Raw genomic sequence first — 72,089 nt, 5'->3', positions numbered from 1 at the left:
TTTTTTTATTTATTTTCTTTTCATAAATAGAGCTTTTTGCTACGAAAATACTCGATACCTAATTATAATGCATTTTGCATTATGGTCTACTTTACATCATTTTTAGTTAAATGACCTCTTTTATTAATGAAATTTTGTTATTACCCTTTTTGTCCTTAGAATAATATAATATTAAATTAAAACAAAAAAGCCCTAAAACTATCTTCTTCTTCCTCACTCATCTCACCCACCCACCCTCCCCCATCCCCCCGCCGCCACCACCACCACCTGGGATAGTCGCCGGGGACCACTACCCTTCACAGCTGCCACTACGCCTCTCCACAAATTTGACCAACAAGGTTAGTTTATATGAGTTTTTATTAAAAATAAGATTTGATGTTGTTTTTGTAGATTAAAAGTGTAAAAGGATTTTTTTTAGTAGATTGAAAGTGTTAGTAAGGAATTGGGTTTATTTCTGGAGTTTTATGGAGCTTAAAGCTTGAAAATCTGAAAATTTTAATAGTGGTTTCAACCTTTTTCGGGGATAGAGAAACTCAGAATTGTTCAACAACCTGTCTAATTTTTCGACAGGTTGTTTGATATTTCAGACTAGCTGTCTAAATTTCAGACTAGTTGTAGTATATTTTCGACTACCAGTCTAAATTTTAGACCACATGTCGAATTTTTAGACAACATATCATTTATTTCGACCACTTATCGAATTTTTAGACAGACTGTCGAATTTTCAGACAGGGTGTCGAATTTTTCAGATTTTAATTTTCTTATATAATTTTTTAATTTAGGTAATACCAATAATTTATATTTGTTTGTTTGTCGTATTTTTTATTCAGATGTCATCCAAAAATATTGTAATAAAATGTGATGGATTATGGAAAAAGAATGAAGAATCATGGAAATGGATTTCAAATGGCTCACGATCATGATCAAGTTTGGTATAAACTAACCTCACTTTTGAGGAATTAGTTGAACATAATTATGAAGTTACAGAAATCGATCATAACCTCTTCGATATAGAATTAACTTACAAGGTAACGATGATAGTGGAAATTGAACTGATTGCAATAAAGAATAGTAGAGACGTCGTTAGTTTCTTTACATGGCAAGAGCGTGTTCTGATTCCATTATGTGTGAGTTTGATAAAGAAGATGGAAAATGTACTCACTAAGGATAAACTTGTTACTAATATTGATTCTACTACAAAGGTTGATTCTATTGCAGACCTTTCTAGTGATGATGATTTTGATGATGCTGGTTTAAACGATGATAATGATGTTGGTTTAGATGATGATGATGATTGTTGGTTTTTATAGATCAAATGAGAGTTTATACGTAGCGGAACAACAATCAAAATTGTTAATTTAACCCCACAAGATTTCTAGATTTACTTCTTCACATACATATATATATTGAATCAAATAGATGAATTGAAAAATTACCTAAAATCCTTCCTTGCTGCTATCTTTTTGTACGGCAAAATCCTTGAGATATCACACCAAGATCTTCCAAAAATGTTCTCAACACACAAAGAACGAGTGTGGGCTCGTTATACAAAACAATAGGCAAGATCTATTTATCAAATATTCTCAACACATGAGATCTGATAAAGTTTGGACCTAAATTTGTGAAGAACAGTGATTTATGCTTGTAGCACTGTTCTATTTCTCTCAGGGAGATTTCACGATATATTTTCTATCTCTGAAAAGTATCGCTCTGGAAAAACTGGTGTCCTATATTTAATATATCCAATATATTAAAAATAAATAATATTAGTTATTTTAAACAATTTAAAAATAACTAATCAGTTATCAGATTTTTTGTTTAAATAATAATATTTTAATCATATTAAAATATCTCATTATTTATTTAATATTTAAATAACTAAAATTGTTGAATCAAGATTCTTCTAGAATATTCTTGTGCGTGTAGCACAGTGTCTGTGCATTGTGCTACACGCCCAACCCATGCCAGGGAGAGCATGTGATTTTCCTAATTTTCATTAGTTAAATACCAAAAATCCAAAACAAAATTAATTCAAAATTAATTATATTTTTGTTAAATCAAATAATTAATTAATTACACATAATTATGTTTGGTGCATAGAAAAATATTTACTTATCAAATAAGTCATTTTGCTCATTTTTGTATTTATCTTTGTCAGTGTTTGTTTGAGCCATTTCGGGGACTATGGACCTATAACATTAAGCTCCAATAAATTAAAACTAAATAATTAAACTCTTTAATCATAATAGTTAATTTATTAATTATGATATTTCTCTACTATAAATTCAGAATTGAACTCTTTATGTTATAGATATACTTTTACAGAAATCTTATATTAATTTGTCCATTGATATAACCATCTTACAATAGTTCAACCCTCTAATTAATTAGTTCATAAATTAGAATGGAAGAATTACCATTTTCCCTTTCTAATTTACTTCTTATTCCTTAAGTACCATTAATTCACTAGTGAATAATTAATCTATAATCTAATTATAGATTTGAGCTCAAAGTCATTCAGTTCCAGAATTAACCCTTAAGGGAACCAATATATGATCCGTTAGGAAAGATTAAATTTCGTATTGTTGTTACATGTTTCCCAGCCATCCATGATATTAAATCTTCAAAACAAAAGTCATTAGCCTCAATCTATGAAGAAACCTTAACGAATGAATCAACAGATTCAATAAACATAAACAGGAGATCATGAACACTCAGGATTTAGGTTGATCTATAAATAATCATTAGTTATGATATGAATTACTAATCTTTATTATTATATGGTTTTTGGATAAAGACTTTTATTCATATTGGTCCTTGTCATATATAATCATATTATATAAAGCATCTTTACCGAGATATCTTACCACATCAATAATCTGAATCTAGATCATTTGTATCAACATGATACTCAGTAAACCGTACTTACAACCCTAATTAAAGAATTCCATAACTTTAATTTTTTGTTGACTATTTTTATTCATTCATGTGATCTCAATTCTCTCGTACTAATACAAGATCACATTCTCAATAATGAATATGAATTTATTTTTTTTATTTACAAAGAAATTATTCAAACAATAATTTAAATAATCTAAATATAACAATAATAGACCATTGTATTTATTTATTCATTGAAATAATAAATGTCTTTTACATGCTTTTAGGACATACTCCTAGCAATCTCCCACTTGTACTTAAAAGCAAGTAAGGCATTTATCTCAATCCCATTGTTGACGCAGTTTTTCGCCAACAGATAATTATACGAATAAATAGGATGGATTAGTGCTGATTGATAAATCGTAATATGAAAATGATGGTAATCTACGATGTGGAAATTAATCGCAAAGAAAAGATGGTCACTCATTTTTTAGGTGGTTCGGAGGTTAAAATCCCCCTAGTTCACCAGTCGATATTATTGATATCTCCTCACTATTGCTATTGCTTACAAAGTATTTGCTTTACAAGAAAAAGCCAACCCCTTGCACTATCCAGGGTTTTAGTATTTATAGGAGACTGATCTCTGAGTAGGTATTGGGGTCATCCCGTGACCTCTTCATCCATCATGTCATTTATGTGACACCGATGATTAATTCCTAAACCTTACAGTGAAGTGTGGTATAATCAATAGGTAAAGATGGGAAATGGGCCGCATGGCCCAAATCAGGCGTGGGATGTCTGAACACGCACGTTTATATTGCGTATCCGAGAATTCAGGAATAGAACAGACACGTGATGTTTGGTATATGCACGTTTATATTGCGTGGTTGACTTTATAAGGATTTGGGGGTGTCAGACCTCTGATGCACCACGAGCTTAATGTGGCGCTAGCTCGTGACTTCTATTATGTCGACACAATGGCTCCAAGGAGCAACTAAATGATCCACTAGCTCGGGCTGGTTATTTAGGGGACTGTAACAAATAGCTCCGGATGGACGGTTGACACGTGGCAGATCGAGTTAGGCCCTTTTCTAGCTCGCCAAAGTGTGTGCGGATATTCAGGGCGTACATTTGCCCCCCAAGCCCCTGCTCGTGACCTACGACGTCACCTTCGACCTTCACAGCGGGGGCTTTTAAACTTCCCTCTTGACTCTTCATGTCCTGCCCACTATATGGGTACCGGACACGTGGAACGCCATGGTTGGCGACTGTTCGGATTCTGAGAATTGCATTAAATTGCCTAGCCACCTTTCTGTCGTCGTTTCGTCTCTTGAGTTATGACCCTCGTATCCGCATTAATTTGATCGGACGGTCCTCGTTACCTCATGCTTCTTACGTATATATAAGGTTGGCAGTCTTCAGTACTAGTCACCCTTCATTTGAATTTTTTTTCCTTATTCTCTTTCTTTTGAGTTTCAGAAGCTATTCTTCTTCTTCTTCTTCTGTTCATAATCCTAGAAATCCCTACATTCTCGCCACAAGAGCCTTTCAGAAGTTCAGCTTTAAGGATTCCACCAGGACTCCTACTCCCACGCTGCCTGTAACTTTCACTCAGAAAATACACTGTAAGTTCCCTGTCCATTTGTATGTTTTGATTTTCCCATTTCTTTGTTAGGCAAATCTATTTCTCAGTCGTAAACAATAGGTTGTTTTTTACTGGTTTTTGGCGCATAGGTTTCGATTCTAGGCATATTGATTATATTTAAAAACATGTCTAGGAATGTGGTGTTCATAACTAGGTAACTTCTGGGTAACTTTCTGGGTAATTTTCTAGGTAAATTTAGGAAATGCCTATTCGAAATATGGAAGGTGAGAGGTTTTTAGGGTGCAAAACTGGGTAGCTTAGGGGTCACGCTTCCTAGGTGGTTTTAGTCTCAAAACTTCCCCTCCAAGGCAAGCAATAATCTGCCCATCCTGATACAAAGATCCCTGGAGATCAGGGATCCATTGGAAACGTGGGTGCGTGACTATGGCAACGCATGGCTTCACACACCGCGGGCTGAGATTACCTTAGCCCGTGTATGAAAATCACTTCTTCTCGCGCTATTTTTCTTTCTTACTTTTTAGGTCGCCTATTAAGTTTTTCCTCGTTCTTGTTCGCTAGGCGACCAGATGGGACCCAGAAAGAACGTGTCCAAGAAAAGAACGACCAACCCATCGTCCCAGCAGTCCAACAAAGGGAAAAAGATCGAGGTGGAGTCTCCCATCCCCCAGTTTGGTCCCACGGTGGAGAAGGAGGTCGAGGTGGGACCTGATACTTTCTTTGAGGCGGAGAGGATAGCCTCGAAGATCACGACCCAAGGGAGGGTCAATAAGATTATGTTGTCCCATAACATCGAGATTGGGACTGGCGCTCTTATTGCCCGACCCCCCTTTGAGGGGGAGAGGAGCTGTGCACCACTTGAGGAGGAATTTGCGGCCTGGAGCGACGAGTACCTGAGGGTCGGGGCCTTCCTCCCCCTCGACCAGCACTTTGCCGACTTCCTCAACTATGTGAAGCTGGCGCCATTTTAACTCCCCCCGAACTCGTACCGTCTGCTGGCCGGGCTTAGGTATATTTTCCTGCAACAGATGTGGGAGGTCCCCACCCCTGCGGATATGCTCTATTTCTTCTGCCTCAAGGCCAGCCTGGATCAACGGGGACGAGGCGACGGGTTCTACTACCTGACCCGCTTCCCAAATTCTCCTCCAGTCATCGAACTGCCCAGCCATCCCAATGACTTCAAAGACAAGTTCTTTATGTCGAACGAGTTTCGCAACTGCGAACACCATTACTTCAACCGTCCTCGTAAGTTCTCTCTATTTTCAGCTCGTGAAATCATCATGTTATTTTATTCCTTCTTTTCGCGTGTACTAACTTTAGCATCATCGTGCAGCCATTTTTGCGAGGACGACCAAATAAGTGACCCTTGGGGGTCAATACGATACTTTGGTGGGGCTTCCGTCTAGTGAGAAAGACTACCGCCAGCTCGTGTCTGATGAGACGATGCTGGCGTGTAAGTTAATTTCTCCAGGCCAGACTCTGGCCTTGAGGAGGACGCGGGCTAACTACCCAGTAGCTCGCGACCTGGTGCCTATCCCCGAGGGGGATGTCGCAGACGGCGACGGCAACAAGCAGGACGAAGAAGATGAGGTGCCGCTCATGCGATGAAGGCGAGCTCCTAAGGCTGCTCGGGGCCCCGATGTGGATCGGGCTCAGTTGGGGGCAGCAGCCGACCCCTCCGGCCTAGGTAACCCATACCCATTTAGGGATCTAGACAGGGTTGCCGCAGACCTTAGGCTTGTTAAGTTTAACCCAAACCAGCTCGTACACCGTCATCAAGATGACCCAGACCGTAACATAACCCTACTCCAGTGTGTAGAACAACTAGTGTTATGCCATGATATGGGTCGTCCTAGGGGCACCGTAGTAGTAGACAACACCTTGTCCTTTAGGTCGGCCTTCTTTGAGGAGTACGAGACCAACCTTAGGTCGTGGCCCTCCCTTCTGAAGGGTGTAGTCGCTCCAGGACTTAGACAATACGTAGAGGAGTTCAGTCCTGAGGTAGATCCGGACCCAGAACCCCCTCTGATTCGTGAAGTAATAAGCTTAGACTCCCCTATAGAAGTTCTGAGGCCGGAGGTCGTGGCAATAGATTCCTCCTCTAGCTCGGAGGGTAGGACTTTTTTCAATACACCCTTAGATTTCTCTTGTACTAAAACAACCTTACATGTATACTAACGTTCCTTTCTTTTTTGTTTAAGGCAAGGAGATGGCACAACCCAGAGATAGTGCCCTGCGATCCATCTTCTAGGGGGGGAACCCTTCCTCCGAACCATCCGAGCCATTAGTCAAGAGAACCCGGCTGACCAAGAAGACCCCTGCCTCCGGGACAACCTCCAAGTCCCCCGCCAAGGGGAGAAGTCAGACCCCCGCAGGCACAGAGAATATGCCTCCACCTCCCTCGCGACCTCCAGCCCCTACTCGGGAACAGGAGGCACCAGCTGGAACTCCGTCAGTCCCCGCTCCCATCGTGCGCATCCCGGTTAATGCTCAAGACCTGGAGAAAATCCCAGACACCTTCCAAGGGACGGTCTATGAGACCGCGAGCTATATGGTGGAGCATTATTATAAAGCCAACCCGAGGGACTTGAGGGAGATCGAGGCGAGGAGCCCCGAGAATGTCATAGAGTCCGCGCTGGGGATGAATCTCACGGTAAGTTTACTTAGTTAAATTTCTTTGCTTTCTTCCCAGCACGTGTCTTACTCTCTGTCTTTGCAGGCAGCTTTGGCTCTACACCGCAGCATAGCTCGGACCAGGGTCAAGACTGACGAGCTCAGGGGCGAGCTCCAGATTGCCCAGGCCGCTCTCGCATCTTCTCAACAACAAGAGCAAAGTGCCAAGGTTGCCTTGACGACTGCCAAAGAAGGCGAGAAGGCTGCGTATGCCGCCTTGGCCACTGCGAAGGCCGAGCTCGAGGAGGCCAAGGCTAAGCAGCTAGAGGCCGAGGCCGCCACCGTGGCAGAGAGAGCGTCCTCCAGCTCCTCCATGGAGGCCATGCTCTACCATTGCTGGGCCTTCAACCAGGACGGCGACTTCTCTTTTCTGGCCCCCGAGGTGTGGGAGCCATTCCTCGAGAAGTTCAAGGCCCGTCTTCAACGAGAGCCGCCTTCTGAGACTAGGGAGACTTCCGCTACCGGCGAGCAAGAAACCGAGGGGGTGACCTCTTTGGAGCGACCTGGGGGGGCTTAGAATTTTTGTATTTTCATTTTTATTTACCTCTGTAACTATCCACCACGAGGTTTTTTCTCCTCGAGACAATTTATGTCAGTTACCCTGAGTTTTATTTCAATCTATTTTATTTTTTATGATGTGTTTAGTAAAAACTTAGTTCGTGTTAGTTTATTGACCATTTTTCTTTGAGATTGCAAAGTACTGCTAGTCAATTTTAACCAACTTCTAAGTTTTAGAACCTGGTTGTGTCCAGGATATTTAATTTTAAAAACTTAGTTCGCATTAGTTTTATCGACACCTCGTGCTTTTTTTTAAAAAAAATACTGGTTAATCAATTTTAACTAACTTCTAAGTTGTAGGACATGGTTGTGTCCAGGATATTAATTTTAAAAGCTTAGTCCGCGTTAGTTTTATCGATACCTTGTGCTTTTCAGAAAAACACTGGTTAATCAATTTTAACTAACTTCTAAGTTTTAGGACCTGGTTGTGTCCAGGATATTAATTTTAAAAACTTAGTTCGCATTAGTTTTATCGATACCTCGTGCTTTTTTTTTTTTTGAAAAACACTGGTTAATCAATTTTAACTAACTTCTAAGTTTTAGGACCTGGTTGTGTCCAGGATATTAATTTTAAAAACTTAGTCCGCGTTAGTTTTATTGATACCTCGTGCTTTTTAGAAACACACTGGTTAATCAATTTTAACTAACTTCTAAGTTTTAGGACCTAGTTGTGTCCAGGATATTAATTTTAAAAACTTAGTTCGCGTTAGTTTTATCGATACCTCGTGCTTTTTTTTTTTTGTTGAAAAACACTGGTTAATCAATTTTAACTAACTTCTAAGTTTTAGGACATGGTTGTGTCCATGATATTAATTTTAAAAACTTAGTTTGCGTTAGTTTTATCGATTCCTCGTGCTTTTTAGAAAAACACTGGTTAATCAATTTTAACTAACTTCTAAGTTTTAGGACCTGGTTCTCGGGGTATATGCCCCCCAAGTAAGCAGAAAGAGATCTTTCTCGGTTACTTTGAACATGCTCTTTTAAGCCTATATGCACACGGAAACATACAACAATACAAGAAATACACTTCTCATTTTTTAATAAAACCAGGTGGCTTTTATAATTAAGCCTTACAAAAGTATGACTATTGATAATACTTCTTTAGGTGTACAACATTCCATGTCCGTGGGACTGTTTCTCCGTTAAGCCAAGCTAACTTAAAGGTCCCGTCCTTCACAACCTCTATTATTTGATAGGGTCCTTCCCAGTTTGGTCCCAAAACTCTGTCTTTGGGATCCTTACCGGCTAAAAAGAGCCTTCGGAGCACCAGGTCACCCAAGTTAAAGATGCGTCTCTTGACCCTTGAGTTGAAATAACGAGTGATTTTTTGTTGATAATGCGCGAGCTGCACCTGTGAAGCTTCTCGTTTTTCGTCAATTAGGTCGAGGGACGCATTAAGCAATTTATCGTTCTGTTCTTGGCTGAATGCCCGGACTCTGTGCGAGGCTATCTTTGTTTCGACAGGAAGGACGACTCAACTTCCAAAAGTTAGGGAGAAAGGAGTATGCCCTGTCGAAGTTTGGTGTGAGGTACGATATGCCCATAACACCTGAGGGAGCTGTTCAGGCCAAACTCCCTTAGCTTCGTCCAGCCTCTTCTTAAGGCTCGCCTTGAGCGTTTTGTTCACAATCTCGACCTGACCATTAGCCTGGGGGTAGGCCACGGAGGAAAAACTTTTAATTATGTCGTGCCTTTCACAGAATTCAGTGAAGAGGTCGCTATCGAACTGGGTTCCATTATCCGACACGATCTTCTTCGGCAGCCCGAACTGACAGACAATATTCTTAACCTCAAAATCGAGGACTCTCTTTGATGTTATTTTTGCCAGGGGATCCGCTTCTGCCCATTTCGTGAAGTAGTCAATAGCTACTACCACATAGCGAACTCCTCCTTTTCCTGTGGGTAGGGCACCGACTAAGTCAATCCCCCAGACCACAAACAGCCACGGGGACGAGATCATCTTCAGCTCGACTGGTGGAGCTCGGGCGTTCGTGGCGAACCGCTGGCACTTGTCACACTTTTGGATGTAAGAAATCGAGTCCTTTGATAGAGTGGGATAATAATATCCCTGCCTCAATATCTTCAAGGCCAGGCTTCGCCCCCCCAGCGTGATCCCCACAAAAGCCTTCATGCACCTCCTGCAGAATAGTCTTGGCCTCATCTGGCAGAACACATCGCAAAAAAGGCAAAGAAAGACCACGTCAGTACAACGTCCCGTCTACGATTGTATACCTCAAAGCTTGGTAAAGTATCCTCCTCGTGTCGCTTTGCTCTTCAGGTAACTTTCCTATTGTAAGGTATTCGACTATGGGAGTCATCTAGGTTGGCCTGGCGTCGATCATCTCGACCTCTCTCGTAGTCTCCTCTACGCTTGGCCTTTCCAAGAATTCCACCGGTATCAAGCCCAAGGTTTTGGCCTCCTTGGAGGTGGCGAGCTTTGCTAAGGCATCAACATTGGCGTTCTGCTCCCGAGGGATCTGTTCAACTAGGCTGTACTCAAATGCGGGCAACTCCTTCTTTACCCTGGCCAGGTAGGCCACCATCTTGGTTCCCCACGTCTGGTATTCTCCTGATACCTGGTTAACCACGAGCTGGGAATCGCTATAGCACTAGATGGCCCTGGCCTTCAACTCTCGGGCCACCCTTAGCCTAGCCAACAAAGCTTCATATTTGGCCTCGTTGTTGGATGCTTCAAATCTGAACCGTAACGCAAAATGGAAACGATGTCCCTCTGGGGATATCAAAATGATTCCAGCTCCGGACCCGTTCTCATTAGACGAATCGTCCACAAAGAATTTCCACAAGGCCTGCACCGATTCTTCCATCGGTTCCTCTTGGAATCCAGTGCACTCTGCCTCGAAATCAGCCAGAGCTTGGCTTTTGATCGTAGTTCGCGGTACGTATAGTATCTCGAATTGGCTGAGCTCGATGGCCCACTTCAAAAGACGTCCCGATGCCTCAGGTTTCTGCAATACCTGCCTTAAAGGTTGATCGGTTATGACGTGGATTGAATGGGACTGGAAATACGGCCTGAGCTTTTTGGAGGCCGTGATTAGGCAGAACGCCATTTTTTCCATCAACGGATATCGAGATTCAGCTCCGAGGAGCCTTTTACTAATGTAATAGACCAGCTTCTGAGACCGGTCCTCTTCCCGAACCAACACGGCGCTAGCCGCATCTTTCGTGACAGCTAGGTAAAGAAAAAGAGGCTCTCCTACTGTTGGTTTAGATAACACGAGCGACTTAGCTAAATGTGCTTTTAGGTCGAGGAAGGCACGCTTGAACTCATCGGTCCACTCGAACTTTTTATTTCCCGGAGCAGGTTATAGAATGGCAAACACTTGTTGGTTGATTTGGAAATGAACCGATTAAGGGCTGCCACCCTTCCTGTCAGACTTTGGATGTCTTTTCACGACCGGGGTGATGACATTTCGAGTAGCGATCTGATTTTATCGGGGTTCGCCTCTATTCCTCTGGTGTTGACTATGAAACCCAGAAATTTTCCTGACGCAACCCCGAAGGTACATTTTTGGGGATTCAGCCTCATACCATATTTCCTTAAGATCTCAAAACATTCCTTCAGGTCGGGAACATGGTTATCAGTTATTTTTTACTTGACCAACATGTCGTCAACATACACTTCCATGTTTTTCCCGATCTGATTAGCAAACATTCTGTTGACCAATCTCTGATATGTAGCTCCCGCATTCTTCAGCCTGAAGGGCATGACCTTGTAACAATAAACGTTGGTTGGGGTCATGAAGCTAGTATGTTCCTGGTCCGTAGGATTCATAGCGATCATGTTATACCCCGAGTATGCATCCATGAAGGACATGAGCTTGTGCCTCGCAGTGGCATCCACCAATTGGTCAATTCTCGGCAAGGGGAAGCAATCTTTGGGGCATGCTTTATTCATATTAGAAAAGTCGATGCAGGTCCGCCACTTGCCATTGGGATTCAGGACCAAAACAGGACTGGCGACCCAGATCGGGTATTTTTCCTCACGAATAAAGTTGCATTTTAAAAGTCGAGCCACTTCCTCTTCTAGGGCCTCAGCTCGGGTCGTGCCCAGGCGCCTCTGTTTCTGGGACTTCTCAGGCATGTTTTTGTCCAAGTTAAGGGAATGCATGATGACAGTTGGGCTGATTCCTATCATGTCTTCATGAGACCAGGCGAACATGTCTAGATTTTCTTGTAGAAATTTCAGTAGCTCCGCCTTTCTCTCATTACCACCCTCGAAGGGTCTCTAGGATCGATGTTCGCCTATTCTTGGGTCGATATCATCACTCAAGGTGGTACCTATGCCATCGGCTTTCTGATGTTTTTCTATCCCAGGATCAGATCTTACTTCTCGAGATTCCTTGCTTTCGCCCTGAATGGTCATCATCTACTGCCCGGGTTGTGATTTTCCCTTCATGGAAATACTATAGCATTCCCTGGCAACGAGCTGATCACCTCGGACCATACATACCCCTGTAGAGGAGGGGAATTTGACTGCGAGGTGGCAGATAGAAGTTATGGCTTCAAATGCCATCACGTAGGTCGGCCCAGAATTGTGTTGTACGCGGTGGGACAGTTGATAACCACAAACTCGAGGAGTTTGGAGACAGTTCGGGGTCCCTCTCCCAAGGTTATTACTAACTTGATCGTTCCTATCGCTGCCGATCCTTCTCCGGAAAACCCATACAACATCATGGAGGTGGCCTTCAGCTCGGCTACAGACAACCCCATTTTTTCTAGCGTGGATCGGAACAGCAGGTTCACCGAACTCCCATTATCAACTATCATCCTCCTAACTCTCCGATGGGCGAGCTGGGTAGTTATGACTAGAGGATCGTTATGTGGAAATTGGACATGACTAGTGTCCTCTTCGGTAAAACTGATTGGCTGCCTCTCCAATCGCTGATGTTTGGGTAGATGCTGCTCCGAGATAAACTCAACTCCGTTATGAGACCTCAGCTCATTGACGTACCTCTTCTGGGCACCTCTGCTCGTGCCTGCTAGATGAGGGCCTTCGGATATGGTGGTTATCTCTCCTCCTATTATGGGAGGAGGGGTATCCTGATTCACTCGGGCCCCAGGCTGGTTTATGGGAGCCTCCGGAGCTTGTTGACTGGTAGGGACTCGATTCCGCGCATACTGAGCCAAAGGTTCGGCTCTGATGAGCATCTCGATCTCGTCCTTCAAATCCCTACAATCATCTATGTTGTGGCCGATGTCGTTGTGGAATCGACAGAACTTGGAAGGGTCTCTTTTAGCCTTCTGATTCTTCAAGGGCTCTGGCTTTTTCCAGGGAAGGCGGGCATAATTTGCTAGGAAAATGTGCTCCCTAGTGTTTGTGAGCTCGGTATAAACCGCGTAGACTGGCTTGAACTTTTCCACAGGTTTGTTCTTCTTTGGACCGTGCTGGCCGCCCTCGCCGTTCCCCTTTCTCTTGCCCCCACCCCCTTGGTTATTCTGGGCAACGGTTTGAGTCGTTTTCCCGACGTCCGTTTTCGCTCCAACGAGCTGGTCAAGGGTCTGGCTGGTTCCCGCGACTGATGCTCGTGCTTCTTCCAATTTTATCCATTCCTGGGCCTTGTTCAAGAATTCATCCACAGTGCTGACACCTCTCCTCTAGATTTCTTTCCACAGCCCGCCCCCAACAAGGATTCCAGTCCTCATAGCCATGAGCTTGGAACTATCGTCCACGTCCCTAGCTTGGGCTGCAACGTTTGCAAACCTGCTCAGATAAGCTTGGGTTCCCCGGGCTGTTGCTTCATGTTTGCCAGGGTGTCCGCTTTGACCCGAGCCGCTTGAGAGGCTTGGAATGCCCTCTTGAAATCGGCAGAGAAATTCTTCCACGAGTTGATCGACTGTTTCTTACACTGCTTGAACCACTGCCTAGTTGGCCCGATCAAAGTCGAAGGGAATATCAAGCATCTTAGCTCGAGGCCGATATTATGGGCCATCATCAGGGTATTGAACATCCCCAAGTGATCTGACGAGTCCCCATCCCCATCGAATTTGGATAGATGGGGCATCTGGAAACCAGGCGGGTATGCCATGGCTGCTATGTTGGGGGCAAAAAGCTCGAGCTCGTCTCCCGAGTCATATTTGTCTTTGCCTTTTTCTGATAAGAGTTTCTTCATTAGCTCCTCCATCTTAGCTAATCTTTCAAGGGTCTGATCCTTGATCCCCTAGTTGTTCGGGGGCTGTTCAACAACTCTCGTTCCATTGTACGCGTTAGGCAGGTTATTATCCCTCCAAGCTTGAGCTTGGTTTGGTGGGATATTCCCATTGTCACGTATTTCGGAAGGACCATCCTCTCGATGAGTATGACTTTCATTTCTGGTCGTATCCCCCCTCTGCGAGTTGAGGCGATCTCGAAGGTCGGTTCTTGAGGCGTTCCGAGGGCTTTGCGTCGAACTTAGATGATTGCGTAGGTCTCCACCGGATATTCCACTTCGGTGGCTCTCAGTCCAATAGCTCCCATTGGAAAAGCTTAGAGCCTACTGCCGGGGGTGAGGATCCGGGACATTTCCGCGTGCTCGCGGGCAATGGGTAGGAACAGCGGGATGAGGATTCCTTCTGCTGCTCCTGTGAGCAGGAATATCTCAAGCAGGACGAGGAGAAGATGGGTATCTTATCGGCGAAGGGGGATGCCTAACTGGTGAAGCGATCCTAGTCCCGTCTGGCCGGATCAAACTAGCTCGCAGTCGTTCTACTCTACCGCCTCCAGCTTCCTGTGCCCGGCGGTCTGACCGCGGCACAGGAGGGCTGGCCGGAGCAGGTTGTCTGCGCGAGCTTTCCCCGGACCTCCTCCGCGAGCTACCACAAGCCCTTCTGAGTGCGTTCGATGGTGGAGCCGAACTTGGAGGTGAAGTTCTGACTGATCGGCTGACTTGCTGATTGGCTCTGGGAAACTCCTCAAACATAGTTTCCCGGTTATGGTGAGACACGGGCGCAGAACTCGGGGTTGAGGTTCTAACCGACTGACTGGGTCTGGGCCGACTATCCCTGTGGAACTTGTGAGTCCTGCTTTTCCTCTTCCGACGTTAACGTCGGTTGTAAGAGGGGGTAGTCGGGCCAAGACCTCCTTGATTTGCTTATTTGCTTTGGATAAATGACTCCTTAACTGCATGTTCTCCATTTCTATCACCGTCAGGTAACCCGGGTATGGTTTGACGGTAGGGGCGCCGAAATTTTGGTGTCTCCATGGCCCATTGGCTGCTTTCCCGATTGCAGCTGGACCTCTGGGTTTGGTTCGTTGGATATGGCGGCATGGTGGGCCTCCTGCCCACTATGTTGATCTGCCTCGTTACCATGCCTCGAACGAGTAACCACCATGATCAAGTTTTCGCAATAGCACTAATCTAAATTCCTCTCAATGAAAGCACCAAACTGTTGACGCGGTTTTTCGCCAACAGATAATTATACAAATAAATAGGATGGATTAGTATTGATTGATAAACTGTAATATGAAAATGATAGTAATCGCACGGAAATTAATCGCAAGGAAAAGATGGTCACTCCTTTTTTAGGTGGTTCAGAGGTTAAAATCCCCCTAGTCCACCAGTCGATATTATTGATATCTCCTCACTATTGCTATTGCTTACAAAGTATTTGCTTTACAAGAAAATCAAACCCCTTACACTATCCAGGGTTTTAGTATTTATAGGAGACTGATCTCTGAGTAGGTATTGGGGGTATATCCCGTGACCTCTTCATCAATCGTGTCATTTATGTGACACCGATGATTAATTCCTAAACCTTACAGTGAAGTGTGGTCTAATCAATAGGTAAAGATGGGAAATGGGCCGCATGGCCCAAATTAGGCTTGGGATGTCTGAACACACACGTTTATACTGCGTATCCGAGAATTCAGGAATCGAACAGACACGTGATGTCTGGTATATGCACGTTTATATTGCGTGGTTGACTTTATAAGGATTCGGGGGTGTCAGACCTCTGATGCACTACGAACTTAATGTGGCGCTAGCTCGTGGCTTTTATTATGTCAACACAATGGATCCAAGGAGCAGCTAAATGATCCACTAGCTCGGGCTGGTTATTTAGGGGACTGTAACAAATAGCTCCGGATGGACGGTTGACACGTGGCAGATCGAGTTAGGCCCTTTTCTAGCTTGCCAAAGTGTGTGTGGATATTCAGGGCGTACACCCATATTACGTACATGACCCTCGAATTGCTTTGCAGGAAGCATCTTTGTAAACGGGTCTGTCAGGTTGTGTTCTGATGCGATTTTCAGAACGAACACATCTCCTCTGTGTAAGATTTTCTGACTAAGTGGTATTTGCGCTCTATATGCTTTCCCCTCTTGTGGCTTCTTGGTTCTTTAGAATTAGCCACTGCTCCACTGTTGTCATAGTAAAGAACAAGTGGTTTCTCCACTTCTGGAACTACTTCCAGATTCGTGTAGAACTTTTTCAGCCAAACTGCTTCTTTAGTTGCTTCACAAGCTGCTATGTATTCATCTTCCATGGTTGAATCAGCTATACTGGATTGCTTAATGCTTCTCCAGACAACTGCTCCACCACCAAGAGTGAATACTGACCCAGAAGTAGATTTTCTTCTATCTTTGTCTGATTGAAAATCTGAGTCAGTGTATCCAGTGGGTTCAAGGTCACTACCAAAATATACTAGCATATAGTTTCTTGTTCTCCTGAGATACTTGAGAATATGTTTCAACACAATCCAGTGTTCCAAACCTGGATTTGACTGATAACGACTGACAATTCCTACTGCATAACATATGTCAGGTCTAGTACATAACATTGCATACATTAGGCTCCCTACATCTAATGCATATGGATACTTTTTCATGTCCTCTTGCTTTTGTGGTGTCTTTGGACACTGATCTTTGCAAAGAGTAATTCCATGCCTGGTCGGCAATTGACCCTTTTTGGAATTTTCCATAGAGAATCTTTCAAGCACTTTATTAATATAATTTGCTTGTGAAAGTGCCAAGAGCTTGTTCTTTCTCTCTCTTAGAATTTTAATGCCTAGAACATAGCTCCCTTCTCCCAAATCTTTTATTTGGAATTTTTCAGCCAACCATTTCTTTACATTTGATAATGTCTCTACATCATTCCCAATGAGTAGGATATCATCAGCGTAAAGAACTAAGAAAACCACAACTTTCCCTTTGATGTATTCATAAACACATGCTTCATCAATATTTTGTTCGAAGCCATATGTTTTTATAGTTTCATCAAAAGTTAAGTTCCAAGATCTTGATGCTTGTTTCAATCCATATATGGATTTCAACAACTTTCATACCTTTTGATCTTGATCCTTCTTAATAAACCCTTCTGGTTGTTCTATATATATGGGTTCATCAAGTTGGCCATTTAGAAAGGTTTTCTTGACGTCCATTTGCCAGATCTCGTAATCATAGATGGTAGCTATGGATAAAAGTATGCGAATGGACTTAAGCATGGCTACAGGAGAAAATGTTTCTTCATAATCTACACCCTGTCTCTGTGTGTAGCCTTTGGCCACAATCCTTGCTTTATAAGTCTCTACCTTTCCATCTGCACCCATTTTCTTCTTGTAGATCCATTTACATCCAATGGCTTTAACATTGTCAGGCAGATCTACAAGTTCCCAGACAGAATTGGAATACATTGATTCCATTTCTTGATTCATGGCAGCTTGCCACTTATCAACATCAGGGTCTTCCATTGCTTCTTTAAAATTCAATGGATCGTCCTTTTCAGTATCTGACACAAGAACGTGTGACTCATGTTCGTAGTGAATAAGTTATCTCACAATCCTCCCACTACGACGTTGCACTGGTTTTTTCTCTTCAGGAATTGTGGTTTCTTTGGTTGTTTTATCATTAACTGATAAAGAAGATGGAGATGAAATTTTATCTGTCATTAGTTCCTGTAAAACTACTTTGCTCCGAGGTTTAAAATCATTCATGTAGTCGTGTTCTAAAAAGGTTGCATTCATCGAAACAAATACCTTTTGATCACTTGGACTATAGAAATATCCGCCTCTTGTTTCTGGAGCATACCCCACAAATATACACACTTCAGACCTTGAATCCAGTTTTCCAAATTTAGGTCTTAGCACATGAGCAGGACAACCCCAAATACGGAAATGTCATAAACTAGGTTTATTTCCATTCCATAATTCTAGTGGTGTCTTTGTCACAGCTTTGGACGGAACTACATTCAAAATGTAATTAGCTGTTTGAAGTGCATATCCCCAAAACGATAAGGGAAGTGAAGAGTAGCTTAACATAGACCTGACCATGTCCAACAAGGTCTAGTTTCTTCTCTCTAAAAATCCATTTTGTTGTGGTGTTCCAAGTGCTGTGAGTTGGGATAGAATACCATGCTCCAGCAAGAAATCTTTGAATTCAGAATCCAAATATTCACTACCACGGTTAGATCGGAGTGTCTTTAAAGATTTACCTAATTTCTTCTCAGCTAAGGCTTTGAAGTCTTTAAACCTATCAAAAGTTTTTGACTTCTTAAGCATTAGGTAGACATGACCATATCTAGAATAGTCGTCAGGAAATGTGACAAAATATTCATAACCACATCGAGTTTGAATGTTAATTGGACCACATACATCACTATGTATAAGCTCTAGTGGTTCTTTGGCTCTATTTCCCTTTGAAGTGAAAGGTCATTTTGTCAATTTTCCTTCTAAACAGGATTCACAAACCGGTAGGGTTCCAACTGTTAGTTCCCTCAAAGGTCCATCTTTAGTTAACTGGTTTATCCTATCTAGACTAATGTGACCTAATCTTAAGTGCCAAAGATACTGTCATTTTCTTTATAAACCTTTTTTCTTTTGTTACTTTGTGGATTAACTACTTTGAATAATTCATAATTATTGAGCGATTTTTCAATTGGATTAAGCATGTATAGTCTGTCTTTTTGTTTTGCATGACAAATATTGTTCCCATTCTTTGAAATAAAAATCACATTATTATAAAAAGAAATGCCAAAATTTTGTTCATGTAACAAAGATAAAGAAATAATGTTTCTAGTAATTTCAGGAATAAAGAGAACATTATTCAAAACTAGAAAATTATTCTTAAAATTTAAACGGGCTGTTCCACATGCTTTAGCTGAAACAAGTGCTCCACTTCCCACTCTCATAGTCATCTCTCCTTGCTCCAATTGCTTTGCGGACTCAAGCATCTGCAAACAGGAACAAACATGGTTAGTGGAACTAGAATCAACTATCCATGATGATTTATCATGTTCCACCATATAAGCTTCAAGTACAAGCAAATCTAATTTACCTTTCTTTTTCTCTTTTAGCTTGGTGAGATACTTTGGACAATTTCTCTTCCAATGACCGTCGACATTACAATGGAAACACTTTCCTTTGGGTGCCTTTTGTTTGGGGTCATTATTCTTTTTGTTCTCGGGTGCCTTGGATGAGTTCTTTGTCTTTTTCGGATTGTCCTTTTTAGGTTTGTAGTCATTGTTATTGCTTTTCCTTTTCTTCTTAGAATAAGATGGTTTGGCTTCAACAACATTTGCTTCAGCATGACTTAAGATTGTCTTGTTCAAAGAATCAAAAGTTTGCAATTCATTCAACAATTGTGTCATGTTAAATTCTAATTTGTTCATGACATAATTTGTTGTGAATGTAGAAAAAGCAGGAGTTAAAGACTCAAGTATAATGCTTACTTGTGTCTTTTCATCCATGACTGCTCTGTGCGTCTCAGCTTCATGGAGTACACTGATCATGTTCAAGACATGCTCACGCACAGATTGACCTTTCTTCATCTTAGCATTCATGTAGGTTCTAGTAGCCTCATGACGACTTTGATCATACAGGCGCCCAAACATTTCCTTAAGAGATTCTAGTATCTCAAAAGAAGTTTCCATGGATTCATACTTTGTTCATAAGACATCACTCATGCTTACAAGCATATAGCACTTAGCTTTATTATTGGATTGAATCCATGCATCATATTTGTCCCGAATATGTTTCGGGGCAGTGGCGCCAGGTTCTTCAAGACATTCCTCATTTAGGACAAACTTGTGGTTTTCGCTAACCAACAACAAATTCATATTTGATTTCCATTTTGTGAAGTTATCACCAGTTAATTTTTCTTGTGCAATTAAAGCAGTAATTGGATTACCAGAGATATCATTTTCTGAATAAAATAAAAAATACAAATATTATTATATTTAGAAAAATAAATATCAAAGTAACGAAAATTAAACGTGATGCATAAGCACAATTAAAACACATAAAAAAAAGTTTAATTTCCACGATAAAACTTTCTAACAATTAAAGTGCCGCCCTAGGGTCGGTCAAATTAATCTTAGAGAATTTATAAGACATTCTTATCTTCATTGTTTAAAACTTAAAATAACTCATTATTTTCTCTTTTAAACATTAAAGTACTGCTTAGTTTGGTCAAGTTATGATTATTCACTGCAAAAGCTTAATCATAACTTTGTGAGTGTAACCCATTATTTCAGAGTTCATGACTTAACTTGGGACATGCCGCCTTAGGGTTAGTCAAACCTAAAATACATCATTAGTTCTTATCTGTGTAAGAAATATAAAATTCCTATTGACATGTCTAAACACCTTCCTTAAGGGGACGGAAACAAAGCCGTCGCGAGGCATGTAACGCCCTGGATAGCCAAGACCGTTACACTGTGTGTTTATAAAGTGCCAGACTTGCTATTCAAGTCATTTAATTAAAATCGTGTTGCAGGAGCTACAGAGGAACTAGGGTTAAAAGCGTTTTGGTCTCAAAAGCCACACTTTTCATTAAGAAACATTATCTGGTTACACGGGATCCCAAAAATACAAGTTTAAAGATCGTATACAAAAGTTGTAAGACTTAGATACATTAACCAACCATACTAAGGCAAAACAAGCAGTTAGGTAATCCCTGTCCTGGTCCACTCCTCGATCGTGGTGATCGAGCAGCTGGCTATGTACATTTCACCTCGTAGCTCTCCACCTCAGACTTGGTCCAGCTTGCCCTTGCCTTTACCTGCACCACGTAGCACCCGTGAGCCAAGGCCCAGCAAGAAAACACAACAACAACAGAGCATAAGCATTAAGCAGTCAAGTCAATATCTCACATTGCATCACATAGCCTCAGTCAAATATCCATTCAATATAGTCAAGTATTCCACATACTAGGCATATCAATTCATAACATACACAGTTTATAACGATAACCAGGGCTAGCGCTCACAGGCTGCTCCCTCTGTTATCCCAGTGTTCACGGCTCCCAGTGGCCAAATCGCGCTTTATGCGCTAATAGTATGTACGACACTCTTAGGCCGCTTTTACATGTCCCATGGCGTGATACCAACATTGACACGATACAACTCACTGGAGCACTTAGTCCCATCACAATCATATAACCGGGTGCAGTTTTCTTACCTTTCAATTCACAAGCTTTAACCCTTTGACTCCTTGAGCACGATCCCCCTCGAGCCCTAGCTCTCACCTAAAAAAAATCATGGCCAAAGTCATCACCAACCCTCAAGTTCAAAACCTAGCCCCGGGGCCAATCCCGAGCCCCCGGGAAGTCCTAGTTCCACCAAACAAGGTGGTGGAACCAAACCCCAAACCTTAGGTCAAAAACCCTTGCAAATAACCCTAAAATCCCCTTCAGAAGGCAGGGTAGCGCTACAGCGCTCTTGGGAGGGCACTATAGCGCTACAGACAGAAGCCAAAAATCCTTCAGCGACGGGCGCTGTAGCGCTAGTCACAGACAGCCCAACACCAAAATTTCTCTTCTGCGATTTTCTCGAACCAACCTCAACCAAACCTCTTCCAACTCTTACCCAAACTTAAAAACAACCTCATGAACACACTCCACTCATCCCAAGCACCCCAAACACCTAAAACCCAAGCACATGCATCCATAAACTCAGATTTCACCATAGCCACTCCTAAGCTCTAAAACCCAACAGAAACCAGCTGAACATCAGAGTTAGAGCTTAGAATTCATACCTTTGATAGGATTTTACCCACAAGCTATCCCTAGGCTTCCTTGGCTTGCCACTCCTCAGCCTTAAGCCTGAATTCCCCAAAGTTCCATTCAATTCAACTTAAATACCACAACTCAAAAACCAGAAACAGAAATGGATGAACTGTAGAATCTTACCTCAAGTGTTAATGAAACCCTGCTAAACCTCTGCCAATTCCTTAGTCTTAGGTTAGGTTCCTTGATGTTTAGTTACCCCAGCTCTCCTCTTAGCTTTACTCCAAAAAGTCCTCAAGAAACAGATGAAGAAAGCCTGAACCGACTCAGAGAAACTCTCTCTGTCTTTCCCTCTTTCTTTTCCCTTCCTTTTCCTTCTCTTTCAGACTTCTTTGATATTCTATAAATTCCACTAACATAAAGCCTTAGTATAATTTAACTTCTGTAAAGCAAATGACCATTATACCCTCCCTATTAATTCTAACCCCTTTAGCCCACTTAAGGGTATCTTAGTCATTTTACCCACTTCCCGCTAAATCCTCGAGTGTCTCTAATATTTCTCGCTTAATTCCCGATACCTAATTAATCACCAATGGTATTCCTCAATGTCAAGATAGACTCCAATATATCCGCCAAACTCCCATTTATACCCCTAATCTCACCCCGAGCCGGGTATAAACCCCCGCTATAACTTTTCCGCTACTTTGCTCACTAGGATCGTCTCGAGTCGCAGATCACAGAAATATCCACATAATAATGTGGTCTCGACAATTATCACATATATCAAAGCAGTTATGCCCATAATGGCCAAAATTACGATTATGCTCTTCTAACCTAATCAAGGTCTACATGCATACTAACACTCATAGTCATGCATCTCAAATACTCAAGTAATTATATAACATGTTTTAAATCATAATCATGCATCTAAATCATTAGAACCACACATAGTCTCCATTATGCCCTCCAGGCACACTAATCAAGGCCCTTAAGCCTTATTAGCGAATTTGGGTCGTTACAAGGCGCTATTCATATCTCACGGTGTTATATTAATAATGGAGACCACGTGTTATGTTGAGTTATCAACCCTCTCCCACTCACTATTTTGAAATAAGTGTTTTTAACCTAATTAATTCCAAATTAATTATAGATTCTTTAAACTTTATGAATATAATTAAAATTGGTAAGAAAGCATGTTTCTAGGTCCATATCCAATTTTAAATTACCAATTATAATCATCTAAACTTTACTAAAAAAATAATTTTAAAATAGAGTTGCTTTAAGGAAATTAAGTCATAAAGACTTAAACAACGGTGTGATATTTTACCAAGTTTTCAAAAGAATAAAACTAAGTAATTTATATGCAATTGGTTTTGCAAAACAAATCATATAAACATATAGGACAATCCTAATAATTATGTTTCTACCAATGAGATGCATGATAACAACTGTGTGAGTTTTTTATGTATGGCACAAAATGCATGAACATATTATCAATCACATGAAAATAATTATTTAAATAAATAAACAATAAATGTTGAACCGAGTGCTTTTTGGTATTTCTAATTTTACAACTTCTTTATAAAATTAAAATAAAATAAAAAACCGCCTAGATCTTCATCAGGCTTCTTCACTTTACTTTCGGTAGGATTTGTGTTGTTGGTCCTAAGAAAACGATTTTCTAATTATCTTGATTAGTTAAAACAAAACTTTTAAATAATCATAATTTTATTTTTCACTAATTAAAAAAACAAAAATAAATTTAATTAAAATATGTTATTTTGAAAATTAAAATTTTTAAATAAGATATTCAAAAAAATGTTTGTTAGGATAACAAAAATATCTCATTATTTAAATATCAAATTTCTAACAAATAGGATATTGAACATTTTAAAAATTAAAAAAAATAACAGATTAATTTCAGAAAAATAAAAAAAAATTATGGACCAGTAAGACGGCGACACGTGGCACTGAAAAGTGCTGTCGGGGCCCACTGTACGGAACCGTACGGATCCGTATGGACTCGTCCGTACGGTCCGTACGACGTCCCCAGCAACGGCTCGGAGGATGGCCTTGGAGGAACGATAGCTGAATTCTGAATCTCGGGCTACGTTTTGACTTTGTGTGATTAGAATTACAATTTTATGATTTCAAAAACCAAATAAAATTACATAAATCCTATGCCCCTTAATGGCTTACATAATGATCTAATCATAAATAAATCCGAACCCAAAAACACCATACAATTAATGATTCAAAATTCCCATGCTTTCAATCATATTAAGCCATCCATTCATTCATCATAAATAAATAAATGCATAAATCTAAACCCACACAGATTCAATATATATATATATGTGAAGATGGCTCTCATACCATTTGTTGGTTTTTATAGATCAAATCAGAGATTATACGCAGCGGAACAACAATCAAAATTGTTAATTTAACCCCACAAGATTTCTAGATCTACTTCTTCGCATACATATATATATATTGAATCAAAGAGAAGAATAGAAAAATTACCTCAAGTCCTTCCTTGCTGCTATCTTTTTGTACGAGAAAATCCTTGAGATCTCACACCAAGATCTTCTAAAAATGTTCTCAACACACAAAGAACGAGTGTGGGCTCGTTATATAAAACAATAGGCAAGATATATATATCAGATGTTCTCAACATATGAGATCTGATAAAGTTTGGACCTAAATTTGTGAAGAACAGTGACCTATGCTTGTAGCATTGTTCTATTTCTCTCAGGGGGATTTCACGATATATTTTCTATCTCTGAAAAGTATCGCTCTGGAAAAACTGATGTCCTATATTTAATATATCCAATATATTAAAAATAAATAATATTAGTTATTTTAAACAATTTAAAAATAACTAATCAGTTATCAGATTTTTTGTTTAAATAATAGTATTTTAATCATATTAAAATATCTCATCATTTACTTAATATTTAAATAACTAAAATTGTTGAACCAAGATTCTTCTATAATCTTCTTGTGCATGTAGCACAGTGTCTGTGCACTGTACTACACGCCCAACCCATGCCAGGGAGGACATGTGATTTTCCTAATTTTCATCATTATTTAAATACCGAAAATCCCCAAAAAAATTAATTATATTTTTGTCAAATCAAATAATTAATTAATTCTCAATTAATTAATTACACATAATTATACAATAATTATGTTTAGTACATAGAAAAATATTTTACTTATCAAATAAGTCATTTTGCCCATTTTTGTATTTATCTTTGTCAATGTTTGTTTAAGCCATTTCGGGGACCATGGACCTATAACATTAAGCTCCAATAAATTAAAACTAAATAATTAAACTCTTTAATCATAATAGTTAATTTATTAATTATGATATTTCTCCACTATAAATTCATAATTGAACTCTTTATGTTATAAATATACTTTTACAGAAATCTTATTTTAAGTTGTCCATTGATATAACCATCTTACAATAGTTCAACCCTCTAATTAATTAGTTCATAAATTAGAATGGAAGAATTACCATTTTACCTTTCTAATTTACTTCTTGCTCCTTAAGTATCATTAATTCACTAGTGAATAATTAATCTATAATATAATTATAGATTTGAGCTCAAAATTATTCAGTTCCAGAATTAACCCTTAAGGGAACCAATATACGATCCGTTAGGAAATATTAGATTCCGTATTGTTGATACATGTTCCCAGCCATCCATGATATTAAATCTCCTGAACAAAAGTCATTAGCCTCTGTTTATCCAAAAATGGCTCCCGATGACGTGGCAAGATTTTCTTCCACGTGCCTGACAAGTGGCAATTATGAGTGAAGGGATTCTGTTCGACTATCGACCAGATAATTATTGCTTCATCGAGTCTCGCGTTTAGGTGCGACCAGTCTGGTTGCATACTTTCATTTACTCCCTTTGGAATACACAATCTTGTAATAATTACATTTATAATGTTATCTTTTATTATGTTGATACGCTGATCTTATTTGTAATTAAGGCCCATCGGCTCATATAACTCCCTTGAGCCTATAAATAAGAAGAGGATGGCTCAAGGAAAGGACTTTTGAACTTTTGATCTTTGTATTCAGAGAGAAAAACATAGTGTGATTATCCACTGAAAATTGTAATACTCCCAAGACTTGTGAAACTCAAGAACCCCAGTTCTTTGATCACAATTTTGGGATTCAATACCAATAAGAGCACTAAGTGGACGTAGGTCATTACCATCCAATTGGGGCCGAACCACTATACATTACTTGTGTCATTTTCTTTCTGTTTGATTCTTTTCTTGATTTCTTTTGTTCTTTGTCGTTTATTTGACTCCGTGTCATTGGCCAAATCAAGGGTCAACATTTTGGTACTTTCATTGAGAGATCAATCAAAAACTTCAAGAAGATCGAATGGAAAAGACATCCAAGAGAGCTGGACAGACTTCTGGCGCTGCATTCACTCAGCCTCCTCCTCCAATTGTGGCTAAAAATGAGCCACACTTGGATTTTGAGGAGGAAGAAATGGACTCGGAAATGTTGAGAACAACACTAAGTGTGTTGTAGGACAAGTTATCCAATCTGAAGGCCAATCAAGAGAATGCGGCGGAGACCCTGGCGCAACAACAGAGGGATATTGAGCGTTAGCGTCAGGTAGGTATGGACCACCGACAGAGAGATGCCACAGCCGCTTAGGGGACGAGCTGCGCCGGCTTCTCAACCGGATCAGCCGCCAAATGCACCACCGCAACGGACCCCAAATTTGAGTCCTCTGATTCAGCCTGCAAGCCCTCAATGGCCGGAGCAACCGCATGTTGCTCAATAGGATGTCCCATTTCAGGATCCTGAGCAGCAGCCACCTTCTCAAGCTGGTCGAGGTAATCCCCAACGCCAGAGGCAGAATAGGGTCAGGCAGCCTCCTCGAAGCCCTAGACGCCTAGGGGCCGATGAACAAAATCCACCGAGCAGGGGACAACGTCCTTCTGCTAACAGAAGGAACAAGGAGTCAGGCTCTGCGGTCAGGGGCCCCCCACGGCATAATAATGCATGGGGATCCACCAACCAATGCAGGCCTCCCCCTGATGCTCGGGAGATGCCAGCTAGAGGAGGAAACAGTGTGAGCAGCCGGTCAAGCTATAGTCAGTCGCAGTTTAGGGATGACCATGACTATAACGAATTCGATTCCGGTAGGTGAAATGTTGGTCGGGGGCATGAAGGAAGAGGTGGAAATAGAAACCCCCCACCAAGAGAGAATAGGCCAATGAGCTAAAATGCTGGGGGCAGCCCAGATAGCAAAACGTCTTTGACCGGATGGGCGCTAGTAAGCAAAGGCGCAGAGATGATGACCTGAGGGATATGCTCAATGATCGGTGTGAGAGGCAAGATGAGCACGCTCCACGGGCACCTGTCACCCTGGCGATCCCAGACGTTGTTCAGGCTCAAATTGATGCACTGAATCAGGCTATCCAGCAGCTGGTGGGAAACCGGACATCCCACATTGAGTATGATCGGAGAAGAGGCACTCCATTCATACAAAGTATAGCTGTGGCCGAGACCCCCAGCAAATTCAAAATGTCAGTGTTACCCAAATTCGATGGGTATGGGGACCCGGTATCTCATGTAAACAAGTTTGAGATACAAATGGATATTCAGAAGGTGTCGTGTAACGACCCAAATTCGCTAATAAGGCTTAAGGGCCTTGATTAGTGTGCCAGGAGGGCAGGTTGGGATTTATGTGTGGTTTTATGAATTAAATGCATGATTATGATTTAAAGCATGTTATGTGACTATTCGATTATTTGATTATTTGAGATGCATGACTATGTATATTAGTATGCATGTAGGCCCGGATTGTGTTTGAAGGGCATAATTGTAATTTTGGCCATGTTGGGCATAACTGTATTAATATGTGATGATTGTTGAGACCACAGTGGTATGTGGGTATTTCCGTGATTGGTAACTTTCGGCACGAGGCGATCCTAGAGCTGAATAGTGAGGAAAGTCACAACGGGGCATTATAATTTACTTTGGGCAAGTCAAGGAGTATTTTTGATATTGGGTTATGAAAATAAATAATTGGAGATATATTTGAGGTTAGGATGTCTAGGCGGGAATACTGGGGGATTTTACCATTTTTGCCTCGGGGATATTTTGGTACCCCGAACCTTGAGGTAACCAACTTAAGTTATAAAAACAAAACAAATAAACCATTTGGAGACTTAGAGAAACCGACCCAGCCTCCACCCTCTCTTCTTCTTCTTTCTTTCCTCTTTCTTTCATGAATCCACAGAAATCTTAGGAGAAATCAAGCTTGAATTTCTGAAAATTGATTGTGGGATTTGGAGGTTTAGCACAAGAGTTAACCAAGAACAAATCAGGGTAAAGGTAAGCAATTAATTCTTTTCTCAAGTTAAATTTCTGAGATTTTGTTGGGTTGTGAATGTTTATGGGTTTTTGATATTCAAGGTGGAGTTTGTGGCTTGAAACTTTGAAGATAGGTCATGGGATCCTTTGGGAAATGATTCTACAACTGAGGTAAGGTTTAAATTAAAGTTTGATGGTTGAAATTGAGAATTTCCATGGTTGGTTTTGAGTTTTAGGTTTGAAATTTCAGAAATTTGGAATTTGGATCTTGGTGAGTGTTAGGTTGGATTTTTGGTGGAATTGTGTTGTTTAAACCATCCTAATGTTGTGATTATTAATTGGTTTTGAATTGGGAGCTTTGGGATGGCTTTAGGTGAGGTTTTAAGCTTGAAAATGGTGGGTTTTTCTCGGTTCGAAGGGTCGGGCCGCGGCATAGTTCTTGGAGGGCCGCGGCCCTTGAAGGCTAAGTTGTGCTGAGGATGGAGGGCGGGCCGCGGCATGGTCCTTGTAGGGCCGCGGCCCTTACCTGTTTCTGGGCGTTTTTGTGGCCCTGTTTGGGGGCCATGCCGCGGCATGGTTGGGCCATGCCGGGGCGCTTAAGGAATTTTTGGATTTTGAGAATTTGGGCTTGGGAATTTAACCTAGGGTGCTCGGGGTTGAGTCTTTTACAATGTTTGGTGAATTTCAACGTTCCGAGTACTAGAACTTGGTTTAGAAACTCATTGGAGATTAATCTTATTGGTATCCATTATCTTGGTTGTGACTAGGTGTTAAGCTAGTGCTCGGGAAGTGGATCGTGCTCGGGGGCCGTCATTTTCTATTTAAAGCATTTGGAACTAAGGTAAGAAAACTATAACACCCGTAGGATAGGGCGTGGGCCCATAGTGTGATTGCGGGGCACGGCCCTATATTGCATGTTGCATGATGAAATGATTGCCGGGCATGGCCCTCTATTGCATTACATGTTAGGGTGCAGATTTAAATGAATTGATATTTGTTTGAATGTGTTTGATTTATGCTATATATGATTATAGTGAATTGCACGGCTATGGCCGAGGGCGGCAAGGCCGAGAACGGCAGCGGGGCCGGAAGTAACACCTAGCACATGGGATGCTATGGTCAGGGCAGGGCCCGGGACCCACAGGATATGTGTGAGATCCTGCGGTGAAGACCGAGACCCCAGGCTTCGGTAAGGCTTCGGGGACGGCATGGCCGTGTTTGCTTAGTCTATGGTTGACTTGTTTATGTGTGGATTATCTGTTATGATAAATTGTATAATTTGCATATGTTATGTTCTGCATGAGTTTTCTTGCTGGGCTTCGGCTCACGGCTGCTCCGTGTTGCAGGTAGGGCAAAGACTGAGTCAACCAACCATGAGTACGGAGAGCGTGAAGCGACGCGTACATGTTTGGCCTGCCCGACTGCTTTGGTTGGGGGTTTATTTGAAATTGGCTGTAATAATCTATGATTTTATAACTGATCAACTGTAAACTTACTTCAAGATGAAAATGGTTTTTAAACCTTATTTTTGGGATCCCAATTGTTTAAAACTAGAAGTTTTTATTGAGTCAACGCATTTTCAAGGATTACAGCCTTAACTTTTATTAGTCACACTTTTGCCTCAAAACCTCGGTTAGCGAGTTCATTGCACTGTTTTGTCTTAAAAATTCACTTAGTAACGGCTCTAAGGGAGTAGGGCGTTACATGTCGTACGAAGCCCGCTGTAGAATCTTCCCCGCCACACTATCTGACACAGCGCAGGAGTGGTTCTTTAAATTCCCTCCTGCTACTATAGTATCATGGGAAATGTTCGTAAAGGAATTTTATGAACAATTCTACGCTAGTCGCGTACACCCCACTGAGGCCAACTAGCTGGTCGAGATACGATAGAAGGATGGAGAGCCCTTGAAGGAATACGTCCAACGTTTTGTGCGAGCGGCTGCTGGAGCTAAAAAAATGGGCGACGAGGGAAAAATGATGGCCTTAACTGCTGGGGTAAGGCACAATTCTCCCCTCTGAAACAATCTAAGAAAGAATGGGATAAAGAGTACCCATGAGTTTCTTGATCGAGCTGATCGATACATCAAGCTCGAGGATGCGATTACCAACGGGGGGAAATTACCTACGAAGAACAAGGGACCAAAGGAAGATCCCACCAAAGCCGCCAACGGGTCTGATATACCCAATGGAAACAGCAAAGGCAATGGGAATGGAAATGGAAAAAATGGTGGAAAAAGGCGAACAATGAGCCATCAACGTCCGAAAACAAATGCCCCAAAGGCAATAGATACGAGCCGAGATTCACCAACTATACGACCCTTGTCGAAAGCAAGGAGGAGGTCTACCAGGCAACAAAATCCACTGTCCCTTATAAGCGACCAGCACCTATAAGGAAGGATATCTTCAAGAGAGATACAACAAGATTTTTTCATTTTCACAACGACTACGGACATGACACCAACGAGTGTAACCAGTTGAAGGATGAGATTGAGTTCCTCATCAGACAGGGATACCTAAGGAGATGCGTACGAGCCTCAGGAGGATCTCAGCGAGAGGCTCAAGGGGGCAATGAGCAGGCGCCTGCACGCCAACACTCACCACCTTTACAGCCAGCTCATGTGGTAGGTACGTTACTCACCATCTGTGGTGGCCCACACCTTGCAGGAGATAGTAGGAAAGCAAGGGAGTGGTACGCTCGGACCTTACGCCACGACCAGGACATCGAGATGATGAGTGCGGAGGATCGAGCACCTAAAAAAGCTCGAACAGAGGAGGAGTTGATAACCTTCTCCGAAGACGACGCTCAGCACGTACGATTCCTACATTCAGATCCACTGGTTGTTGACGTCCAGATTGCCAACATGATGGTTAAGAGGGTGTTGGTGGACACAGGGAGCTCAGTCAACATCTTGTATAAGTCTTCACTGGAGAGGATGAAGTTTTCCGTTAAGGACCTAGAGCCGTGCAACCAAACCATATATGGTTTTTCTGGGAAAGGGCTCGCGCCAACAAGGTCGATTAGGCTCCCAGTTACAGTAGAAACTGCGCCCACGAACATGACATTACTCACTACTTTTATAGTAGTTGATTTTCCTTCCGCGTATAATGTTGTAATTAGAAGGCCTATTCTGGTCGACTTGTGAGCTGTTACCTCAGTTTGGCACCTTGCCATGAAATTCCCAACCGACGCGGGGGTAGGATGCATATTGGGAAATCAACAAAAAGCGAGGGAGTGATACAACTCCTCGATATCTAAGGTGAAGAAAGGTGGATCGATGGAAACCGCCAGAAAAGAGTTGCAGATGACCAATGAAGTACAAGCCCAATCAGGTGATTGTGTCACCAAATAGGGTGTTGCCCAAAGAGAGGATAGGGACTTGGATCCTCGCTTTGGGGATTTTGATGAAGAAGTAGGACCCATCGAGAACCTTGAAGATGTCCAACTCGATGAAGCAGATCCGACCAGGGTTGTGAAATTCGATAAAATCTTAGAGACAACAACAAAACAAAAACTGGTGGAATTTTTGAAGAAGAATCAGGAAGTCTTTGCCTGGTCGCATAAAGACATGGTTGGAATAGACCCGAAAATTATCAGCCATGTCCTAAATATTGATAAAAGCTTTCCACCAGTGCAACAAAAAAGGAGGCTACTCGACAAAGACAGATCAAAAGCTCTAAAGGAAGAAGTCGAGAAGCTAAAGGAGAATAGATTCATCAAGGTAGCATTTTATCCATCGTGGGTCTCTAATCCCGTACTAGTTCCCAAGCCGAATGGAAAGTGGAGAACGTGCGTGGATTTCACAGACCTTAATAAAACCTGCCCTAAAGATTGTTTCCCACTCCCTAGAATCGACCAGCTGATCGATGCCACTGCAGGACACGAGATCCTGTCATTCATGGATGCATACTCCGGGTACAATCATATCAGTATGCATCCACCTGATGAGGATCACACTAGCTTTCGGACTGATACAGGACTTTACTGTTACAAGGTAATGCCCTTTGGTTTGAAAAACGCTGGTGCGACTTACCAGCGACTAGTCAATCATATGTTCAAGGAGTTGATCAGTACAAACATGGAAGTGTATGTTGATGACATGCTGGTTAAGTCAAAAAGGGCAGAAGGACACATAGGAGACTTGCAAGAATGCTTCAACATCTTAAATAAATATCAGATGAAGCTGAATCCCCTCAAATGTTCCTTTAGAGTTGGATTAGGGAAATTTTTGGGATTTATAGTAAACTCACGAGGAATTGAAGCTAACCCCGAGATGATCAAGGCCTTGGACGATATGAAATCGCCAACGAGAATCAAAGTTGTTCAAAGTTTAAGGGTAACTACTCTAAGTAGATTTATCTCCAAATCAACAGACAAGTGCATCCCATTTTTACATCTACTTAGAGGCAACAAGAAATTCGAATGGATGGAGGAGTGCGAACGGGCTTTTCAAGCTTTAAAAATGCATATGTCGCAATCGCCAATCCTATCTAAGCCGATCGAAAATGAAACTTTGTTCATATACTTGGCGGTCACCGAATACGCTGCTAGTGCTGTCTTGGTAAGAAAGGAGGAAAATGTGCAAAAGGTCGTATATTATGTAAGCAAAAGGCTAATAGGAGCAGAACTACGGTATCCGCCTATTGAAAAATTAGCCTACTGCTTGATTTTAGCCTCCAGAAAGCTGCAGCCATACTTCCAAGCTCACCCCATCACAGTTTTGACCGACCAGCCTCTACGGCAAATTCTATAGAAGCCAGAAGCCACAGGCCGATTATTGAAATGGGCGGTAGAACTTGGGCAGTTTGAAATCTTTTACTTACCACAAACAGCAGTAAAAGGACAAGCTCTAGCTGACTTCATTGCAAAGCTCACTAGGCTTCCAGACAGCGAGCAGACAGAAGAGCCTGAACCTCAAAACCAAACTCCCTCTTGGAAGTTGTTTACAGACGGTTCTTCTAATGAGCATCACGCTGGAGCCGGAGTGATTTTGATAACGCCTGAAGGACATAAATTCCACTGTGCTATTAGATTCGATTTCACGGCTTCCAACAACTAAGCAGAGTATGAAGCACTGCTCGTAGGGCTAGGATTAGCCAGAGACATGCACATAAAGTCACTTGAAATCTACAGTGACTCTCAGCTGGTGGTTAATTAGATCATTAGAGAATATTAGGCTCGAGGTCTAAAGATAGTTGCATACGTGAATAAAGCAAAGGATCTATTGGCACAGTTTGAAAAGTATACCCTCCAGCAAGTACCTCGCGACCAGAATTCAAATGCTGATGCTTTGGCCAAGTTAGCGAGTGCCAAGGATGCTGACACCCTGAATACAGTACTTGTTGAACGGCTGTCTGCACCAAGCATCCAAGTAAAAGAAACCTCTTTGGTGATTCAGGCAGCGGATACATGGATGACACCTTTCATAGAGTACCTGACACATGGAGTGTTGCCTACAGACAGAAACAAAGGCAGAACTCTTCAGTGGCAAGCTGCTAGATTCATCCTGGTTGACGGAATTCTATACCGAAGGGGATACTCGATGCCACTCCTCAGGTGTATTTCAAAAGAGAAGGCCAAAGAGTTAATGAAAGAGGTCCATGAAGGCTTTTTTGGGGACCATGCCGGGGGCTAGAGCTTATCAAAGAAAATCCTAAGGCAAGAATACTTTTGGCCAACAATGAACGAAGACTCGATAAAATTTGTTCAAAAATGCGACAAGTGCCAGAGATTCTCCAAGATTCTGCGAGCAGCCCCAAATGAGCTAAAGCAAATGCAAAGTCCGTGGCCATTCGCAGTATGGGGTATAGACCTAATTGGATCTTTGCCCACAGGGAAATGCAACATCAAATACGCCGTGGTGGCTGTTGATTACTTCACGAAGTGGGCCGAAGCTAAGCCACTTGCGATCATAACGACCAAGAAAGTGCTAGATTTTGTGGTCAAGAACATTGTGTGTCACTATGGATTGGCAAGAAAAATTGTCTCAGACAACGGCACGCAGTTTGATAGTGATCTGTTAACGGATTTTTGCGAGCGGCATGGAATTATCAAGAGCTTTTCTTCAGTAAATCACCCTCAGGAAAACGGACAAGTCGAGGCAGTCAATAAGACGCTAAAAGATACTCTGAAGAAGCAAAGGGGGTATGGCCAGAGCAATTGCCTGAAGTCCTCTGGTCGTACAGAACATCCCATCGCACAGCAACAGGCCATACTCCATTTTGCTTGGCCTACGAATATGAAGCTATGTTGCCTGTTGAGTTAGATCCGCCATTACATCGGAGGATGGCATACGACCAAGGCTCTAATAGCCAATTATTAATGGAATCTTTGGATTTGGTCGATGAACGGCGCGAGCAAGCTAACTCCGAGTAGCAACTTACCAGCAAAAGGTCGCTTGGTATTTCAATTCTAAAGTACGTGAAAGGAAATTTAATGTAGGAGATCTAGTACTTAGAAAAGTTTTCCTCAATACCCGCGACCAAGCCGCTGGGGTACTCGAACCTAACTAGGAAGGACCGTACCAAATGGAAGAAGTCCTCCATCCAGGCACTTACAAACTTGCTCGCTTAAATGGAGATCTCGTTCCCCGTTATTGGAATGGAGAACACCTACGCAAGTACTATCAATAAACAACTCTTCTTAAAGAATTGGCTTGTATTAATTTTACTTTTTACAAGTTTATGAACAAGGGTTAGTCATTTTTGTGACTGATCACTTATAAGTGTAAGATCATTTTAGTGATCACTCGTACAGACACAATTTGTCCATTTATTACAAGAAATAAAAGGGACTATGCGCAGCCAGTCGATCTTGCCAAACTATTGTATTTATTACAAGTATTTGCTCATTACGTGTGTTGTTTTGCTATATTATCGTTTTAAATTTTCTACTACGAGCAGAAATGTTCGAACAAGTCCTAGTCAAGGAAAGTGACCGAGGACCTAAAGCTCCTCAATCACTTGGGGGCATATAAGGTATCTAGTAAGCAAAGCATATAAAAAGGTATGTAAACACACGAGCAAAATAAGTGAAAGCATGCTAGGGTACTTAGAGTATTTTTCAAAATTTTGTTATTTTATTAAATCAAACCAAAGTACTATGCTAAGTTCAGTCATGCGAACAGATGTTATAATAAAAATGCAAGTATTATAATATAAAAAATGAATCCCTTTACATCGCGAGCAGTTACTGCTCGGATGTAATTGTCTGTTAAAAGGAAAGCTGCCCGTGCAGCAATAAAAATATAAATTGTCTTGACTACAGGATAAAATTAAAGAAAAACAAAAGTACTACGAGGCAGAAGGGTCTTGAGGATTTTCCTGGTCGACGGTTGTTCCAATTTCATTTTCCGCACCTTCAATTCCTATGGCCAGGGAGATTTCTAGGGAGGCAAGAACGTTGGCTCTCTCTTCTTCCTCCGAGTGAGCAGTACATCGGACTATTTCAGTTCACCTCAGGCGCTCAGAAAGATACTTGAAGTTGGCCCCACGATTGTGCTTCCAGAACTCATAAAATCAATGGAAGGTGGCTCCCCTATACCTCTCTAAGCTGCTGGAATTAGTCTCCTCGAACTCCTTGACACGCCTCTCCAGCTCCTCAGTCTCCTTTCTGCTTGCAATCAGCTCAGCCTCAAGCTGTTTGGCCTCTTAAAAGTTAGGTTTAGCACTCTCCCTAAACTTCTCTTTGTTTTCATTGGCATTGGTCAGGGCAATCTGAAATTGTTGAAGCTCTGCGGCCAGCTTGGAGTTTTGATCGAGCAGTTCAATGTTTTTCCCAAGCAGTTCAGTGTTTTTCCCCTCGAGCACCTTGACCTCCTCAGTATGCTTGGCATCAGATTCTTTGGTCTGGGTGATCAAAGCCCTCGTACGGTGCCAGCTGACAGTCATAGTCAACATTCCCTACTATCAGATAAAGAGATAAGATGATGGCAGAAAATGACAAAGTAAAATAAATAAAACTCAGCAATAGAAAGCAACTTACACTGGCTATCTCGTTCAGTGCTCAGTTTATTATCTGATCGGCCTCCATGGAGTCTGTGCCGATGATGGCCTCTTGGCTGAGTTTGTGCTTTGAGAGTTTGTATATTCTCTCCTTGGCCGAGCTGACCACGGTGTTTGTCAAGACATCTCCACATTGACCGTGAGGTGTCTAGTCGGCAGGTGTTGGAGGGGTAGGATTCTGGTCAACTGGTGAAGGGGGAGACAGCTGGTCGAGTGGAGAAAGAGGGGGCGTTATTTCTCTTGAGGGAACAGCTGCTGGAGGATCCTCAGTCCGGGCCTTTTTGATTGAAGGAGCCTTACTGCTCTCTCCACGGTGTCCCTTGCTCTCCTTCTTCTTGCTCGAAGGAGCAGCAGGTGCGCTGTAGCGGTCAAACATATCTCTAGATGACATATCTGCAAGTAAGGAAACATTGTGAGCAGTTAGACGATATGTATAGATGGAGTTGAAAATGAGAACAAGGAAATTATAAGTAAAGTACCCGAGCTATAACTATTGGTCGCTACATTACTTACTGAACTACTGCTACATTCACTCACTGCATGGAAGAAAACTGAATTTAAATTGGGTGGGTACTTAAAGTTGTCGTCCCCGTCAAATAAATGATAGGGAATGGGCAAACTGTCTAAGAGTGAGAAGACAGTACTGTTATCATCTGAAAACTCTTTGATAGGTGCAAGGTGTTCGAAAACTTTCTTTTTTCCCTTTCCCAAAGGGGCAGGGGGAGCGTCTGCTTGCGAGGTGCTAGAGGGTTCCCTGATTGTCACCACAGTTGTCCTCCTCCTTGGAGGTTGTGACAAGTCTTGGTGCTGCTTGGGAACTTCTCCACCAGTGGCACTCCCTGCCGTTGATTCCCTCACATCCTGATGAGGTGCCAGAAGACCGACCAGCCTTAGGTTGGCCTCAGTGACCAACTCTTTGATGCTTTTCTCTACGTCAGTCATGCTGGCCAGAGATGTTGCTCGAATCTCCATTTCTGGAGTAGGAGCTGGTCGTTGCCATGGACCTGAAGAGTACTAATTTTCTAAGGAGGATGCAGATAAAATAAACAAAAATAAATGACTAGAGAATAAAGAAATTACCTCCTTGGGTGAAGGCTAGGTTGTTGGCAACCAGATCAGTAGTTAAAAAGTACTCCTTGAAGTACTTTCCTACATTGGACTTGTAGGTAGTCTCACTTAGGAAGATACAAGTCGATTCCTAGTGACAGAAATGAAAAAACCCCGTGTTGTCTTGGTTGGGGTTGGATTTAAGATCGAACAAGTAGTTGATCTCATGTGGCGTAGGGACAGGCCACTTTTTATGGCTATATAGGATATAGAGAGCAAAAAGAATTATATACCCGTTTGGAGTTATTTGGAAAGGAGCGACCCCAAAATAATTGGCCACTCCCTGGAAAAAAGGATGAAGAGGCAAGATTGCTCCTGCCTCAATATGGTATCTCGACCAGGCGCCGCCAGGCAGGTTTGCCCACTGTTCGTTGGTGGGTTTGAATAAAGTTACCCCAGGAAGTCCGTACTTCCTAAGGTAATTGGTTAGCATCCTAGCAATGATTTTGCTAGGAGTAACAACGTACCATTTGACGTCTGGTCGAAGGACGTCCCGAGGTTGGGCCTGTGTTTGGATTTCGGGATGAGTGTTTTCGGCTCGACTGCTTGTCAAAGGAATTTCAGCCCGAGGAGCAGGCTGATTTTTTGAAGGGTTGGTTGATTTCTTTTTCTGGGCAGTTGATTTTACTCGGTCCATGTTTTGCAGTCTGGTCGAGGGATTATCTGAAGGGTTGCGAGAAAAAGGAATTTCTCGGATTAGGAACGACGGCTGTTCTTCGTCTTCAAGCAGTTGCGCCAGCAGGTCGTTGTTGATTGGCCTCTCACCTCCCCATGGATCTTGCATAAAAATCTGTGAATAGAGAAGGGGAGATGAGAATCTACAGCCCAAAAGACCAAGAGGTGTAAATAGTTGGAATACCATTACTCGCGTATAAAAGTTAAGCTTTTATACGACTAGCATCATTCTGACAAAAACACTAAATCCTGTGCAAATAGTTTGGAAAACGAATAAAAAAGCAGAAGTAAAAAGTTTTTTCAGGAGAAACTTTTTCGACTCTGAAGGGGTGGGGAAAAACCCAGTTTTTCTACAGGCTTAAAAATTGAAGTTTTACTTCGATTTTATACCCTAAATTAATTATCCTGACTACCAAACTGATTCATAACCCCAACAAAGTGTTATTTTCCTACCATATTAAACGCAGATCAGCATACCCATTTATCCCGAAGCAATTTTTTCAAGAACTCAGAATCTAAAATGAAGGGAAGACAGATATTGCACGACATCTCAAAGAATGAAAGGTTAGGGGAACTTACTTGGATGAATGTAGAAGTGAATGTCTGAAAACGTTAAGGCAAGTCTCCGGCTAAAAGCTTCGCAGATCGTGAAGGATTGTCTAAATTCTTGAACTGTCGCACCTTGTTCTTCGGTGTTCTTGAGGATAAAGGTAAAATGTAAAAAGTGAAAAATGACTTTGATGGATTATTTATATTAGTCGAGGAGCAGTTGCTGAGTTAATCATGAGGGGTAACTTTCCAAGGCATGGGTAAGTGCAATAGCTGTCAGACAACTTTTGGGAAATCGAAAATACATGATTAGTTGCCTTTTTCAAGAAGGCATGGACGACTCTGACATATTTGATGGGGCATGCGAAGGGTCGGTCTCCTAAGTTTACTTTATCCTGGTCGCAGTAAAATAAACTTGGGGGGCAAATGTTTATCCAAAAATGGCTCTTGATGACGTGGCAAGATTTTCTTCCACGTGGCAGCTCTGAGTGAAGGGATTCTGTTCGACTATCGACCAGATAATTATTGCTTCATCAAGTCTCGTGTTTAGGTGCGACCAGTCTGATCGCGTACTTTCATTTACTCCCTTTGGAATACGCAATCTTGTAATAATTACATTTATAATGTTATCTTTTATTACGTTGATACGCTGATCTTAATTGTAATTAAGGCCCATCGGCCCATGTAACCCCCTTGAGCCTATAAATAAGAAGAGGAGGGCTCAAGGAAAGGACTTTTGAACTTTTGATCTTTATATTCAGAGAGAAAAGCATAGTGTGATAATCCACCGAAGATTGTAATACTCCCAAGGCTTGTGAAACTCAAGAACCCCAGTTCTTTTATCACAATTTTGGGATTCAATACCAATAGGAGCACTAAGTGGACGTAGGTCATTACCATCCAATTGGAGCCGAACCATTATAAATTACTTGTGTCATTTTCTTTCCGTTTGATTCTCTTATTGATTTCTTTTGTTCTTTGTTGTTTATTTGACTCCGTGTCGTTGGCCAAATCAAGGGTCAACAGCCTCAATCTATGAAGAGACCTTAACGAATGAATCAAAAGATTTAATAAACATAAACAGGAGTTCATGAACACTCAGGATTTAGGTTGATCTATAAATGATCATCAGTTATGATATGAATTACTAATCTTTATTATTAAATAGTTTTTGGATAAAGACTTTTATTCATATCGGTCTTTTTCATATATAATCATATTATATAAAGCACCTTTACCGAGATGTCTTACCACATCAATAATCCGAATCTAGATTATTTGTGTCAACATGATACTCAGTAAACCGTACTTACAACCCTAATTAAAGAATTTCATAACTTCAATTTGTTGTTGACTATTTTTATTCATTCATGTGATCTTAATTCTCTCGTACTAATACAAGATCACATTCTCAATAATGAATATGATTTTTTTTTATATTTACAAAGAAATTATTCAAACAATAATTTTAAATAATCTAAATATAACAATAATAGACCATTGTATTTATTTATTCATTGAAATAATAAATGTCTTTTACATGCTTTTAGGACAAACTCCTAACAATGACAAATACGATGATGTTGAAGAGGGGGAAAGAAACAATATTGATGATGGTCTTGTTGAGGTAAATTTGAATGTCCCATCTCATGAAAATAGAACTTTTGATGATTACTTTGATGGTGCATACATATGTAATGTTCCTGATTCTAGTTCTGCACCTCACACTATTGAAGAAAACCATGGTGCACTTCCTCATGTATGCCATGATGATCATTGTAATGAAACAAGTCATGTTAGTAGTACACCAAACTCAAATGCAACAAGTATTGTTGAAGAGGTTTTTTGTGTTAGTCAATATTTTGTAGATAAGAAATAGTTGAAGATAAAAGCACACACTTGACCTCGCCATTAATATTACATGAATATGGAACAAAACGAACACAATTCATCAACAAATTAACCTAAAGTGTGGCAAAACCAAGTTTGAGCATGACCATCTCTAAGAAAGACCATTGAACTCGATCATATGTCTTACTCATATCCAATTTCATTACTAAAAAACATTTATTTCCCTGTTTAAGTGCATGTAAGTGCACACGTGGTCTAAAATTAATGCAAATTATGCATTGAATGTCCCAAAGTAGATATTTGTATTTTTCATCTAATGCTCTACGGTTCAATGCAATATTATTTTGTATATATGTGATTTTGATGCTTCAAAATAATCCCAAAATAATCAAACCTACTACTTTGGATGGTTGAATCTATATCATGACCTTTCTTAGTAGTTTTACTAGGATATCCACCACTCAATCCTTAATCATCAAGTGATAGTTGGTTAACAAATTTTTATTTGAAAAATATTAATTATAATCCAATAATGACGATATACACTTCATTTAGCTTTAATTATTGGACCTTTTTTTTGGACATTTTCATAATTTTAGACCGACACTCGAAATTATTAGACAGACAATCGAATTTTCAAAAAACGTGTCAAAATTTTGAAATAGACTGTCTAAATATCAAGCTGCCTGTCGAAATCATTAGACAGACAATCGAAATTTTGGACAGCCTGTTGAAATATTGATACAAGTATTCTAAATTTTAGATTGTATGTCAAAAATGATACAGAACCTCTCAAAATTAATAATAACCCATCGAACCATAAGATGATTGAGTGTCATGAGTAGCTCCTAACATCAACAAATCCCACCTTCTCTCAAGAAACTCCACTAACTTTAAAAGACCTTCAAGAATTTCCTTAAGTGTGTTCTTTAGAGTGACCGAAAGTGAGAGTGAGAGGGAATGAACATGAATCTGCTAGTGTTTAGCCCAAATCCCCATCTTGACTTAGTCCCAAATCCAAAAAGACATTTTTGCTCCTACGCAGACTCAATCCCAAAGCCCAACTCGTCTGAAATATCGCCAGCTAGTCTCAAATATCAACAGCCTGTCTAAAAATTTCGACACATTGTCTAAAATTTTGACAGCCCGTCTAAAACTTTCGACACCTCGTCTGAAATTTTGACAGGCTGTCCGAAATTTCGACAAGTTGTCTGAAATGTTTGAAATGTCCTAAAAGGCTCCAAGAACACAATAAAACAACATATATCGTAATTAACATTTTATAAACTTAAGCAAAACTTAATCTTAATGAGTGGTAAATATTTCATTCAAACTACTATGATGATCAACTATTATGATCAATGGATCTAATGGATTATAATCTTTATCAAACTACTATGATGATCAAGGATTGAGTGGTAGATATTCTATTGAGGTACTACTATGATGATTATCTTTATAGTATTAAAATAATACTTTATCATGTTGAATTGTATCTTAATTATACCTTTTTGACAATTAGTCATGAGTTTCGACAACTTGTCTAAACATTTCGACAGGTAGTCTTAAATTTTGACAGCATGTCTAAACATTTTCACAGATTGTCCAAAAAATTTGAAATGTACAAAAAGGCTCCAATAACTATACAAAGATATATATTAATTATAATATCCTATTAACATTTTATAAAGTTAAACAAAACTTAATCTTTATGAGATTATGATGATTACAGATTGAGTGGTACATTCAAACTACTATGATGATCAATGATTGGGTAATAGATATCCTATTGAGGTACTATTATGATGATTATCTTCATAGTATTATAACAACATTTTATCTTGTAGAATTGGATCTTAATTATATCTTTTTGACAATTAGTCGTGAGTTTTGACAACTTGTCTCAAATTTCGACAACATGTCTAAACATTTTCACAGGTTGTCCAATAAGTTTGAAATGTAAAAAAAGGCTCCAATAACTATATAACGATATATATTAATTATAATATCCCAATTAACATTTTATAAAGTTAAACAAAACTTAATATTTATGAGATTATGATGATTACCAATTGAGTGGTACATATTTCAATCAAACTACTCTGATGATCAAGGATTGGGTGGTAGATATGCTATTGACTGATATGATAATTATCTTCATAGTATTAGAACAACACTTTATCATGTAGAATTGGGTCTTAATTATACATTTTTGACAATTAGTCGTGAGTTTCGACAACTTGTCTAAACATTTTCGACCACCTGTCTATATATATCGACATGTTGTCTTATAATTCAACAACCTATCTAAAATTTGTGACCACCTGTTTGTATATTTCGAAAAGTTGTGTTATGTTTCGACAATCTGTCTAAAATTTTGACCACCAGTTAAAAATTTTGATATGCAATCTAAAACTAAACAACCGGTTTCAATATTCAGACAACCTAATTAAAGCATTACATATCAAACCAAGTCCAAAATATGAAATCACACAATATTATCAATACATTACATATCAAACCAAGTCCAAAATAAATCCAAAAATAATCATTTCTTGCATGTGGTTTTGTTGTGTCCATAACATCCACAATTGGAACACTTCCGTTGCTTTTTTTCCCCATCAACATCTGAAACCTTACCATTTACTTTCTTTGATGACAATTCATGTGTAGAATTAGTCTTCTCCTTTGGAAACTCTCATCTCGAAGGAATTCGTTTATTCTTTGGTCTCTCTGGGGGAATTAACTTCACCAGTTTGATAATAACTTGAGACTTAACCTCTTTTGGAAGATGCCGTTCTATTTCACGCGGTAAAGGGTAAATAGATTATGCATAAGTCATCCTCCAAAATTCAATCATGTATTTTGAGCACAGACTATATACATCTACCCACGATACATTGCCGCAACGACGCTTTGAGCACATGAAATCTTATCAATGACAAACTCTCGACATGTACAAGAATGTTGCGATCATTGTCGTTATCTTGCAATTTCCATGTAAATAAACTAATAATGTCTCTACTATTTTTTTATTGCAATTGGTTCAATCTCCACCATTGTCGTTATCTTGTAAGTTAATTTTATATCGAAGAGGTTGCGATCGATTTCTATAACTTCATAAATGTGCTCAACTAACTCCTCATAAGTTAGGTTAGTTTGTATCAAACTTGATCTTGATCGTGAGCCATTTGAAATCCATTTCCATGAGTCTTTATTCTTTTTCCACATTCCTCACATAATATTACAATATTTTTTAATGACATCTGAAAAAAAAAATGCAATAAACAAATACAAATGATTGGTATTACTTTGATTGAAAAGTTATATAAAAAAATGAAAATCAAGTTGAAAATCTAGAATTCGACAACCTGTCTAAAAATTAGACAACTTGTCTGATAATTCGACAACTCGTCTAAAAATTCGACAGGTGGTTGAAAATATATGACGATTTGTCTAAAAATTAAACTACTTGTCTAAATTCGACAGATGGTCAAAAATTTAGACAGGTGGTTGAAAAAATACGACTACTGGTCTGAAATTTAGACAGCTGGTCTAAAATATCAGACTCCTTGTCGAAAAATTAGACAAGCTGTCAAAAATTTATGGGTTTCTCTATCTCGAAAATTACTAAAACCACTATTAAATTTTTCAAATTTTCAAGCTTTAACCTCCATAAAACTCCAGAAATATACGTAAATACTTACTTATAATTTTAATATACTAAAAAAATCATTTTGCATTTTAAATATACAAAAATAATTATCAAAAATCTCATTTTTCATAAAAATATAAACCAACCTTTTGAATGGGTGGTGGCCAGATTTGAGGAGAGACGGTGGCAGCCGATGATGAGCAGTGTTCGCCGGCGGTGGCGGCAGCAAGGGGCAGTGGTCGCCTGTAATGCCCCGAATTCTCCGATGTGGTTTAATGGCGGGATTATTAGGCCGGGAGGGCCATACTTGTTTAAATATGTCATTAAATGATAATATGCATGTATATGTGAATTATATTATGATATGATGTTAAATGTATGCATGTGGGTCCACATTTTAATTACAGGGGTGTGATGATATATGTTGAGACCACATTATAATGTGGGTTTGTTCGAGCTATTCGGCATGAGACGATCTTGGAATATTGATTAGCGGTCTAGTCATAACAGGTTCAAGTTTGGGACTCGGGATGAGTCTCGGGGTGATTCTAATGATTAGAGCGTTACCAGAAATTAAAGGGTAACGGGATATGAATTATTGGTGTTTGAGATTATTGAGAATAGCTGGAATTGGAGAGCGTTAATTATGATTAACGAGATAGGTGGGAAATACCAATTTTGCCCTTGGGAGCCTTTGGAAACCTTAATTAGACCTAGGGGTATTTTGGTCTTTTTACCCCTAGGATAGATATAAACTATTTTGGGCTGTGAAAGAAGAGGAAAAACAGAGTATATTCAAGAGCCTTCCCGTACCATCCTTCCCTTCATTTTCCTTTGAGATTTTTGAGCCATTCTTGAGGATTCAAGCTTGGGAAGTAAGCCTTGGGAGTTTGGGAGTGTGTTCCTCCATTGAAGAGCATCATAAGCTGAGCTTTGGGTAAGTTTCTAACCATTGAAATCCCTGGTTTTCCCTGTTTTAGTTCTGTTTTACAGTTGAGATTTCTAGGTTGAATACTTGGTCTTGTTGGGAGTTTTGGCTAGGGTTCTTATGGTTGTGATGTTTGGGGTATGTTGGGATGGTTTTTGGGTTCTTTTGGCACCAAAAATGGGATTTGGAAGCATTGGAAACAGGTTAGAATCGAAGGAGATGAAGAAGGAGGTTTCAAGGGGTTTCTGGTCTGGAGGTAGCGCTATAGCGCCCACCTTAGGGCGCTACACTGCTACTCAGGGGGCATTTGGGCATGTTGGGGGTTCTGAGTATAGCACTGGGGCGCTAGGGTTCAGCGCTGTAGCGCTACTCTGTTCCTTCAAAGTCTCGTTTTGAGTGTTTTTAAGGGGTTTTTGACTTGGGGTTTCAATCTTTAAGGCCCAGGATTGAATCTACTCACCGTGTGGGCATGTTTCGAGGTCCCGAGAGTGGTGCTTAGGTTAAGACCCTATCTATGTTGATTCTCATTAATGGAGGTTATAATTGGTTGTGATTAGGTAACTGCTAAGGAACCAAAATATCGATCGTTCTCAGGGGTCGTCCTTATAATATCTCTCGCTCAAACCTGAGGTAAGAAAACTGCACCCTGTGTATATGACATGTATGATAGTTGTTGAGGCATGCTGGTTGATAAATGTGGACATGGATTGCATATTAAATGCTAGTGAATATTGTTTACTTGTATATGGCATTGACTAGTCAAGGATATTGACCTAAGAGTCAGAAATGGCATAGCGTCATGAACGCCGAGCCAAATGAAGATTAGGTCTAATCGATATCAGCATTGAATGGCTCTAAGGCATTAATGCTAGACCGACCCTAAGGTCGATGAAACTTATAAGCGCTTGGCTAGTCTAAGACTAGTTACTGAGAGCCAGGGCCTGAGGCCCAAATGACCGTTTGTCACATGGCTAGGGAACGATGTTCCAGGGTTATGACTCTATGGTCATGAGGAAGGTTATGTTGGTGACCAGTCACCATGCACCTATCCTATCTAAGCTAGTGAAAGGTTCACTTATCTGTAAAGCCTGATGGCCCTATCATCACATCGCTTAAGGGAGTTGTACCCACATTAGTGACTTTTGCGACTGTCACCTATCTGTTTTGGACTGATAGTCCTGAATGATTATAATGATCATTGTTCATATTATATCATGCTATATTGTGTTTTCTTGTTGGGCCTCGGCTCATGGGTGCTATGTGGTGCAGGTAAAGGGAAAGAAAAGCTCGCCCAGCCTTGAGTGGAGAGCTTAGGTGGTGATGTGTACATATGCGGCCGCTTGACCACCACGGCCAAGGAGTTCTCAGAGGAACTAGGGGGTTTACCCTATTTTTGCCGCTTAGGTCGGCGAGGTTGTAAATTTGAAAACAGTAGTGACCTTTTTATATTGTGAATAACTTGTAAATGTTTTGATGAGCTCATGAACAGTTTTAATAAAATATATCCTTTCTTTTTTTTACGGTTTTTCCACCTTAGCCTATTAATAACACTTAGAGCACGTTTTAACCAAAGGACTCAGGTAGCGGGTCAAATTTCCAGTTCACCGATCACCGTAACTGTTCTAGGGTAACCAAGGCGTTACATCGCCGGTGGTGGTGGTGATGGTGGTGGCGGCATGATGAGTGTGGGTAGATGGGTGAGAGGAAGAAAATGATAGCTTTTAGGGTTTTAATTTATTATTATTTTATTTTAAGGGTAAAATAGGTAATACAAAAAAATCATTAATAAAAGATGTCATTTAGTTAAAAACTATTAAAACTATGCCAAAGTACAAATTGTACTAAAAAAAGACTATTTTGCCAAGGAGCCCCATACTACCATACTCTATTATTGACTTACTCTTCATACTTCATAATAATTATGCTCTCTTTATTATATGTAATCTACTCACTCTACTGTTTGTTATATATATCGAGGATGACTTGACTATCATCACGACACCAATTAATTAAGAATCCTCCTATAACTATAAAATAATAACATTATTATAACTATAAAATAATAACATTATTATATGTAAATGTAATCACCTCAATTAATGGATCTGGCTTTATAAAATTGCACACAAAAAATACATTAATTAATTAACACCATCCACATGCTTTACTTAACTATTAATTAAGCTAACATCTTCTGTCATAACTTTTGACAAATAACAAAACTCTTCCATACACAGAGAGTGCTCAAACAATAGATCAAGAAACATACTACAGAAATACAAGATCAAGAACAGAGCTGATCATGGCTGAAGCTTTTCTCACTGTTTTGTTTGAGAAGCTATTTGAGAGGTTGAACTCTCCAGAGTTTGCCAACTTCTTCCAGGGAAAGAAATCCATTTGTGAGCAGCTGAGGGAGTTGAACCTTAAGCTAAAGACAGCTAGTCTATTGGTCAATGATGCTGAAGAGAGGCAACTCAAGGAGCCGGATGTGAAGGACTGGTTGGATGATCTCAAACATGTAATTTACAGAACGCAAGACTTGGTGGACCACATTGACTATCAACTCCTATCCAACAGCCTGGGGCATGAATCTGGTACTACTGATACAACTACTGTGCTTATGAAAATGAAGTTCTTCTTCTCTTCCTTGACTGAATTTGAGAAAACTGTTCAAGGTAATTAGCTCTACAATATCTTTACAATTTCTCATGAATCATGATACAATAATATTTTATTATCTGAAAAACTAGTGATAATGTGTGTTAGAAAATTGAATGAAAACGTGTGGGGTTTTGTCTTAACCCGACATGATTAGTAATTGGTTTTCACAGATTATTAGGCCACAAAAAATATTGAGTATATACGTTAGTTTTTAAAGGAAGATGTATATAATTTGTGCAACTATAAACTAATTTATAAACTTGGAAAAGTAAAAAATTTCATTCATAATGTGAATAGTATTCTCTTAATTGATTATGAATGAATAAGACTTAAGTGTCTTAGTTTATATTTACACAAAAAAAAAATTATTTAGTTTTAATATATATATATATATATATATATATATCTTCCTGGCAAAAATGAGAAGACTAAATTACTATTCATACTATTTACTCACACATTTTCTAACAGTTTGTCTGTTAATATAAAACCAAAGACCCCATTCAACTCTAACAGTTTGTCTGATATTTTAAAACCAAAGACCCCATTAAATAATATAGCTTTCTGAAGCAATTGTTAATTTTAGTACTTAAGATGTTGCAACAGTGGTTCATTTTTTTATTATATATTTTCTCTAGATATTTTGGCCTTAAAACATATGATTTGGGGGAAAATAATTAACTTATTTTTTACATCAAAATATAATGTCTTAATCACAAAAATATCATCGTGACAAAAAAAAAGTTGTAACTAATAATGTCTTTTGTTTCTTTGGGCAGTGGAGATATTTAAGATCTTGGTTGATATAAAGTTTCTTTTACAGAAAAGAGTTCTCCTGGGTTTGAAAGAAGATACTCAAAACACTAGATCTTCACAAAGATCAGTTGTTTCACTGAGAGAACAACATCATGTTCATGTACATGGAAGAGATGAGGATAAAGATAAAATAATGGAATGGTTGATAACAAATGAAGCATTAGGTAGTTATAAGATTGGTGTGCTTCCAATAGTGGGCACAGGTGGACTTGGCAAGACCACTCTTGCTCGGCTCGTTTACAATGATACAAAATTAAAGGAACATGGTTTCGAGCTTAAAGTATGGGCTACTGTATCGGCTGAGTTCGATGTTATAAAAGCAATGAAGATTATTTTGCATGCCGCTACTAATTCCCATTCCACTGCTGACATTGATGTTTCAATTAAGGAACTTCGACGTAGACTAAAAGAAGCCTTGAGAGGCAAGAAATATCTAATTGTTCTAGACAATGTATGGGATGAAAATGAAGACAACTGGGCTGTCCTAAAGCCAATCTTCACATCTGGTGCCTGTGAAAGCAGGATTATTGTGACTACACGCAGCCAGCAAGTTGCCATAATTGTAGGAACTGGAAAAAGTTATGAACTATCACAAGTATCTCCTGCCCATTGTTGGAAAATATTTATTGATCATGCTTTCAATGGAGAGTTGGACACAAATAAACATTTGCAAGAAATTGGAAGGATTGTAGTTGAGAAATGCAAGGGCCTCCCGTTAGCTCTGATATCTCTTGGTGGCCTTCTAAGATTCGAAGAAAATTCAAACAAATGGGAGAAGATCTTAAGAAGTCATGTTTGGGAATGGTGTGAAAGCCAGAACAATAATATTGTTCCATCGTTATGGTTGAGTTATCGTTATCCCCCTTCATATTTGAAACAATGTTTTGCTTACTGCTCTATGTTTCCTAAGAATCATGAATTTGAGAAGAAAGGAGTGGTCTTATTGTGGATGGCAGAAGGCTTTTTGGAAGATAACCAATTAGAAAAGAGATTAGAAGAAGTTGGAGAAGAATATTTTGACAATCTAGTTTCAAGGTCATTATTTCAAAGATCAAGTAGAGATGACTCGAAATTCATCATGCATGATCTGGTGCATGATTTAGCTATGTTTGTCTCAGGAGAATTCTGTATGGCAGTAGAGGACGATAATAGCTTAGAGGTTCTCTCAAATAAGACTCGCCATTTATCACACACAACAACATCTGCTACTAACTGTGACTCAGTTAGGGAAGGTCTATCAAGAGCACAGAATTTGCGTACATGGACAGAACTAAGTATAGAATCACGGAATAAGATGACTGTAGAATTTTTTGTAGAAAGAAAATTCTTAAGAGTACTATCACTGTATAGTTTTTCTCTATCATTTGTGTTGCCTGATTCAATCAGTAAACTTAAACATCTGAGGTATCTAGACTTATCTCAAAATAGTATTATAGAGTTACCTTCTTCTATCTGCATACTATACAATTTGCAGACACTGCTATTGTCATGTTGCAGAAGCCTTAGAAGATTGCCAAAGGACATGGGAAGACTGATAAACTTGCGTCATCTCGACACCATTGGCTCGCCTCTAGAAGAAATGCCTCCACAGATGGGTAATTTGAAGAAGTTGCAAATGTTACCTGAATTTGTCTTGGGTAAAGGACATGACAATGCTTCAACCATTAGGGAGTTGGGAGAGCTTCAACAGTTGAGTGGAGAACTTTATATTTTCGGTCTGCAAAACGTAGATAATGTAAATGATGCTTTGGGAGCTAATTTGAGGTGTAAGGAGAAACTGACGGGCCTAACCTTTTACTGGCTGGGTGAGACCATGGACACAAGAAGAGAAAGCGAGGTACTTGAAGCACTGCAACCTCACACAAACTTGAAGAAACTCAAAATTTATTCGTATGCAGGTTTTAATTTCCCTAATTGGATTGGAGATTCTTCGTTTTCAAATGTAGTGTCAATTCATCTGAGTCATAACAAAAATTGTTGGTCCTTGCCATCACTGGGGCAGTTACCTTCTCTTCAAAATCTTGTGATCCAAAGTTTTCATGGGGTGGAGACAATAGGCGCTGAGTTTTATCATGGCAATAATCCGTCCAATAATATTACTCCATTTCAGTCCTTAGAAACTTTAACTTTTCATGACATGCCAGCGTGGAAGGTGTGGTCCCCTGTTGGAGGCGATGATAGAGATGGTGGGGTACTTACACTTTTCCCTTCTCTGAAAGAGCTTAGCTTGAATGGTTGCCCAGTCCTGGCTGGGAGCTTACCCGATCTTGACACATTAGAGACTCTCCATATTTCAGGTGTATATGGTAGTTATTTTCCAGAACCTCGTTCACCAACGAGTTGTTGTGCAAGAAACTAGAGTTCCCAGGGAGCCATTGTTATGTTTCTGTTACAGAGTTAAGAATTCAATACTGCGACGTGATCAAGTCATTCCCTTTAGACTACTTCCCAAGTCTAAAGAAGCTGATCTTTTTTTAATGTTCGAGTTTAGAATTGCTTACCTTTTCAGAAGAAAATGGCATTTCAGAACTCCGTTCTCTCACTGTTTTGGAATTCTACAATTGTAGAAATGTCATGGCATTGCCTCAACACATGCACAAGCTTCTTCCATCTCTTGCTAATTTAAGAATCTCCCACTGTCAAGAAATAAAGTTATTTCCTCAAGAAGGATTGCCATCTAATCTAAAAGAGCTTCATCTCTGCAGTTGCAGCCAACTGATGGCACAGCACAAGCACTGGGGTCTGCAAGGACTAAACTCTCTCAACAAACTAAGCATTTGTGGATATGATGATGATGATGTAGTGTTTGATTCATTTCTAGAGGGGTTGCTTCCCATCTCTTTAACTGAATTGTCACTGAATTATATTCCAAACTTACGAAAACTAAATGACAATGCCTTTCAACACGTCGCATCTCTTCATAAGTTGTCGCTGCAAAGTTGCATGAATCTGCAAGTTTTGCCAGAACAAGTGGTCATGAGCACTTCTCTACGCACTTTGTTCATCGATAGATGTCCTATTCTTGAAAATAGGTACCGACCGAGGAGAGGGGAGAGCTGGCATAAGATTTCTCACATTCCTGACATATCCATTGGTCACTGGTCAAGGTCAGTAATAATTGAATTCTACTTATTTTGACTATATTGTATTTCTCATGAAAAAGAACCGTCTCGTTATCTAGTATAAATTTTCTGTGCTTATGTTATTTTTAGAAGACTAAACTAGCTTCCATAATATAGTAAATATTACAGGACCGAAGAAGATGATGAATGAGGACTACTCAGGGATGGAAAAGAGACCATCTCATTTCAATCTGCGCACAACAAAGTTTGTCCAATGCATGTATGTGCATATATATGATATGTAAAATCATCTTTAGTTACTAAACTTGAATGTGAACAAATGTGGAGCTATTTACAAGAGTTAATGTAGTAAAGCTAGTTAGCTCATTAATAAGCTGTTGGAAAGACAATGAAGTTTGCTAGTAATTGAATAGCTATAGAGAAGATACAAAAGTTACAAAGTTCGTGTCTAATTTCTGCTGATACTATTTCCTGACACTACTTATCATAAGTGTCTTATTCAATATATAAACCAAGCAAGCATACAGACCAGTTGCTTCCCATCACCATTTTTTTTTGTTAAATCTATACTTTAATTTGCTTATTAAGTAATACATATATGCACCCCTTTCTATATTAACTTCACTGCAACAAGCTTCTTTCTCTCTCCTTAAAATGCTAAGTTTCAGTAATTCTACTTCAAGAGGATGTCAAAAGTCATTACTGTATCTAGTATCTAGAATGATCTAGAGTTCTAGAATATATTAAGAAGAACATAGAACATTCTAGAAAGTTCTTGAAAAAACTTATAACTAATTAAACAATATATAGAGAGTTCTAGAATCATTTAGAAAAAAAGGTAGAAAGTAGTTAAATAAATCATAAAGTAAGAAAATTCTAGAAAGATTTGGATGTTTCCTTTGTAGCCTATAAATAATGTCTGTCCAAATTTGTAGCAAAGTGAGTGTCCCAAAAGTGTGAGTTTAAGTAAGTATTATATAAGTGTGTCTAAAAAGAGTGTGGGAGAAATTATTAAGTGAGTGCTCTAAAACAAAGTGTGTAAGTATTTAGAGTGTATTGTGATAAAATATTGTATTCAAGTCTTGGTGTAATTACTTTTGTAATAATAAAGTAATTAAATTTTCACGTGTTGTGGTGTTCAACAATTCGTATCAAGAGCTAAGGTTGTAAGATCTTTTGAAATTCTGAGTATGCTCTGTGGTTGCAGTTTTGACTGAACTTCCACATCAGAAAAGATTTCTTAAGATTGTCATTGAGAAAGCTTTCTTAGAGTCATTTGTTAAGTTTCTGTAGAGTCTCAGAACTTTACTTAGCTAGTTAGATATAGTAATAGCTAATTGTAGTTATAGTATGTTTATTGTTTTGAACCCAAAACGGGTATGTTTTAAAAATTTATAACTCGCAAGCGCACGAATCGTATATCGAATATAGTATTCGTGTAAGCACGAGATCGAACCCAAAGGAGTTGTCTAAAATCGAAAAGAAAACTATTTTAAATCAAAATTAATAAATTCTAACCTAGTTCCAAAGATTAATAAGAATTTGTAACAATAAAAATAAAATATACTAATAAAGAAATTAAAGACAATATATAAAAATAAATTAAAAATAGAGATCAAGATAGTAAAATAAGACTATTAAGGATTAGAATCCACAAAATATAAGTTCAATAATATTTATAAGTACATTAATTCCCAAGTTTTAGTGATAGTTAAAATAAATCAAACTATCATTTTCCAAATAGATGTATAATTTTAAGCACAAATTACTTCTAAAAAGATAGTGTTGACGCGATTCGTCGCCAACAGGTAATTAAGAAAAGAAGAGAAAGGGATTAGTGCTAATGTTGAACCGAAGTAGATATATGATCTTAGAAATGAAAGGGTGACTCAAGACACGTTTTTTAAGTGGTTCAAAGGTTAAAATCATTCTACTCCACTAGTCAGTATTATTGCTATATACTGGATATTTGATTACAGGGTATTTCTTACAAGAGATAATCCAACCCCTATTAATTCCCAGGGTCTCCATATTTATAGGAGAAAGCACCTGGGAAGTGGTAAGAAGGTCATCCCGTGACCTTCTTACCTATCGTATCAACTCTGTGATATTCATGATTAATTCCTAAACCTGACACATAAGTGTGGTCAAATCAATAGGTAAGGAGATAATGGGCCGCACGGCCCAACCCAGTCGTGGGTGTCTGAATACGCACGTTCCTGCTGCGTGTCCGAGAAGTCAGGGGCATACCAGACACGTGATGTCTGATATATGCACGTTTATCTTGCGTGTGTTGACTTTACAAAGGGTCATAGCCTCCAGATCCAGCTCGTACCACTAGCTGGATACCTAACTCGACCTTCGGCCTTCAGAGCCGGACTCAGTTCTTAGGCAATCTTGGCGAACCCTTGGGTTACCCCGAGCTAAGGAGGTACGACCTTATGACGGCAGCTCCAGTTTTGGGGATGTCCATGAGATAATCATGATTAGGCCGCAGCTCAGCTCGCTAATCAGCCCGTGGGAAAATCAGGGCGTACATCTGCCCCTCAAGCCCCTGCTCGTGGTATACCACGTCGTATAAGGCCATAGTAGGGGCTTTTAGGCTTCCCCATGAACTCTTCACATTCCACATCTTACGCAGGCACCTGATAGATGGAACATCGTGGTTGGTGACGGTACGTCTTACGAGAACCGCATTTAATGGCCTAGCCTATGCCCAGCCGTCGTTTCGTATTTCGAGTGGAGGGCCTTGGATCCCACATCAGGGCCATCCAACGACCCTCTATATGTGACCCTTCATGTATATAAAAGGGGTGGCCACCCTACGCATGGGCCACCCTTTCATTTGAAATTTCTCAGAACTTCTTTCCTTCTTCTCTCTTCATCTCAGAAGAAAAAGAAACCCTCTTCTTTGCGATCTCCATTCTCAGTTGTTCAAGAAGCTCAGGCGTAAGGATTCCTTCAAAGCTTGGGGAACAAATACTCCGACGAAGCTCCTACCTAGGCAACACCTTCATCCACCTCCCAGCCAAACACTATAAGTCTCCTGACCATGCGTGTTTTGAAAATATTTTTCACTGTAGCTTAGGTAAATATTTACTGTAGCCACATGCAAGGGTTTACTGGTTTTTGAGGGTATGAAGGGTGAAAGCCTTTTAGGTTAGGGTATTTTTGCTGTAGAAAAACGCTTGGGAGTATGGTTTACAGGATGCATTTTTTGGGGAAAATTTCTGGGTAGAAGTTTTGGTATTTTGGGTGCAAAACAGGGTAGCTTAGGGGACACGCTTCTCAGGTGGTTTTGCCTTCCTTGCCTATTGAAACTTTCCCCCCAAGGCAAATTCTATCCTGACCCTCCTGACACACGAATTCCGAGTAATCTGGGATCTGTTGGGAGCACAGACGCGTGTTCATAGAACCGCGTGGTCTCACTCTCCACGGGCTGGGCTTACCTCAGCTCGTGCAAATAACACTTTGATTCTTCCCCATGCTTAGGTCGCATTTTCTAAAATCTTTTCTTTTGTTCGCTAGGCGACCAGATGGCACCAAAGAGGAATGCCCCACAGAAGACCGTCGGCAGCTCGGCCTCCCAGCAGGACAAAGGAAAAGCGGTGGCCTGACTCCCTGATCCCCCGCTTTGGGTCGGCAGTGGAGAAGGAGCTCGAGGTGGCTCCTGATGCGTTTTTTGAGGCGGAGAGGATCGTCTCAAAGATTACCGACCAGACGAAGATCAACAAAATATTCCTCTCCCACAACATCGGGCTGGGGAGAGCGTCAGTGACTGCCCGACCTCCCGAGGAAGGCGAGCGGAGCTGCGCGCTGCTCGACGAGGCAATGGCGGCCTGGAGTGACGAGCATTTCAAAGCGGGGGCCTTCCTCCCGTTTGATCAGTATTTCGCTAACTTCCTGAATTACGTGAGGTTGGCCCCATTTCAGCTCCCCCCCAACTCTTATCGGTTGTTGGCGGGGTTAAGATATTTATTTTTGAAGCACGAGTGGGAGGTCCCCACTCCAGCGGACATTCTATACTTCTTCTGCCTCAAGGCCAGCCCGGATCAGCGGGGGCAAGGTGACGGGTTTTATTACTTAACCCGGTTTCCCAATAGGCTGTGGTCATCGAGCTGCCCAGCCACCCGAATGACTTCAAAGATCAATTCTTTATGTCAACGGGGTTTCGGAACTGCGAGCTCCACTACTTCAATCGCCCTCGTAAGTTTTCTTCAATCTTAGCTCGTACGTTAAGTATCATACAGTTCCTCATGTATCCCCTTCTGACTTAGACTAATCATGCAGTCATCTTCGCGAGGACAGAGAAATCTGTGACCCTCGGGGCCCAATATGAGACACTGGCGGGCTTGCCCCCCAGTGAGAAGGATTATCGCGTGCTCGTGACAGACGAGACGATGGTGGCCTGCAAGCTGATTTTCCCGAATCAGACTTTGAACCTAAAGAGGCCCCGGGGGCTTCCCCCGACCCGGGACACCAGGCCCATCATCGTGGAGGAGGTCGCGGGAGATGAAGATGAGGAGGACGAGGACAACGAAGTTCCGCTCATGAGGAACAGGAAGCGGGCTTTGGAGGTCGTCCCGGGGACGGGCGAGGAGAGGACCCAGTCCGGAGCAGCCGCGGGTCCTTCTGGCCAAGGTAACCCTTACATGTTTAGGAGTCTAGATAGGGCCACAGCAGACCCCCGGCTAGCTAGGTTCAATCCTAGGCAGCTCGTCCATCGTCACCGAAGTGATCCGGACCTGAACACAACCCTGTTCCATTGTGTCGACCGGCTTGTGCTGGACTACCAAGATAGTCGGCCTAGGGGTACCGTAGTAGTAGATAACACCCTAGCCTTTAGTTCAATCCTATTCGAGGAGTATGGGACCAACCTTCGGACATGGCCATCACTCCAGAGGGGTGCCGTAGCTCCGGGGCTTAGGCAATATGTAGAGGAATCTAGCCCTGAGTCAGCCTCGGACCCAGAACTTGCACCAGCTCGGGAAGTAATCGACTTATATTCTTCTTCTAGCTCAGGGGGTAGGATTCCCTTTAGTATACATATACTTGACTTTCTCTTTACCCTTTTGTTTTTGTTTCTGTATGGTTGCTAACTCGTACTAACCATGTTTTTGTTTTGACAGAAGAGATGTCTCAGCCCGAGGAGAGCCTGCGAGGCGCATTCTTCGGGGGGAACCCCCCAGCCAGGGCCGCTGGGCCAAGAATGAAGAGGCTCCGGACGTCCAAGCACGCCGCCGGGACCCCCACCAAGTCTCCTGCAAAGGAGAAGGAGCAAGCCCCAGCTGCCCAGGTCACGGGAGCGGTTCTTCCTGCTGCAGGGGGAAGCAACATGCCTCCACCCCCTCCGCGAGCTCCGGCCGCCGCCCGGGATGCAGGAATGGAGCTGGGGACTTCGGCGATTGTACCCTCTGAGGTACGCATCCCAGTCAATCCCCAGCACCTGGGGAAGATCCCCGAGGCCTTCCGGGGAACGGTGTATGAGTCGTCAAACTACGCTGTCAGCTATATATACAAGTTCACCGAGAAGGAGCTCCGGGCCATCGAGACAATGAACCTGGTGGGCGTGCTGGAGTCTTCACTGGGCATGGCCATGACGGTAAGCTAATTAACTTTTTTGTGGTTTTTATCATTACGCTTTGCCCTGCTTTTTCTCTCTTTTTCCTAAGGCAATTGTCTTTTCACCTTCGCAGAGCGCCGTTGCCCTTCACCGGAGCATCGCCAGGACCAAAACTCAGCTCGAGGACATGAGGAGCGAGCACCAGACTACACCACAGGCGGCTAAGGATGCCTTGGCAGCCTTGCAAGTCAAGTTGGAAAAAACCCGCTCGAAGGTCTAAGAGCTCGAGACCTCCCTCGCCACCTCGCGGACAAACCTAGATGCCACGAAGGCTGAGGTCCAGGCCGCCCTAGAGGCCGAGCGAACAATTTCAGAAAAGTCCCTGGAAGATCTGTTCTACCATTGCTGGGCTTACAATCCAGACGCTGACTTCTCCTTCCTGTCAGCGAGCCTCTGGGAGCGCTTGCTGGTGAAGTACCAAGCTCGCCTTGATAAAGAGGCGCCCTCCGAGGCCGGGTAAGGTTCTGGCGTAGCTGAGCAAGGCGAGACGGCGACCTCCAAGGGGCCACCTGGCGGAGCTTAGGGCGTTTCTTCTCTTGTGCCCTTTACTATTTTTTAATCTTTTTTTTTTTGTGTAACCTTTGCATGAGGTGCTTCCACCTCGAGACAATTTGATTCAATGTTTTTAATTGATCCTCTTTCTTGCCCTTGCGCATTTTGGTTACAATTTCTTGAAAAACTTAGTTCGCGCTAATCTTTATCCATATCTCGAGCTCTTTAGGAAGAACAACGATCAATAGATTTAAATCAACTTCTAAGTTTTATGACCCGGTTAGGACCAGGAACTTAATTTGAAAACTTAGTTCGCGTTAACTTTTATCCATATCTCGAGCTCTTTAGGAAGAACAACGATCAATAGATTTAAATCAACTTCTAAGTTTTATGACCCGGTTAGGACCAGGAACTTAATTTGAAAACTTAGTTCGCGTTAACTTTTATCCATATCTCGAGCTCTTTAGGAAGAACAACGATCAATAGATTTAAATCAACTTCTAAGTTTTATGACCCGGTTAGGACCAGGAACTTAATTTGAAAACTTAGTTCGCGATAACTTTTATCCATATCTCGAGCTCTTTAGGAAGAACAACGATCAATAGATTTAAATCAACTTCTAAGTTTTATGACCCGGTTATATCCATGATAGGACTTAGTTAGCGTTAATCCTTATCAATATCTTGCGTTTTTTAAGAAAAACAACGGTCAATCGATATGAATCAACTTCTAAGTCATTAAGGAGACCTGGTTATATCCAGGTACCATATGCCCCCCAAGTAACTGTGAAAGGGTCTTTCGTGGTTACTTTAGATTACACTTGAAAACATGTACAAAAAACTGATTCTCATTGCTTATTACATAATAAATGGCCTTCTAGGCCTTACAAGTGAATCATTGATAATATTTCTTTAAATGGATGGCGTTCCAAGTCCGCGGGACTGCCCCTCCATCAAGCCGAGCTAACTTATAAGTTCCCTCCTTAATGATTTCGATGACCTGATACGGTCCCTCCCAGTTCTGGCCAGACCCCCTTCGCTTCATCTAATCTCTTCTTGAGGCTCGCCTTTAGAGTTTTGTTGACAGCCTCGACCTGGCCATTCGCCTGAGGATAGGCCACGGAGGAGAAACTTTTCAAAATTCCGTACCTTTCACAAAACTCGATGAACAAGTCGTTGTCGAACTGAGTGCCGTTATCGGAAACGATCTTCTTGGGCAGGCCGAACCGACAGATTATGCTTTTAACCACGAAGTCAAGCACTTTTTTGGACGTTATCATTGCCAAAGGTTCTGCCTCAGCCCACTTCGTAAAGTAGTCAATGGCTACCACGGCGTAACGGACCCCGCCTTTCCCAGTAGGGAGGGCGCCGACCAAGTCTATCCCCCAAACGGTAAACGGCCATGGGGAGGAGATCATTTTTAGCTCTACTGGAGGAGCTCGGGCAACTGCGGCGAATCGCTGGCATTTGTCGCACTTCTTCACGTATGAAATCGAGTCTTTGGACAACGTTGGCCAGTAATATCCTTGCCTCAGAACCTTTAAGGCCAAGCTCTGCCCCCTAGTGTGGTTTCCGCAAAATCCCTCGTGCACTTCCTGCAGGATGGCCTTTGCTTCACCTGGTAGAACACATCGGAGGAGAGGTAGGGAGTGCCCACGTCGGTACAACATCCCATCGACTATCGTATACCTAGGAGCTTGATACATGACTCGTTGTGCATCATTACGCCCTTCAGGCAGCTTTCCCTCAACGAGATACTCAAGGATGGGGGTCATCCAAGTTGGCCTGGCATCGATCATCTCGACCTCCGTCCTGACATCTTCTACGCTTGGTTTCTCCAAGAATTCGACTGGTACTAACCCCAAGGTCTCCGTCTCCCCCGAGGTGGCGAGCTTGGCAAGAGCATCTGCGTTAGCGTTCTGCTCCCGAGGTATCTGCTCGATCGAGCCTCGCTCAAACGCAGACAGCTTAACTTTTACCTTTGCCAGATAGGCGGCCATCTTGGGTCCCCGTGCTTGATATTCGCCCAAAACCTGATTTACCACGAGCTGGGAGTCACTGAAGCACTGGACGAAGCTCGCCTTCAACTCCTGGGCTATCCTCAGCCCGACCAGTAAAGCTTCGTATTTGGCCTCGTTGTTGGAGGCCTTGAATCTGAATCTCAGCGCCGAGTGGAATCTATGTCCCTCGGGGGATATCAAAATGATTCCAGCTCCGGAGCCGCTCTCGTTGGATGAACCATCCACAAAGATCCTCCACGACGACTGGGGCGAGGTGACTCGGGGTGAGTCTTCTGCGGGATCCTCCTGGAATCCCGTGCACTCTGCCATAAAATCGGCCAGGGCCTGACTTTTTATAGCAGTTCGCGGAGTGTATAAAATCTCGAACTGACTGAGTTCGATTGCCCATTTTAACAAACGTCCCGATGCTTTAGGTTTTTGCAAAACCTGCCTTAAAGGTTGATCGGTCATGACGTGTATCGAGTGGGACTGGAAGTACGTCCTGAGTTTTCGCGAGGCTGTGATAAGGCAGAACGCCAATTTCTCCATCAACGGGTATCGGGATTCAGCCCCGAGAAGTCTCTTGCTGATGTAGTAGACTGGCCTCTGAACTCGGTCCTCTTCCCGTACCAATACGGCACTAGTTGCATCCTCAGTGACAGCCAGGTAGAGAAAAAGAGGCTCTCATGCTTTGGGTTTGGATAGTACGGGCGGCTCGGCCAGATGTGCCTTCAGGTCGAGGAATGCGCTTTCGCACTCTTCTGTCCATTCAAACTTCTTGTTTCCTCAGAGCAGGTTGTAGAATGGCAAACACTTATCGGTGGACTTGGAAATAAACCGATTGAGGGCTGCCACTCTACCTGTCAGGCCTTGGACATCTTTTCGCGACCTGGGCGAGGGAAGCTCGAGTAGTGATCTAATCTTGTCGGGGTTCGCCTCGATTCCTCGAGTGTTGACTATGAAACCCAGGAACTTCCCTGGCGCAACTCCAAAAGTGCACTTCTGTGGATTGAGCCTCATGCCATACTCCCGTAGTATCTTAAAACATTCTTCCAGGTCGGAAGCATGGTCATCGGCAGTCTTTGACTTGACTAGCATGTCATCAACGTACACTTCCATGTTTTTCCCGATCTGGCTTGCGAACATCCTGTTCACTAACCTTTGGTAGGTGCCTCCGGCGTTCTTCAGACCGAACGGCATGACCTTGTAGCAATAAATGCTAGTCGGGGTCATGAAGCTGGTGTGTTCCTGGTCCGCCGGATTCATGGCGATCTGGTTGTAGCTTGAGTACGCGTCCATAAAGGACATGAGCTCGTGCCCCGCTGTGGCGTCCACCAACTGGTCAATTCTTGGCAATGGAAAATAATCCTTGGGACATGCTTTATTCAGGTCGGAGAAGTCGATGCAAGTCTGCCATTTCCCGTTGGGCTTTGGGACTAACACGGGGTTGGCGACCCAGATCGGAAACTTGGCTTCATGGATAAAGCTACATTTCTTGAGTCGGGCTACTTCTTCTTCTAGGGCTTCAGCCCGGGTTGTTCCTAGTCGTCTCTGCTTCTGGGACTTGGCGGGGATGCTTTTATCCAGATGCAGTGTGTGCATGATGACGCTCGGGCTGATTCCCACCATGTCCTCGTGTGACCATGCAAATACGTCCAGGTTATCCCGTAGAAACTTAGTCAGCTCCGCCTTCCTCTTGCTACAGAGGTTTTTCCCGAGCTTGACCTTCCGAGAAGGGTTCTGTGGATCGATACTCACTTCCTCGAGCTCCTCAATAGCTTGGAGCTCGGATCTGTCCTCGCCTACTCGGGGGTCAATATCCTCACTTAAGACGACATTTTCCCCCTCGGCGCTTTGAGGTTTTTCAATCTCAGGATCAGCTAAGGGTTCCTGAGATTCCTCTTCACCTTGAATGGCCATTGCCAGCTGCCCGGGTTTAGATTTTCCCTTCATGGAAATGTTGTAGCATTCCCTGGCAGCGAGCTGATCGCCATGGATAGTGCAGATTCCCGTCGAAGGAGGGAATTTCATCGCCAGGTGGCGAATGGAAGTGACGGCCTCGAAAGCCATGAGCGTAGGTCGTCCCAAAATGGCGTTGTAGGCAGCGGAGCAGTCAATGACCACGAACTTGAGGAGTTTGGAGACTGTCTGAGATCCTTCTCCTAGGGTGATCACTAGCTCGATCGTCCCTATTGCTACTGATCCTTCTCCCGAAAAACCATACAGCATCACGGAGGTCGCCTTTAGCTCGGCGACAGTCAAACCCATCTTCTCCAACATGGAGCGGAATAGGAGGTTCACCGAGCTCCCGTTGTCGATCAGCACCCTCCTCACCCTCCGATTGGCAAGTTGAACTGCCATGACCAGAGGGTCATTGTGAGGGAACTGGACATGGCCCGCATCTTCCTCCGTAAAAATGATTGGTTGCCTCTCCAATCGCTGCTGCTTTGACTGACGCTGCTCCGGGACGAACTCTACTCCGTTATGAGCCTTTAGTTCGTTCACGTATCTCTTCTGGGTGCCTCTGCTCGTGCCAGCCATGTGCAGACCTCCAGAGATGGTGGATATCTCTCCTCCTACCACAGGAGGAGGGACATCCTGATCTACCCGAGGCCCGGGCTGACTGGCCGGGACTTCTGGAGCAGGTCAACTTGCTGGAACCCTGTTCCGTGCGTATTGAGCCAAGGGGCCGGCTTGGATGAGAGTCTCGATCTCATCCTTTAGATGCCTGCAATCGTCAATATTGTGGCCAACATCGTTATGAAAACGGCAAAACTTGGAGGTGTCTATCTTCCCCTTATGGTGCTTTAATGGCTCCGGCCTTTTCCAGGGGACTCGAGTAGAGTTGGCTAGGAAGATATTCTCCCTGGACTGGGTGAGCTCTGTATAAGTCGCGTAGATGGGCTTGAATTTGTCCACGGAATTATTCTTCTTTTGGCCATGCTGAATGTTTTCGTCATTCCCCTTTCTTTTGCCTCCACCGGGTTGGTTGTTCTGTGTGATGTTTTGGGTCGCTGCCACGACCTCCGTCCCCACTCCAGCAGGCTGTTCGGGGACCTGGCTGGTTCCCACAGCTGAGGCTTCGGCTTCCTCCAAGTTTATCCATTCTTGGGCCCTGTTAAGGAATTCGTTAACCGAGCTGACTCCCTTCCTTTGTATATCCTTCCAGAGGTCTCCACCGACGAGGATTCTAGTTCTCATGGCCATGAGCTTGGAGCTATCATCCGCGTCTCTAGTTCGAGCAGCAACATTCACAAATCTGCTCAGGTAGGCCTTCAGAGTCTCACCGGGCTGCTGTCTCACGTTAGCCAGGGAGTCGGCCTGAACACGGGCGGCCTGGGAGGCTCGGAATGCCCTTTTGAAATCTGCCGAGAAAGTCTTCCAGGAGCTGATTGACTGTCTTTTACCTTGCTTGAACCACTGCCTGGCAGGTCCAGTCAGTGTGGAAGGGAAGATTAAACATCTCAACTCGGGGCCAATGTTGTGGGTCATCATTAGGGTGTTGAACATCCCTAGATGGTCCGATGGGTCTCCGTCCCCATTGAACTTTGACAAGTGCGGCATACGGAAACCAAATAGGTACGCCGTTGCTGCTATACTGGGGGCGAAGAGTTCCATCTCATCCCCTGAATCATATTCATCTTTTTCTTTTTTTGACAGGAGCTTCCTCATCAGCTCCTCCATCTAAGTCAGGCGCTCGAGGGTTTGGTCCTGATGTCCTTGGTTATTCCGGGGCTGTTCAACAGCTCCGGATCCATTGTACATATTTGGTGGGTTATTGCCCCTCCTATCTTGAGATAGGTTATTTGGGACATTCCCTCCGTTACGTACTTCTGACAGAGCCCCCCCTGAGCGAGCATGGCCATCTCCTCCTGCTTGTTCCCCTCTATGAGAGTTGAGGCGATCTCGCAGGTCGCCTCCCTGGGTGGTTTGATGACATTGTGCCGAACTCAAACGCTGACGCAGGTCTCCCCCAGAGAGATCACTCTGGCGACTGCCGGTCCAGTGGCTCCTGCTGGATAGGCTTGGAGTCCGCCTTTGATGGTGAGGATCTGGGCTTTCCCTCGGCGCCCTGCTACGCCGGGAAGGCCCAGCTGATGGCGGGTTTCTCCTACTACTCCCATAGGCTGCGATATCTCGGACGGGCCGAGGAGGAGACGGATATCTGATTGGAGAAGGAGGATGCCTGACTGGAGAGGCGATCCTAGTTCCGTCAGGACGGATCAAGTTTGGTGGGGGCCCTTCGGCCCTGGCAACCTGCTGGTCCCGCGCCTGACGATCTGGACGAGGCACAGGACGGTTGTTGGGGACGGGCTGATGCTGCGAGCCCTCCCCGGATCTCCTTCGGGAATTTCCTCGAGCTCCCCTGGGCGCTCTCGAGGATGGTTGGGAGCTAGGAGTTGACGTTTTGACCGAACGGCTGTATTGCTGTTGCCTGGCTCCAGGCATTTCTTCGAAGTTTGCCTCTCGGTGGTGTGACGAAGGAGTGGAGTTGGCTGTCCGAAGTCTATCGAGCGGTTATGCCTGGACCGATTACCCCGGAGAGACTGAGGAGCCTCGCCTTGCCTCTCTCCGACGTTAGCGTCGGTTGTGAGAGGGGGTAGTCGGGCCAGCACATCCTTGATTTGCTGGTTAGCTATTGCTAGCTGGCTCCTCAGCTGAGCGTTCTCCATCTCCACCGCCGTGTAATAACATGGGTTCGGATTAGGTGGCCGGGGCGCCGAACTTCCGGTGTCATCTTGGCCCGCCGCTGTTTTCCTAGCCGCTGCTGAGCTTCAGGAACTTGTTCACCAGGGGTGGCAGTATGATGAGCTTCCTGCCCATCATGCTGTTATGTCTTGTTACCGTGCTTGGATCGAGTAGTCACCATAGTTGGATGTTTGCAACAGCACTAATCGAACTTGCTCTCAATGAAAGCACCGAACTATTGACGCGGTTCTTCGCCAACAGGTAATTAAGAAAAGAAGAGAAAGGGATTAGTGCTAATGTTGAACCGAAGCAGATATATGATCTTAGAAATGAAAGGGTGACTCAAGACACGTTTTTTAAGTGGTTCAAAGGTTAAAATCCTTCTACTCCACTAGTCAGTATTATTGATATATACTGGATATTTGATTACAGGGTATTTCTTACAAGAGATAATCCAACCCCTATTCATTCCCAGGGTCTCCATATTTATAGGAGAAGGCACCTGGGAAGTGGTAAGAAGGTCATCCCGTGACCTTCTTACCTATCGTATTAACTCTGTGATATTCATGATTAATTCTTAAACCTGACACATAAATGTGTTCAAATCAATAGGTAAGGAGATAATGGGCCGCACGGCCCAACCCAGTCGTGGGTGTCTGAATACGCACGTTCCTGCTGCGTGTCCGAGAAGTCAGGGGCATACCAGACACGTGATGTCTGATATATGCACGTTTACCTTGCGTGTGTTGACTTTACAAAGGGTCATAGCCTCCAGATCCAGCTCGTACCACTTGCTGGATACCTAACTCAACCTTCGGCCTTCAGAGCCGGACTCAGTTCTTCGGCAATCTTGGCGAACCCTTGGGTTACCCCGAGCTAAGGAGGTACGACCTTATGACGGCAGCTCCGGTTTTGGGGATGTCCACGAGATAATCATGATTAGGCCGCAGCTCAGCTCGCTAATCAGCCCGTGGGAAAATCAGGGCGTACAGATAGGATTTTTCTTCACTTTTCAAAATTATAATTTCAAAGCATTTAGTGTAAATCAATCTAATGAAATAACAAATAAATCAATGAACATTATTTATAAGGCAAAACATAATATTTTTGTTCTAAGCATGGATGTGTACAATTTAATGACACATCTTACACAAAGAATATTATGTTTGCACTAATGAAGAACAAAGCGTAAATATGTGCTAACAATCCAAAATACATGATATTTAAGATGAAAGAAGATATTTGAATAAGAAAAATCCATAAACTTTGTTGCACAAAATGGGAAATCAACATACAAAAGAAACACTATCTAGTTACATATTGTTTCATCATCACCTTAATAATCTTAAAAAGATTAGAAACACATAACTAGAATAGCAAATACAAACTAAAAATTACAAACATAAATAGGAAAATTTGGAGGATGAACCTACAAATTTTTCCTCTAAAAAATACATAGAAAGTAACCAAAAAGAAGAAAAAGATGAAGAGAATTGAGAGATTTTGAATGTGTAGAAATTATGGTATAGTAACCTCCCCCCAAAATGGACACCCTAAATAGTCTTCAAAACTCCATATTTATAGCCAAATGAGGTATTAAAATAATCAATTTAAATAAATTAAATTGATTAAATTAATTAAATTAATTATAATATGGTAAATAGGGGTAAATTATAGGATGTAATAATGATGTTTTGGGGTAAAATGTGTAGAAAATAGGGTAAAAAGTGGCATTTTTAGACAAGGGTGACAAATGAGACAATGGGTAATTTATGGGCTCAAGGCAAAATAAAGTAATTGGCCAAAGGTTGTGTGGCAGGCGACTTATGGGTCTGGTGCCAGGCTGCTTATGGTGTGGTGAGGCTGAAGGCAGGGATGAGTTGAGTGGCTGGCAAATGGGCCCAGGCAACTTAGGCAGAGGAGGCCCGAGAGGAATGCTGATGGGAAAGAGTTGAAGGAGGCATGAGATGCCTGCTGGAATTGGTGGGCTGCATTGGGCTTGCTGGCTTCTTTGCTGGGCTGAGTTGATGAGGAATAAATGGTGGGCCGGCTGGGTGGAGCATGGAAGAAACCGTGGGCCTAGGGGCAGCTCGGAGCATGAGCCATTTTTCTTTCTTTCCTCTTGAAAATTGCCATAGTTCCTTTATTTTTCTTGTTTTTCAAGAGCAAATAAAATACAACAAATTCCATATAAAACAAACATAAATTAAATTAAAATTAAATATTTTCAATAATAAAATATACAACCAAAAGTTACATGAAAATATTAATTAAAATTTAATTTACTTAAACATTTAAGCTCAAAATTGCATCTTTTTACTCCCAACTTAACAATATAAATTTTAAATAATTAAACTATAATATTTTACAATAAAATAACTATAAAAACACACAAAAATATATAAAATCAAAATAAACCCAATAAATTCAAAATTACTTTAAAACTTAATAAATTAATTAAAAACTCAAGAATTAAGCAACAATTAGCACATAAAAAGTGGTAAAATAACTCTATTTTGTAGAGTGATCATTTATTACTGTGGATTTTGGTTCAAGGCGGGACTTAGTTGAACACTCGTAGAAACACTTGTAGATTTTATAAGTTTAACCTATAGTTTAAGAATATTAATTATAACATAAGGTTTGATTAATATAGCTGATTATAAAGATGTTATTTATTATAGTATAAGATTTTGATAGAACTAAGAAGATCATGACACTTGTCGTGCGCATGTTTATTGAGAAATTAAGCATTTTTGGATGAATAGTTTTATAAGAGAAATATTTGAAAACCCCAGAATCTGCCAACAGCTTTAAAAATGTTATATGACTCAGTCAAAGTTGTTTACCCAATTCAAAATAGGCTGAAAAAGTGCAATTTCGTGTATAATATTTTAGCGTATGTCGATATATCGCAGCTCTAGTGGCGATATATCGCCACACAGGGAATACGAAAAACACGTAACTTCGCACAAATGCATCGACGAGCCTCGGGATATAAGCCTAGGCGATATATCTCCTACTATGGGCGATATATCATCTCTAGGGCAAATATTTCAAATATTTTTGAAACCAAGCTCAATTCAACACTCAACCTCTTAGCAAGCCTCTGAACCTTTTGACCGAGTCTTAAGCCTCTGTTGAATGAATATTCAAATGTTTTTCAATTAAATATTCATTATTTTTATTCAAGCTAAAAGAAGATCTTTTCACTCTTGAACTCTATAAATAGGACCTAGTACCCAGCCATTTCTTTCATTCTTCAAGCTGTGTTCAGAGCCTTCAAGCTGCTAGGTTTACTTTTGAGTGATAAACACTTGGGTTGGGGTTATAAGCTTTATCATTTGAAGCTTTAAAAACACTTGGGAAGTAAGGTTAATAGTGTGTTTTTCAATATCGAGGTGTAGTTCGGTTCTAGTGCATTCAAAGGTATTCCTATTCCTAGTTAATTTTTGTATGTTTCATCAAGTTTCTTATAGTTTTCTTTACTCAAATCCTAACTCATTATTTTTCATTATCTTGGTTAGGTATTTAAGTTCTTTGAACTTAAGATTTCTTGTCGGTAAGTTTCTTCTCGGTGGTTTAGTCCTCTTGTCATCATCTCTTTTCTTTTAGAAATACTCACCTTCTCATTGTTGGTTTTTAGGAGTGTTCCAAATCCCGTCCTTGTTCTCATATCCCGGTATTGGTAAGGAAAATAAGATAGACCTTGTATGTTTATATGATATGTTATGCTTATGTTATATGTTATATGATATGCTTCTATGTTATCTTATCTTATGTGATGTTATGTTATATGTATAGTATGTTTATAGCCTTGAGCATATGACTTGTCTAGCTAGCAAGCCCTAATGATTTATGGGCATATGACTTGCTTAGCTAGCAAGCCCCACAAATCTATTGGGCATATGACTTGCTTAGTTAACAAGCCCCAAGTAGTATAATGGTCATTGTAGTAGTATATGACATATGTTTATAGTATATGTTTATGATATGTTTATGTATATGTTTTATGTTATTAGTAGTTTTTCCTTGCTGGGCATTAGGCTCATTCCTTTATTTTTATGTATGCAGGAAAATAGTTATGGCGACGAAAGGATTCATGGCAGCTTGGGGTTGTGTATTGAGGAAGAATGGATTCGATGGACTGCGTGAATGATTCGAGGATGACATTGTTTTTAGTCTTTTTAATTATGTTTTCTGTGTATTTTCCGCACTTGGTTTTGTAACAAATTTATTTAAGATTTAAGTTATGTTTTATTTTTTTAAAACAATAGGATCCCATACCATACCCTGAATTTATGTATTTCAACATTTACTTAGAGTTTTTAATAAAGTTTGTGAATGTTTCTTATGTATGTTTTCTTAAGAATAGTGTCTATGTATAGTAGTTTTAATGGTCTAAAGTCTTAGAATTTGTTGGGTCATTACAGTTTCTTTGAGAGATCGTGTGTGGTTTAGTACTACAAAGTTTGTTTTCAAAATCAAGCTTGCTTGGAAAATATAGAATTTTTTCCAAGCCACGATGGGTGACCTTCAAGTGGTCAGTGGAATTAAGAAACTTAACTGTCAAAATTACAACACGTGGTCATTGCATATGGAGGCATATCTCCAAGGCCAAGACTTGTGGGAGATCGTTAAAGGCAACAAGGTCACACAACCAGAGGATGTAGCTGCTCTAAAGAAATGGAAGATTAAAGCTGGAAAAGCATTGTTTGTTATTCAGACCACAGTCGAAGATGAAATGTTGGAGCACATCATGGAATCGAAGACAGTGAAGGAAGCATGGGATACTTTCGCATCATTATTCACAAAGAAGAATGATGTGAGATTGAAACTTCTAGAGAACGAGCTTCTCTCTATCACACAACGCGACATGATGATCAACCAATACTTTACCAAGATAAAATCTCTTTGTCGCGGAATTTCTGCATTAGATTCTACTGCTGGTATGTCAGACTCCAGAATTAGAAGAATTGTTATTCATGGATTAAAAGTTGAATATAGAAGTTTTATTGACGCAATACAAGGTTGGTCAAGCCAACCTTCTCCTACTAAATTAGAAAACTTGCTAGCTGACCAAGAAGCGTTGGCTAAGCAATTATCTGGAGTCTCGATAAAGAGCGACGAAGAAGCACTCTTTAGTAGCAATAAGAAAGGTCGACCCCGGCCAAGTTCTAGAAAAGGTTCTAGAAGATATGATGACAAAGATGGTCATCATGGAAGCTCCCAAACAGGGCGAGCTCAAAAGAAATACAACTGGGGTGGCCAATTTAAGAGTAACAATAAATTTGATGGTAAATGCTACAACTATGGGAAAAAGGGCCACATTGCTAAAAATTGTTGGTCTAAGAAGAAAACAACAAAGGGCAATGTAGTCATGTCAAACACTAGACAAGCAAGCGATGAAGAATGGGACGTTGAAGCATCTTTCGCCGTGGAGGAAGGAGAATTAGCTCTGGCAGTTACTGTTCCCAGACCAATCGACTACAACAATGATTGGATAATCGACTCTGGCTGCTCAAATCATATGACAGGGGACAAAGAGAAGTTGCAAAGCATGACCGAGTACAACTCAAGATTAATGATTACCCATATCGTTAAAACAAAAATAGTGCCACGACTAAGTACAAAGGAAGTATCACTCCAGGATGTCTAGCATGTACCTGGAATGAAGAAAAACTTACTATTAGTAGCGCAACTTACGACATCAGGACACCACGTTGTATTCGGTCCTCATGATGTCAAGATATATCAAGACCTTAAGATCTTTGGAACATCGATGATGAAAGGGCGACGTTTAGAGTCTATCTATGTAATGTCAGCAGAGTCGGCTTATGTAGACAAGACTCGAAAGAACAAAACAATATATTTGTAGCAGGTAAGGCTAGGACATGTCAACTATCATAAACTCAAGGTGATGATGAAGAAATCTATGCTGAAGGGTCTTCCTCAACTCGAAGTTAGAATAAAGACTGTATGTGTTGGCTGCCAATACGGTAAGGCACATCAATTACCGTATGAAGACTCAAAGTTCAAAGCCAAAGCACCATTGGAGCTAGTCCATTCTGATGTATTCGGGCGAGTCAAGCAACCATCGATCAGCAGCATGCGGTACATGGTTACATTCATTGACAACTTCTCACAGTACGTATAGGTGTTCTTTATAAAAGAAAAGTCTGAAACTTTTTCAAAATTTATAGAATTCAAAGAAGTAGTCGAAGGAGAAGTTGTCAAGAAAATTCAATGCCTGTGAACAGACAATGGCGGTGAATACACATCAGATGAATTTTCTCAGTACTTACGAGAGTGCCGCATACGTCATCAATTCACATGTGCAAATACACCACAACAGAATGGAGTAGCTGAGAGGAAGAATCAAAACCTTCCAGAGACATGTCAAAGCATGCTACATGCGAAGAATGTTCCAGGAAGATTTTGGGTAGAAGATATGAAGATAGCAGCTCATGTGATCAATAGACTTCCCCAAGCAAAGTTAGGGTTCATTTCACCCTTTGAGAAACTGTGGGGTTGTAAACCTGCAATAAGTCACTTTCGAGTGTTTGGTTGTGCATGCTACGTGTTCGTGCCAAGTCATCTACGTAGCAAATTTGACAAGAAGGCAATTCGATGTATCTTTGTGGGATACGATAGCCAAAGGAAAGGGTGGAAGTGCTGCGATCCTCATCATAGTGGTCACCACAAATGGAAGAGTTGTCAGATTCTAAAGAAATAGAAGACAGTTTGCAAAAAAAGATGGGGGAGAAAATTTCGACTCCAGAAATGGATGAAGAAAAAAAAAGTGAGGAAGGAAACGAAGAGGCAACACAAAGTCCCTGGCAAACAGGAGTGCATCAAAGAGCAGCAGACGATGTAAGTGATATTCAACCTGAAGAAGTAAGCCCACAACCTCGGAGATCAACAAGAGCACGGAAGTCGAATCCCTAGTATACCAATGTTGCTGTAGCCGAAGAAGAAAAGTTCAGAGAACTAGATACATATGAAGAAGTGTCCCAGGATATTGAGTGGATAGAAGCTATGAAAGAAGAGATTAGTGCACTAGAGAAGAATCAAACTTGGGAGTTGGTGCCAAAGCCAAAGGAAGTAAAATCCATTTCTTGCAAATGGGTATACGAGGTAAAAACTCGTCCTGATGGATCAATTGAGAGATATAAAGCCCGGTTAGTAGCTCGTGGATTCTCTCAACAGTATGGGCTAGACTATGATGAGACGTTGATGGGCCCAAAACGGGTATGTTTAAAAATTTATATATCGCAAGCGCACGAATCGTCCATATAGAATAGTGATCGTAAGCAAGGATGTCGAACCCAAAGGAGTTGTCTAAAATCGAAAATGAAACTATTTTAAATCAAAAGTAATAAATTCTAACCTAGTTCCAAAGATTGATAAGTTTTAATATTATGAACATAAAATAAAAGATTGAAAAATAAAGCTATTTAAGATAATGAAAATAAACCAATAATGAGTTGAAAATAAGTGTTAAAAGAAAAGATTATTAAGATACTAGAATCCACAAAATGTAAGTTTAATAATATTTATTAGTATATTGATTCCCAAGTGTTAGTGATAGTTAAAATAATTTAAACTATCCTTTTTCAAAAAGATTTGTAATTTTAAACACAAATTTCTTATAAAAAGATAGGATTTTTCTTCACTTTTCGAAATTATAATTTCAAAGCATTTAGTGTAAATCAATCTAATGAAATAACAAATAAATCAATGAACATTATTTATAAGGCAAAACATAATATTTTTGTTCTAAGCATGGATGTGTACAATTTAATGACACATCTTACACAAAGAATATTATGTTTATGCACTAATGAAGTACAAAGTGTAAATATGTTCTAACAATCTAAAATACAAGATATTTAAGATGAAAGAAATATATGAAGAAGAAAAATCCATAGACTTTGTTGCATTACAAGGG

At 41.2% G+C, this 72,089-nt stretch overlaps 3 protein-coding genes across 3 annotated transcripts; all 3 read left to right on the top strand.

Moving 5' to 3' along the window:
- The first annotated feature begins 47,077 nt into the window (after window positions 1-47,077).
- LOC133792341 (putative disease resistance RPP13-like protein 1) lies at window positions 47,078-51,743 on the top strand. Its single transcript, XM_062230244.1, has 3 exons — window positions 47,078-47,450; window positions 48,216-51,359; window positions 51,492-51,743. The coding sequence occupies exons 1-2, from the start codon at window positions 47,078-47,080 to the stop codon at window positions 50,609-50,611; spliced, it is 2,769 nt and encodes a 922-aa protein (XP_062086228.1). The 3' UTR covers window positions 50,612-51,359; window positions 51,492-51,743.
- Window positions 50,827-51,477, top strand: LOC133792340 (putative disease resistance protein At3g14460). The gene is made up of 2 exons (XM_062230243.1): window positions 50,827-51,359; window positions 51,465-51,477. Exons 1-2 carry the CDS (start codon window positions 50,827-50,829, stop codon window positions 51,475-51,477), a joined length of 546 nt encoding a protein of 181 aa, XP_062086227.1.
- A 16,920-nt stretch (window positions 51,744-68,663) lies between the features above and the next one.
- Window positions 68,664-69,797, top strand: LOC133792339 (uncharacterized). Its single transcript, XM_062230242.1, has one exon. The coding sequence runs from the start codon at window positions 68,664-68,666 to the stop codon at window positions 69,795-69,797; it is 1,134 nt and encodes a 377-aa protein (XP_062086226.1).
- The last annotated feature ends 2,292 nt before the right edge of the window (window positions 69,798-72,089 follow it).

Source organism: Humulus lupulus, chromosome 7, assembly GCF_963169125.1.
Source record: "Humulus lupulus chromosome 7, drHumLupu1.1, whole genome shotgun sequence".
NCBI classification, from domain to species: Eukaryota; Viridiplantae; Streptophyta; class Magnoliopsida; order Rosales; family Cannabaceae; genus Humulus; species Humulus lupulus.
This window is presented reverse-complemented; position numbering and strand designations above follow the sequence as displayed.

Coding starts and splice junctions, on each gene's coding strand:
- LOC133792340 (XM_062230243.1), top strand. CDS start 50,827: ATGGCATTGCCTCAACACATGCACAAGCTTCTTCCATCTCTTGCTAAT.
- LOC133792341 (XM_062230244.1), top strand. CDS start 47,078: ATGGCTGAAGCTTTTCTCACTGTTTTGTTTGAGAAGCTATTTGAGAGG. Junction 47,451..48,215: donor ATTTGAGAAAACTGTTCAAG/GTAATTAGCTCT, acceptor TTCTTTGGGCAG/TGGAGATATTTAAGATCTTG.
- LOC133792339 (XM_062230242.1), top strand. CDS start 68,664: ATGGGTGACCTTCAAGTGGTCAGTGGAATTAAGAAACTTAACTGTCAA.